Source organism: Numida meleagris, chromosome 2 (assembly GCF_002078875.1).
Source record: "Numida meleagris isolate 19003 breed g44 Domestic line chromosome 2, NumMel1.0, whole genome shotgun sequence".
NCBI classification, from domain to species: domain Eukaryota; kingdom Metazoa; phylum Chordata; class Aves; order Galliformes; family Numididae; genus Numida; species Numida meleagris.
This window is the reverse complement of record NC_034410.1, coordinates 136,714,263-136,785,949: the sequence shown is the minus strand read 5'-3', so window position 1 is coordinate 136,785,949 and position 71,687 is coordinate 136,714,263. Positions and strand designations below refer to the sequence as shown.

The 71,687-nt window shown below is 42.5% G+C and overlaps 1 protein-coding gene and 4 long non-coding RNA genes across 5 annotated transcripts in view; 4 read left to right on the top strand and 1 right to left on the bottom strand.

Annotated features, from left to right (window-relative positions):
• The window catches only part of TMEM65 (transmembrane protein 65), a 32,124-nt gene extending 13,569 nt beyond the window's left edge, over positions 1-18,555 (top strand). The window contains exons 2-7 of the mRNA XM_021386113.1: positions 7,424-7,468; positions 9,126-9,193; positions 11,483-11,537; positions 12,696-12,738; positions 13,667-13,772; positions 15,320-18,555. Coding sequence (XP_021241788.1) covers positions 7,424-7,468; positions 9,126-9,193; positions 11,483-11,537; positions 12,696-12,738; positions 13,667-13,772; positions 15,320-15,415 — 413 coding nt within the window. The 3' untranslated portion in view covers positions 15,416-18,555. The remainder of the gene's footprint in view (positions 1-7,423; positions 7,469-9,125; positions 9,194-11,482; positions 11,538-12,695; positions 12,739-13,666; positions 13,773-15,319) is intronic.
• On the bottom strand, positions 33,280-45,860 carry LOC110393349. The gene is made up of 3 exons (XR_002434968.1): positions 45,609-45,860; positions 44,738-44,891; positions 33,280-34,497 (listed from the first exon to the last, which is right to left on the bottom strand). It is a non-coding gene; the product is annotated as an uncharacterized LOC110393349 (long non-coding RNA).
• Positions 34,491-37,593, top strand: LOC110393350. The gene is made up of 2 exons (XR_002434969.1): positions 34,491-34,819; positions 37,239-37,593. It is a non-coding gene; the product is annotated as an uncharacterized LOC110393350 (long non-coding RNA).
• Positions 39,168-43,177, top strand: LOC110393347. The gene is made up of 2 exons (XR_002434967.1): positions 39,168-40,507; positions 41,497-43,177. It is a non-coding gene; the product is annotated as an uncharacterized LOC110393347 (long non-coding RNA).
• Positions 46,049-68,922, top strand: LOC110394862. Its single transcript, XR_002435980.1, has 4 exons — positions 46,049-46,195; positions 65,678-65,792; positions 65,884-65,985; positions 66,615-68,922. It is a non-coding gene; the product is annotated as an uncharacterized LOC110394862 (long non-coding RNA).

Below are 71,687 nucleotides of genomic sequence, written 5' to 3'. Positions count from 1 at the left end.
CTTGTTTCTTGGCAGCATTCTAGTACCTTCTTATGTTTTTACTACTCTTTGTTAAATAATATATAACATAATTATGTCATGCACAGATCAGTATATCGTGTTATTGTTCACATTTACTCTCCAGCAGTGATACTTCCCACATTTCTGGCATTTCTGCATAAATGCTTGAGCTGTTTTTATTTTCCATTTCTCTCTGAAATGTTTATCCTTATCCCCTATCTCTATTACAAACTGCAAGCCCTTTCTACCTCATCATTTTAGCTGGTTAACCCCCTTGAATCTTGAGGCAAACATCTTATTTCACGTATTTTGCATCTGCAGTTTGAGACATTATGAAGCAAAGTGTATTTTGGTGTGAATCTTCTTGAGTGGAAATGAAAGACTGAAGTTTGGATTGATAAGATGCTGATAGAGAATTGGATAGGGTCAGGAATAAACGTCTCAGTCATGGAGGTGGTGATTTGGGTTTCTGGGTAGCTGTTGCCATTTTATGCTTTCTCTCAGACTTAGCGACAGGATTTCCACCTTAGATCTGTGTTTTGTTAAACATCTTTACAACGGTACGGTGCATTACCTGTTTGGGAAGGCGAATAGGATGAATGCATTGTGTTCTCCCACCGTTCGGTGGTGAACATCCAGTAAGCGCTGCAGTGAAAGTTGTGGTGAAGCTCTGTGGTATTTAGATCTGTACTGTCCTCCATCTGATGAGAAGCAATGTACGTTTCTGCTGCTAAATGTGTCTGCTCTACTGATTGCAGCACTTCTGCAAGATTGCTTCAGCATGCGCTCCGCTGGATAGAGCAGTGGTTTCAAATAAATGTGGTAATCTCTTCTCCTTCCAAGTTTTCAGGGAGGGAGATAAAGATGATTCCTGTGTAATTTTCTGCAGTGTTAGGGGGAGTGTAAATTAGTCTTTAATGCCCATGGTGCCATGTGTATGTGTTTGTTGGGACATAGTTATCTTTTGGCAAGTAGTAGAGAAAAATAGTTTATGTCATCTGTTTATTCATCTCTTATTAGTGCTTTGCTAAACTTTCTGTGGTGTGCATGTGACTGAGCTGGCTAACAGCTGAGTGTATATTTAGCACTGCACGAGTCAGCATCCTTTCACGCCTTAATTGCTGTAGTAACAGGAAACCATTTGTGAGTGACAACAAATGATGGAGATATTTCTCCTTTGCTGCCAACTTTTGGATTGTTGTTTCCCTTTGGAATATTATGGGCATCCAATTGAAAACCAATGGAAATATTCTTTCAGCTTTGTTCTGCTCTGTGTACTGAGGTGGGTTTTTTTTTCCAGTTTTATTAAAATTCTTGGGGAAGAAAAACTGAGAAGGAATGGAGGGGAAGGGACGTGTTACTTCAGAGTTGATTCGCGGGGCTCTCTTTTACATCTGCAAAGGTGATCCTTGAAAGTAAATTCTGACCGATTCTGAACAACGCAGTGTCACACATCTCATTTCCATGCTCTTGTCCAGAATTGTCTGGATTCTCTGATGAATGCCACCTGTAAAGGAGTACCTCTTTTTAACAGGAGCAAAAATGGCTTCAGTTTCTGGTTCTGTGTAAGCGAACCCCTGCTGTCCTCGGGATGTATATCGGCATGATTTCTGAGGTGGCCCAGGCAGACAGTTCGGAGGAAACCGCTGCCTCAGTTCTATCCATCTGCAGTAAAACCCTCCCTAACTTTCAGATGAGAAATACCTTATGGTGAGATTGTTATGGACCTAAATGATTAATATGTTTCATATTCTTCCCTCATACCACCTTCATTCATCTTAAAAATCAGGCTGCTATTCGAACTCTGAAGCGCGTCTTATACTTGTCTTAGATTTAACGATGCTCAGCTGTAGCACACTCCTTCATAGAGCAGCCCAAGCCGCGGTGCCTGTTACACTGCTGCTTGCTTCCTGCCTTTGGGTAGCTAACAGATTTAGCTGTAAAACTTAATAGCTGTGCTAGCTGCAGTTTGAATGGAACGTAATAATGCACGCCGTTAGGCTGGTGGGTTTCCTTGTATTCCAGATCTTAAAAAAAAAAAAAAAAATCAAAAAAAAACCAACAAAAAACAAACTGCTAACGTTTTTAGCAGACTGAAAAAAATATTCCCCCCTGTGATGGGACTGAGGTTTTTGTCAGTGAAGAATAATAATCTTACAACAAAATTGCAAGTACTGTCTTGGTTTAAATTGGCTACAATTGGCAGAGCTGATTTAACCCATTGGATTTGGGCCGTATTGTGGATAATGATATTTATGTTGTCAGATTTATATACCCCTCCCCCCCCCTGGTTCTGTGTATTAAAAGTATTTATGTAGCAAAAAAGTGATGCTGTAAAATCAAAAAGGATTAAGAACACATTTAAGAGAGTTTAAATTGCTTTTCTTGCTCAACAGACTTGCTAATTCAGGACTTGTGACCTGAATTGCACTTGAAACTTGGTTTATAACTTAATTTAGGGTCATGAATGTCAATTTGAAAAAGCAGTATTACTTATTCAGCCATTTCGTTTTATTCCTTCTGTGTTGACATGAATTCTGACGTCTGTTTTACCAAGTGATACAGAATGAGTTGGTGGATGGCTGTCCTGAAATTCACTGCTGGATGCTTCCGTGCTTTTGTTTTTGGCTTTTTCCCTCTCCCCAGACACATACATTCTGAACTGTTGAATTCTGCTTAAATTCAGTTTTTGACAACGGGCTTTGCACTCGTGATGTTTTTTCCCTCATGTGAAACAACTGAAGGGCATATTTCCTCAGCTGTGCTCTCTGAAGACTTCTTCCCTCTTTTTGCTGAGCCTTGAAAGCAACTTGTGATAAATACATTGTGAAATGCTTTCCAGAATAGGGTAGCTAGAATTGTTTTTTCTTTTTTCATTTTTTGCTTTAAAGCATTTTATTAGTTCTTCATGAGACATATTCATCTGGTGTAGAGTTTGAAAGTAGGTTATGCTTTAAAGAGGCGGTATTGGAAGCGATATTGGCTTTCTTGCCAAAAAACATTTGTTTTTATGTGCTTTTTTTCTTAGCAAAAGTAAGTTCTTAAGGTCATGGCAGGAAGACATCTATGTAAGAGCTCCCTAGGTGCCTCTCGCCCTAAAATGGGTATTTAGCAGGAATCCTAAAGAAACACCTTATGTTGATGAAGTGATTTTTCTCCTGTATTGAATCTCTCCTTGTTTCCCTCCAGTCTGCGCTGGTCAGCTCTGCTCCTTTCCCAAAGTACTGTCACCCAGCTTCCCTCCTACTAAAAGCATCCTAAGGCAGTCCCTGGTTTATGTTCTGAAGGAGGAGACTTAAGTCATTTGTAGTTAATGTAAGTGTTGAAATTTCCATTATTCATGGATTTACAGATTTTTTTTTCTCCTGACGAACAATTGTCCTCAGTTCCTCCTTCTGGTAGTAAGTTTCTGAAATAAATTATGCATTGTGTTCTGGCTTTTTAATAGCTTTCTGACTATGCAGAAGAGCATGTAATTATGTGGACTGCCATGTGCTATCAAGCTCAGACAAGATCGGTGGTAGTTAATCCCACAAGTCTAATGTTCAAGAACTCTGTACTTCTTGGTAAACCAAATAATTTTTCATCTTCTGTAGTGATGCCCCAGATCGATAGGGTAATTTGTGACAACAGAGATGGTGAAGGATGTAGAGGGGTGGGGTGGTGGGACATATGAAGAGCGGCTGAGGTCCCTGGGTTTGCTCGGCCCAGAGCAGAGGAGCTGAGGGGAGGCCTCATGGCGGCTGCAGCTCCTCACAGGGAGCGGAGGGGCAGCGCTGAGCTCTGCTCTCTGTGACAGCGACTGGGCCCGAGGGAACGGCATGGAGCTGGATATTAGGGGAAGGTTCTGCACCAGAGCGTGGTGGGCATGGAATGGTCTCCCCAGGGCAGTGGGCTCGAGCTGCCAGAGCTCAAGGAGCACCTGGCCAATTCTCTGAGACATACCATGTGAGTTTTAGGTATCCTTTGTGGAGCCACGAGTTGGACGTGATGATTGTTGTGGGCTCCTTTGAACTCAGGATATTCTATAAAATATTTCACTTGGGGTTTATCTTCACTAATTGGCCATCATAACCACATTTTAAAATCAGGCAAGCTACAAAAAGATGTCATGTCTTGAGACCAAAAGGAGCATTTCCTAGGTGTCTGTGTGCTGTTACAGATTTTTATCACAAGATCCCTATGTCTGGAGTGTAGCCTCAGGACAAGCAGTACTTCATGAGATGTTTTCAGGGCCAGGAACCACTCTGGTTGTTGTGATGGCTTCCCATGGGAGCAGAAAGGGCAGCAGCCTGTGACCTCCTGTGCTTGAATTCAGCGCTTTGGGATTTTGTCCTCACCCGGCATCCAGAAGGATGAAAAGAGAGGATGTTAGGGAAGCTTTGACAGAAATGTGAGGACCATAGCTTTCCTTTCCTGGCCACCCTGAGAGGTCAGGAGCTCTGCAGAGCAGTGACCTTCAGTAAATCTCTTGTGTTCACCGTGGCTATAACTTTCCCAAAAGCTGTAAGAATTGCTTTTTTTTCTGGTGTCTGAGGAAAGCTTCTGAAATGACAGCAGGATGTATATGCAACCTGCTCATTCCACACTCCTGTAAATGCCTGTCTGCCCTGCAAGAATGCCAGGTCCAGCCACGTGCAGAAGTTTGTGTTGGACAAACAGGTTCTATCCCTGGTCCCATCCTTCCTAACAAGAGCTGAAATTTGTAGCGTGATTTTTTTTCTGACTGTGGGGCACCAGTGCTGCGTGCAGCGTGAACGTGTTCTTTGCAGGGCTCCCTGCTGGTACCATAGGCTGCTCCCTGGGCCTATCTCCACCCTGAGCTTCAGGGATGTGATTCCTGTGGTGTTTTCTGGGGGGGGAAAAAACTTGTGTGAATTTCCCTAGTATACAGGCTGTGCTTCTCTCACTTATCAGCTAAGTGCAGGTGGCTGTGTCTGTGGGGCTTGGATAGTTTGAATCTTAGATGGACGGAAGCAGCTCTTCTGCAGCTTTTTTGGGGTTCATGAAAGGCAGGTCCTGCTGGACCAGTCTAACTTCCTTCTATGACCAGGTGACTTGCTTGGTGGATGAGGGAAAGGCTACTGATGTAGTCTGCCTAGACTTCAGCAAAGCCTTTGACACTGTCTCCCACAGTATCCTCCTGGAGAAGCTGGCAGCTCATGTGTTGGACTGGTACACTCCTTGATGGGTAAAGAACTGGCTGGAGGGCCAGGCCCAGAGTGTGGTGGTGATTGGAGTTAAATCCTGCTGGCAACCAGTCACAAATGGCGTTCCCCAGGGGTTGGTAGTGGAGCCTCTCTTGTTTGAATAATCTCTATTAATGTGATTTGAATGAGGGAATTGAGTGCACCTTCAGGAAGTTTGCAGATGACACCAAGTTGGGAGGAAGTGTTGATCTGCCTGGGGGTAGGGAAGGCCCTACAGAGGGATCTGGACAGACTGAATTGCTGGGCTGAGGCCAGTGGGATGAAGTTGACCAAGACCAAGTGCCGGGTCCTGCACTTCGGTAACAGCAACCCCAGGCAACACTACAGGCTTGTGGCAGAGGGGCTGGGAGACTGTGCGGAGGAAAAGGATCTGGGGATGTTAGCTGACAGCTGGCTGAACATGAGCCAGTGGTGTGCTCAGGTAGCCAAGAAGGCAGATGGCACCCTGGCTAGTATCAGCAATAGTGTGTCTGGCAGGAGCAGGGAGGTGGTCATCCTCCTCTATTCAGCTATGGTGAGGCTGCACCTCAAGTGCTGTGTTCAGTTTTGAGACCCTCACTGCAAGAAAGACATTGAGGCTCTGGAGTGTGTCCACAGAAGGGCAGCAAAGCTGTGAAGGTTCTGGAGCACAAGTCTTATGGGAAGCGGCTGAGGGAACTGAGGTTGTTCAGTCATAGAAGAGGAGGCTCAGGGGAGACCTTGTCGCTGTCTACAACTCCCTGAAAGGAGGCTGTGGTGAGGTGGGGGTCGACCTCTTCTCCCATGTAATAGCATGAGAGGTAACAGCCTCAAGCTGTGCCAGGGAAGATTCAGGTTGGATATTAAGAGACATTTCTTCTCAGAAAGAGCGGTCAGGTACTGGAACAGTCTGCCCAGGGAAGTGATGGGGTCACCGTCCCTGCAGGTGTTTAAGGAAAGGGTAGATGTTATACTAAAGCATGTGGTTTAGTGTGCAGTACTGGTGGTAGGTGGATGGTTGGACCAGTTGATCTTAGAGGTCTTTTCCAACATTTATGGTTCTGTGATTTTTTTTTTAACCTTGAAAATTTTTGTAGCTTTAGGACCTAAAAGGAATTGAATTCTTTTGGAAGTAAGTCTGCTGGTTGGCTGAATACTGCTGCTATTGTCTAAGCAATTTATTTTTACCTGAGATTAATTTAAGTGTGTATTGTTTTCTCCTTCACAATAGCTTTGAGTGCAGCAACTCATGTGGATGTAGGGACACTCGCTGTGATCTGTGCAGCTCTGGCTCGATGGTGATCCGCAAATGCTGTACAGCCTGTTTGCAGCATTGTGTTTTCATGCCAGCTACCACTGCTGCTGCATGTACAATTTAAATGTTTGGGATAGTGATGTCAGCTCCTCTTGCGTTTTGCCATTTTTTTTAACTTTCCCTGAAGAGGATGCTAATCAAAGGCAACTTGTCAAAAGCTCAGGGTCTGTTGTGCTGGAAGTCATTGAGGCATTTCTTTTCCTCCTTTAGAAGAGGAGTCTTATACTTAAGATCAGTACTTGGGGCAGGGGAAGCTGGCAGGTTGCTCGTTTTCTCTCCCTTGTCCCCAGATGTATGCTGTGAAGCAGGCAGCTGTGGGTGCAGCGTTCTGTGCACCACTTTAGCTGCACTGCCTTAGCTTCAGGCAGCTTCAGGAATGATGTTCTTCTAAGCTCTTTGTGTTTTAAGGCCACGATACCTCAAACATTCATAGAGGGGGTGACCAAAGTGGATTTGTTCTTACCGAAATTGGTGTTGTAGTATTTTATTTTCTCATACTGTTAGAAGATGCCTGCTCTCAGAACAGAAACGGTAACATTTTCTTTTTGCAGACTGGAGGAAAGAAGCTTTTCTGCTGCATGCTTGGAGTACCCCTGAAAACAAATACTAAAAGACAGTTCTTTTTAGATGTTTTTTTTATACTAATTCTAGTGTTGTTTTCTAATTTTCTTGTTTAATCCTGTAATAAAGATGGCTCTTGGTAATGGGCTGTTCTGATGTGTGCTGTTACTTTGCATAATCAGTTACAACTGCTAGTTTAATCTTGTAATATGTCAATTGAGATTTTTGGCTTTTAATATCATAGTACCTATTATACAAATAATAGAAACGTAACAAAGCTGCTTTTTGTCTGCTACTAAATTGGTAAATGCTTTATAATATATGAAACTGAGTATATGTTGTACTAACTAACTTTCTCATTTCATTTTGACTTCTCTAGAGAAGTTGGAGGTTGCACCACCATCTCCAGGACAACTGAGACATGGTAAAATAAGAGCATTTGCCGAATGTGGTTCGGTACTGTGCAGTCTTTGTGTTTGGGTTGCTTCGTCTTTCTCCTGCGAGCCATTGGTCTGTCCGCATCCTTGTACTACGACAGAGTAGAAGAAAACCAAAGCAAGCCCCTACAGTGCTTTATTTCATAACACCTCATCTGGTGAGAGAAATGTGTGCCATTTAACGAAAGTAGGACAGAAAGCCCAAACAAAAGAACACTGTTCAAAGTCAGCAGCAAATGTTGTTCGTCTAAGCCAAGCTGCACTGACGCTGTAATACCTTGTGGATTTTTTTCTTTTTAAGCTTAAAAATACCAACTTGCTTTGAGTTGCATATATGTTAAATAAATTGAGATGTTGGGGTAAAATTACAGAGAAATTGGAAGTAGATTTGGTCTTCTTTATAAAATCACGTTCTTTCAAATTCTGATTTCTCTTCCAAGTTGTTTCATTTTTATGACTTTAAACTCTGTCAGAGAGCAAATGAATTTAGTCAAATATTTTCCACTTTTAGGTATTTATACTTACATATATATTTTTTTTTCCCTTGATCATTGGGGAAATATATTCCATGGATAAGAAAATTCTGTCAACTTCAATGAGAATGTAATCCATATTACAGCTAGATACACACATTTTGAAAGCCTTTGGCATCTATTCGTGTGCTTTTTTTTGCCGTCAGCTTTTTGGGGATTTTTGTCCTGCTATTTAACAAAAGGAAAAATGCATACGTTCCATGCTTTAGCCTTTTATGTGTACATTTGAGAAGGTATGTATGTTGTTAAAAGGTTGTTAGAGAAGACCATATGTGTTCACATACCTGAGCATGAAACATCTTGTGTGACATCAGTTTTTGTTATAATGGATTCATGGTGTTTTTGAGAAGTAAACCTAAAAGAGAGTCCTGCTGGTTTCTTTTCACCTGCCTGTGAAGTTCATACAGTCCTCTTTCTTCCCTCATATGTTTTCATCTCTAAAAGTTTATAATAAGTGATTATTAGTCCTATCTGAAATGGGGGAAAAACTAAATAGCTGCATTTTGAATGTTTTTAAAAAAGTGAAAAGAACTAATTATCTAAGCTGAGTTTCTAGTCAAGTAGTCTGTCCTCAGTGCTGTGTTTAGTATGCTAGCACCTGGAGGCAGTGCTGGGCAAATTCATACACATCTTCATAGAGAGCTTATAAGTTAAAAGTTGAGAGAAAAAAATGGAGTGGGACAAAAAGGAGCAATACAGTAGTATTTTGCTTGTTAGAAATTACTCAGACCATGCAAGGAGTCTGGTGAGACAGCTTGGCAATCTTCATTGATACTACAGAATCAATTGGAAGGATTGTAAGTCATATCAAAATTTGTTCAGTGTTAAATATTTTTTTATCCACTAACAGGCATACATGGCTTTCATCCAGAACTGTACAGGAATTTAGAAAGAATAGGTTAGTTCACATGCTCCTTCACAAGCCATTAATATGACTTGTGTAGCCAAGCTTGCCAGAAATAAAAACCAGACACCAGCAAAAGTAGTAGGAAAGGGATTTTCTGTGTGTTGTCTTTGTTTCTCTTAAAGGTGGTATTAAACTCACATTTCAGTTGTTTGTGTGAACTAGTGAACCCCTATCAATATTATCTCTTTGTTACTTATTTTTTAGTGTTCTTCCACAATGCATTACCTTTTGTAGGGTTTGGATTTTTGGATAACGCAATTATGATTGCTGCGGTAAGTTCTTTATTTAATTCTCTGATCAAGCCAATACTATTTATATTGTACTAAATGAGTAATTGAGAGCTTCAGGAAGACTCCTTTCCCTCTGTATCAACTCAACTAGTTTCTTCTCTTAATTTTCCATTAAAGTTTCTGTTTCTATTTTGACTTCGCAGAATGCAAAGGAGTGTTGTATCTTCTGAAGGCCAGCACTGAAACAAGTTTTACTGAATTAGGAAGAAACTTGTTTTTCTTCATATCCATGCTTTAAGATACGTTTATGTTTTGCATCAACTAATCATAATGTCTTCATGTCTAAGGCTTCAGTGTTCTTTCATTCCCAGTGATGGAAGCATTGTTAGCATTGATGCTCGTTTGTACTGATGTAGCTGGTGTTGCTGAGTAGTGCTCTTTAAATATTTTCAGTTTATTTGGAAAACGAATTGGGCTGGTGAAACAGGAAAATGAATCAAGACCAAAGATGCTGTTCCTTGGGTGGAATTATAATTGGCAGTGTAATGTTAATCATGGGATAATTCTGGTGGAAAGGGACCTCAGAAGCCACTAGGTCTTTAGTCTTGCTCTTGCTTTGGACCTTCTTGGGGTCTCTAGTCTAATGTCTTGCTCAAAGCAGGATCAGCTGAAAGGTCAGACCAAGTTGTTCATGGTTTTATTAGGTGGAGTCTTGAAAAGCTCCAAGGGCAGAGACTGTGCAACCTGTCTGGGCAGCCTCTTCCAATGCCTGACTGTCCTCACTGTGAAAAACACTTTCCTGTCCTGCACTGCATCCTTGACTTTAAATTGGAGAGACATAAATGTGACAGATAGACCACTTGGTGGGTAAGGAATTGATTGGGTAATTGCACTCAGAGTTGCGGTCAATGACTTGATGTGCAGGTGGAAGCCAGTGACGAGTGGCATTCTTCAGGGGTTGGTATTGGGATTGGTGCTATTTAACATCTTTGCCAGTGACGTGGATAGTGGGATTGAGTGCACCTTCAGCAAGTTTGCTGGCAACGTCAAGCTGTGTGGTGCAGCTGACATGCTGGAGCAGAGAGGTGCCATCCAAAGGGGACTTTGACTGGTTAGAGAGGTGGGCCTGTGTGAACTTCATGAACTTCAGCAAGGTCAAGTGCAAGGTCCTGCATCTGAATTAGGGCCGTCCCAAGCACAAATACAGTCTGGGCTAGAGAGCAGACCTGAGGAGAAGGATTCAGGGGGTGTCGGTGGATGAAAAACTGAATGTGAGCAGGCAGACCAAAAAGCCAGACATCCCCTAGGCTGCATCAGAAGAAGTGTGGCAAGCAGGATGAAGGTGATCATTCTCTCCTACTGTGTGCTCGTGAGACCCTGAAGTATTGCATCCATGTTGGGGGGCCCCCACTGTAAGAAAGACATGGACCTGTTGGAGTGGCTCCAGAGGAGGAGCATGAAGGTGCTTAGAGGGCTGGAGTGCCCCTCCTGTGAAAACAGGCTGAGGGAGCTGAGCTTGTTGAGTTTGGAGAACGGAAGGCTCTGGGTAGACCTTATAGTGGGCTTCCATGACTTACAGGAAGGATGGGGGGAGACTTATCAGAAAGTGTAGTGATAGAACAAGAGCTTTGAACAAAAAGAAGGTAGTTTTAGATTATATGTAAGGAAGACATTCTTTACTCAGAAATGGTGAGGCACCGGAACAGATTGCCCAAGAGAAGCTGTGGATGCCCTATCCCTGGATGTTGGTGTTCAGGGCCAGGTTGGATGGGACTGGGAGCAACCTGCCCTAGTGGAAGGAGACCCTACTTGTGGCAAGGGGATTGGAACTAGATGGTGTTTAAGGCCCGTTACAACCTAAACAATTCTGTGGTTCTATTTCCAACTGGAACGTCTCTTGTTCTGAAGTGTGCCCCTTGTCTCTTATCCTCCTGCCACACACTGTTATTTCATCCTGCAGTTCAGTGTGATTTTGTGTTTCTTCATCTGAAAATGTAAGGAGATATGACACTACGTTTTTTCTGTTTGCTCGATATTTCTGGAAGCTAAGAATTAGAGTGGAGAAAATGGTATGCAGAAAAGGGGATTTCTGCTTTAGCCATTAGGTTGCCATTATGAGATTTATATAAAATATTAAAAGAGGAACTGAAGTAGCTTCTTGTTGTAGGGGATAATGCATATGCTGGGAGTATAAGAGCTATACAAATCTAATAGAAGTAATGTCCATTTGTTCTTTCAGTTTTAACATAAGCAGTAAGTGATACCAGTTGAATTAGTATCATCTTATTTTAAATCTGTATCCATCAAATAATGGGAACTCTCATTTTTCAGGGAACCCAAATAGAATTGTCAATTGGAATTGTCCTAGGAATCTCAACCATGGCAGGCAAGTAATAAAAATGGAGTATGCGTAGACTAATGTGACACACTCTTGTATTTTAGGCTGAAAGTAGGCCACAGGGTTTGAAATGGCTCTTCTTTCGTCTTGCTGCAGCAGTCTTTCATAATAAACAAGGATGCGTTCTATTTGCAGAAACAGAATTTTAGTTCAAATGCATTGTGCAATTCTTGGGTTTATTGTTTGTTTTTAATCTAAAAGTTCAAATCCTGGGTCACTTAAAAAAAACGTGTTTGCATTTCTGTAATGGAACTGCTTTTAAATTCCCGGAGATCTAATATTTATGCACCTATTTGCAAGCGGCTGTTTGCCTGCAGTGCTCAGTGAAGATCAATGTTTGATGTCACTCTGCTGTGTTGTCCAGTGTTCTTGTTGGTTTCCCTGCCTCTGCACAACACTGCAAAGGTGCAGAAGCAGCTCTGCTCTCCAGCACTTTGCCAAAACTAATGAGCTCTGCTTTACTGCTTCTGTGCCTCAGCAACGTGAGAAAAAACTGCTTGTGAGCGCACCAACTGCAGGTGTAGCATTGCTTGAAAGCACGCGGATAGCTTGGATGGAAGTTTGTACAGCAGAACAAGTTAATCTTCTGGAAATCTGCAGCCCTCCACTGCAGTGCAAGACAGTCACAAGCAAGACTATATCAATAAGATCTGCTGTGAAATCATATATTTTAAGTGTGTAACTTTGAAGTATGACATATTCAATCACATACAGAATTTATTCTGAAGCTGTTGCAGTGTATGGAAATGAGACCTGCTTTTGAATTGCGGAGCAAAGCTATATCTGCTCTATTTCCAGTGCTCTGTGCCTCTTCAGGCACCGCAGGGCCTTTCTTGTGTCCGGTGTTAGCTGTGTGAAACTGTCAACTGTGTGTGGCCATGATTATTAACTCTGATCTGAAAAGCTGTTACACCAATTTCCAGGTCATCTTTTTGCATTTGTGAAGTCTTCGTATAAGTTTAGGAAAAATGTTGTTATTCTGCTGTTGTAATGAAGTCAAAAGATAAGCTCAAAAGTAAAATTACTTCTAGTTTTCTATGCAGTATGTGCTGATAAGAGCGAGGGCCACAGCAGTGGGTGTGGGAGGGTGTTGGTTGTTTTTATTCGCTATTAATGTTTTGGCTTCTTCCCTCTCATCATCACCAGCTGCTGCTTTGGGAAACCTTGTTTCAGATTTAGCTGGACTGGGGTATGTCTGAATTTAAGAATATTTCTTACTCCTTTGCAACCAGTGTTGGTGAACTCAAACATATAAACTATTGAAATTGTGTTTTTTTCTTTAATTGGTGTGTGGGTGTTTGTTTTGTTTTGTTTTGCTTTCCTAGCTTTAGAGTTGTCCTTCAGTAAACCACTTGACATTTGATTATATTGTTGAGATCAAAACTGCAGTGCTGTAGTTTTGAAACAGAGAATAACTCTTCCTATTACATATTATATATTTAAGTGATAAAAATTGGGGTTTGGAATTGGTGTTTAGCATGATTCAGTGCTGCTATGACAGAATATTACCTCATCACGTCTTCAGATCTAAGCATATAACAATAGATGTCCTTCTCCTTAGATACGGCAATAATTGTGAATATAATTGTTAAATCTGAGAAGAAGGAGATGTCTTCAGATCTAGGTGTATCTATTTGTTGCCTGTAACTCAGTATTTTATTCAGTTGGATATAAACAGATGCATCTCCCTTTTAAAAGGAAATTTCTGAGTAGATCCTAAAAGCAAAGCTGTTTTTTTTCCTTCCATTTTCCCTCTGATTTTTTTCTTCTGCACATAAAAAAAAAACTTGTTGCAGAAGAGGGTGAACAGTGTGCAACATTTTTCTTGTAAATGTTACTTGCAGGCTGTTGTAATGTACAGTAATGTTAAAGCCGGTCTTGTCTTACTGCTTAAAGAACTCCTGGAAATATTGCATATTAAATCAGTAAGAAAATTAATAGATTTACGTTGATTGCAAAAGTGTTAAAATTTGAGTACTTTCCTGTATTTACCTCTGAATGGCTTTATCGATGTGCTGAAAGAAAAGCGATTTTCAGTGCTTCAAATAGTTCAAAATCCTCTCCTGAAGACACTTTCATATCCCAAATAATTTGTTCTCGTTTTCTAATTCTTCCAGTCTTGCAGGTTATGTAGAAGCTTTAGCTTCACGGCTGGGTCTCTCTATCCCTGATCTAACACCCAAACAAGCTGACATGTGGCAAACACGTCTTAGTGCACACTTGGTAAGTAACCTGCAGGCACTCCTTGTGGGGAGCCTTTTTGTTTAAACAAACACGCGACAGATCCTTTTTGTCACTGGCAGCCATTAAGTATTTAATGGCTGCCAACACTCTGAATGTTTCCTGGAAGGTTTGGTTGTGAGCCTGTAGCAGCACCGGGAGACTGGGTTGTTTTGGGCTTGGGCATTTTGTTTGTACACAACAAGCCTCAGGTGGCTGGTAGTATGGATGATCTCCTCAGTGACTACATGTATGCTATGCACTTACCTCAGTTGAGCTCTGACTGCTGTCTGGTAAATGCCCTCAGCATTACCTTCAGTAGTTTAACTCCTATGCATTCTTTGTCAAGCGCTTGTTAGTTGTGCATCTGTTCTCTTATATATTGGTTTCTATTAGTCTGTGATCAGTTTGTATACAGAATTAACTTTTATCTTATTAAACCTTAGCATTTGATCAGTATTCAGTGCCTGTGTTTGCCATAACTTCTACAGCTATGGGGCACTTCCTTTTTCATATGCTTTTTCAGGATGATTACTTCATGAACCTTGAACCATTTGAAGTAGTCTCACTTCACCAGTGATAATGTTGTTTATTTTGATTAAAGAAATGGATTATTAGAAACTGATTAAGAAAGCATGTCGTTCTTTCTCTTTGCCGGAGCAAAATTTCATGGGGAAAATTCTCTTAGCAGATTTAAGGGAAAAGAAATAACACTTCTATTGAGAAAGTTAGGAAAAAGTCTACTTTTAGCAGCAATATATTAAGGCGTTGAGCAGGGAAGAAGTGGCATATTGTCAGTGGGCTGCCCTCTGTCTGTCCAACATACAAGGTTTCTTATTGGAAGCTGAGTCTGTGGCATAAGTCTGTAATTCCATGAGAGTTTGTTCACAGCACTTTTCTGCGTAAAGAGTTCTGAGTGTCTTGCTCTGTATGCTAGCACTTTTTTCCTGTCTTTTTATTATTTACTGCTGCATGAAGTTTCTCAACACTGTTCATTTGCTGCTGGTGACATGCCTTCAGATGTTGCCTTTTTAATTTCTTTCCTCCCTGTTGACTTTTATATCTAGGTAAATTGTGAAATATTTTCCAATCTATTTATTTTTGTCTTCACCTTGTGCCTTTACAAACTATTACATTGCTCACTTCTGACCTTGATGATAATTTGCATTACCAGATTTAAGCGGATGCTTCTTACAGTTGAGCCTTAATATTGTTTTTCCTTCCCCATCTTCCTGGCCATCATCCTAATCCTTTGAATCTCGAGCTCCTCCCTTATTTATCACATGTGCATCTGTTCATGGGTCATTCCTCTCCTCTTTATTTAGAATTGTCTTTTATCACACAGCATTATTTTTTAGCACAGGATTTCTTAATTTGCTAGTTATACATGTCTCTCTCTCATAGACCATTCCTAGTCTGCATGCTAGGGAAAATGTGGCTCCCAACCAAAAGCTAGAACAAAGTGTCCATTTTCCTGATTTTGTTAGTACTGCACACAAGTAAGTAATAACTGATCAGTGAGAAACTTAATTTTTTCCCTCTTTCTCTAGGGTAAAGCTATTGGAGTGACCATTGGCTGCATTTTAGGAATGTTTCCTTTGTTGTTCTTTGGCGATGAGGAAGAAAAACTGGAAGAAAAAAAATAACCTTTTTACAAGACGTATACAAATGTAAACTAATGTACCTCAATTACTCAATTATGCTGTCAATATTTAGGAATTAACAGACAGTAAAAATGTATAGACTTGGGAACAAAACCTTCAGCATGTCGTTTTATGGAAACACTAATTTATTGTGGCTTTGTTGTGTTGAGTACTTCTTTTTATAAGATACCATTTAGCTTTCTATTTAATGTACATTTTTGAAGTGTTTTCACTTATGGCAAATGATGTTTACCACTTCCCCTTTTGACCTTATTCTTTAACAGATCATTACTTTAATAATCCACCGTGGATGACAGTAACACTCTTGAGTTGCATCTTGGTTGTTTAACAGATGTAATTGCATGACAAAAAACTTGCGGCTGTTCATCAGGTCCTTCAATGCAGATTATTGAGGAGGTCAGTTACGAGTGATTTGAAGTCCCTCACTTCACAGGAAGGCTGGTTGCCCCCTCACCAGCTGTCATTTTGCACTGCCTTTACATCAGATCTTTCAGTGATCAGCAACAGTCTAATTTGCATTCTTTATAATTCTGAATCTCTGAATTGTCGCCTGAGGTGATCATTTTAATGCCCTGACAAGGTAAGTGTTTGCAGTATAATATCCTTTCCAAGTTCATCTTTAGTGGTGTCTTAACACTGCCTTCTGTACTTCCATATTAATGACTTTTTTCCTTTTTTTTCTTCCTTGTAAGCAATAATTTGAGAATTCAGTTGCTATCTCCTTAAGCTTGTCTTCCTGAGCTTTTAATGTATTATCAAAGAATTAAGACTTCCTAATTCAAAACCCTTTAAAAAAAAAAAAAAGTTCTGTTTAAAATGAAGCATGAATGGCTAATGGGGGCTGACAAGGCTGGGGAGCCTTTCAAGATATGAATGAGCACTGGCACTGCAAGTTTGTGATGGGCGGCTTAACTTAAACAATAAAATATGAATTTTCCATTCAGTCTGGATTAGAGGACCTGGTTTGCAGATTATAACTTTGTATTTATGTTTTAACTTTTTTTTTTTGCTGTGAGACTTCTGAAAAAAGAAAAAAAAAGACTTGAGGCCTTCTTCCTGTTCCTGCCTTTTATTTTTGAAGTCTTATTCGATGTATTATAGATCTGACAGTGCAGTCACATGTAACTGCACTTTTTTGTATGGTCATAAATTATAATTACAATTATGAAGTGAATTTCAGGATCCAACTTGCCAAATAACAATATTAAACTGATAACTATTGGTTAGACAGGGGTTTTCTTACCTCTTTCAATACCCTTTTGGAAAGACATTAAAAAGAGGTACAGCCTAGGCACTTGAAAGTTCTGTCACTGGACTTGTTAGCACTTCTGAAACCAAGAAATAAATGGTGTAAAAGAAAATTCAATCCCATGATTTTTATTTGCTATAGAAAGTCTTATTGTAACATGCATATGTTTACAGAGCTCATTGCTTATCTCTTGGCCATAAATCTGTCTTCTCTGTTCTAATTTCTGGAAGCCCCTTAAACAGCAGTACTGAAACTTTGACACCAACCTTTCATGAAAGTCACAATGATAGATCTCTTTGTGAAAAGCAGACTCTGAAAACTTGGAGTGAGCAGACCTAGTAGCATTTGCTGCCTTTTGTGTGTTAAACTAATCCCGACCAAGCTGTAAAACTGAAAGAAATCTCAGCTAGGCAAGAATAACACATGAACGCAGAGGTGTTCTGGCTTGCATTTCAAAAAAAAACGGTCCTGTTAGAAAATAAAGCACATCCCAATAGTGGGTTTACAATGGGTTTATGGTATGTCAGTAATACCTTTTTTTGCTTGTGTTTTTTTTAACTTAATTTTTTTTTTAGATGTTCCCACATTTCCCTTGCCTTAAACTCTGACTTTTCACCCTCTGTACTTCTGTTTCTGGTGTGTTTCTAGAAAAAACTGTATGTATTTCCTACGTTCTTTTAACTGAAATACACATTAAGGCAACTTTGCATAACCTTTCTGTATTTTTTTTAAATGAGAATTCCAATGATGTTTCCCATTGCAATACTGGTATCTTCATTGGAATCTTTCAAGAGTGGCCAAACCTCTTTTTTTGCTGTCATTCTAACTGGAACACTACTTTCATCACTCCTTTTTAGAGGTCTTAAGAATAATCAGAAGACTGTGTCAGCTCTTGAGGTAGCATTCTTTTTATAATGGCAATAGGAAAGATCATGTACTATTTTTAATAGTTTGTGCATGTAAATTGATGGCATTCTCTTGTTGTATGTCAAACTACTGTATTTCAACCAATGCCTTTAAGGAGAATTAATGAATTAAGATACCATCAAAGGAATCAGTTATGTGTCGTCTTGATATCTATTTAGCTGACAACACAAAAGTAGAGGGTGACATGTGATAAGAAACCTTGAGTGTTTTGGGTGGTTGTATGATGTTATAATCAAGGTGACTTTTGGAGTTTCAGTATTTGGCATACATGAATAAATAACTCAAGATTTGAGAAAAATAATGGCTCAGAAGGTTGAGAGAAAGTGCTTGTTGGGGCCAAGGTGCAACCCTGAATACAGTAGGGGTGGTTTGCTTTGCCTACGGGATCCGCTTTTGTGTGGATCTGCAGTTGTTTCATGTGAAGTGGAAGATTTGTGCCTGATCCGAAGATGTCTCCGGATAATGAAAGAATTTTTTTTTGCGTTCACAGTTGAAAGTAATCCCCAGTGCTCTGATCACTGTCTTAAAAATAGGTAACTCAAAAGACAGAGCAATAACAAAAGTCTCCTCTTTGTTTTCTGTTGTTTTCTCCTTCCTTAATAAAAGGAAATCAGACACTCTCAGAGTTACTGAGCAGCTTTAGTATTACTCTGTTTTTACTCTGTCAAGCTTGTCCTGAGTTAACAGGAGTTTTTCTTGTTAAAGGGCTGGTAGACGTGAAATTGTGTTTATTTTAAAATACTGTATTTTATTGTAACTTAAGATGTAAGTGTATTTTTATTTTTACTGTATGTTATCCCTAGGGAGAAAGAACATGCATCTGGTAATGTGGTTACCCAGTTCTACTTGCTGATATTTTCTCATTCATGTACTTTTACATAAATTATTTGAATTCAGAAAACGTGTTTTGTATTGTCTTTAATTAAATTGCCAAACTTTCTGTAAACTTTGTACTGCAGCAGATCTGTTTTGTTTCTTTATTAGACCACCTGCTGGAGGGACAATGTTAATGTCTTGTGGACATTTGGTCTCAGTTAACAAAACAGGAGTTCATTATGTAAATTTTAAATGAGTCCCATTGTCACTTACAGAGGATATTATCACAGTGGAGTAGATTACTTTTGTCTCTTCCTGTTTGGAGGAGAACAACTTCAGCAATTAAAATGTTTGCATGGTATATGAGCAGCATTTCTGATTAATATTAGAAGTTCTGTAATAACTGGGGTTTGTATGCAAACTAAGGTTCTTTTGAACTGTCCCGAACTTCAGAACTCTACAGTGTTTACAGTGCTTGGTTCCTTTTCAGCCATGTCTGCTCATAAACAAGAAGTGCTGTGAGTAAAATCGGAATGATGCTCATCTCATTTGGACAACTAGTGTGGATTGGCTGTTATTTTTATACCCTGTTTTGATTGCACTGTACAGTAGGTCTGCTCTGAAGTGTTGTTTGGAAGCTATCGCTAATGTAGCCAATGTACTCGGGCATTTTACATGGTCTAGTGATAAGCTGATGGAGTGGAGTGGCCGTTCTTAAACTACAGGCCTTAATCAAGTTCTGAGGAGTAGTTATCCTGTGCTGAGACTCTCATAGTTCTGGAACATTTTGACCTAAAATATTAAGAGAATAGCCAGAGATAATCTAGGTTGTAGTTGATGATCACGTAATACAAATTCAGGCTCCTATTTGAGAGTCTTTAATGTTTGTTGAGGCTTTTAACTCTTATCTCAGTGTTCAGGAAGAACCCTTGGCATCTGGAGTGTTTTTCAAAATAGTATTGAGGGGAATGGGAAGGGTTTGGAGTAAACTTGACTGCAAAAGCCCAGTTAAATGCAGAAAGCTTTTTGTTTTACTTTGAAAGACAACTTCCTCTCTTCAAAACAAAACCCACCTTCTTGACAAATCTGTTCGCTTCCTTCTCCAAGCCCCCTGAGTGGGCATGGTCATGAGCGCAGTACATGCATGAGCAAGGCAGTCTGTGCCTTGGATGTGTAATTGAGAACACCTAACTTGGGGTAGCAGCTGGAAGTGCAGAGTGCTGTTGTAGAATGTCTCCTGTAAGTAGGTGACGCCAAGATAGGCTGCTTGCTGCAGCACAAAGAGAACTGGCTGGGAATGTTTATGGTTTAGCAGTCTTCGCCTTAGTAGTGCCTGGGCACCTAAGCAACTGGCTTAAATATAGATGCAATTATGAATACTACTCTGGACTCAAGAGTTGCTCCTTCTGTCTTTAGGATGCAGCTGTCATTAGAACAATTGTAAAATCATTAAGCTTGGAAAAGGCCACTGAGATCGTCTAGCTGAACCGCTGACCCATCACCACCATGCCTGCTAAATCATGTCCATAATCTATTGCAGTGCTGTGATATTCCTATGTATATGAGTTGTACCAAATACTGTGTGCATAGGTAATGCCTACGGCACTGACAAGTGCAGCAATGCTAGCTGCTTCCCTGTCTGTGGGATCTTTAAAGCAGTAAATTGCATTACAGTACAGTAAAAGGAAATAGGTGCAGTGAACTGAAGCTTTGAACCAGCAGTATGACCCAGTGCAGTTTGTACACCTTTGTTCATGAGCTGTATAGGCAGCTGCGAAGATTAATCACAACGGCCTTCATGATAACGTTGCTGTCTATAGCATACTGATTTCTGTGTCACTGAGCATGGTCCTTGGTAACGCTGTTTAATGATTACCAATGTGGAGGTTCTAGTTGTTCGGTAACAACTTTGTCATAGGTAGACAGCCAGAACAGAGGCTCTTGAGCACATTTTCTTGGTTTCCTAGAACCTACCAATAGCAGATCTGGAGGTGGGATGAGTAACAAACGCCACTGTATTTCTGTATCATTGCAAGAGTCAAAAATCTGTACAGATAAAGAAGAGGCTGTTGTCTACCCAAACTTTTCCCTGCATTAATAATAAAGAATTTGGAAGAGGAGTGCTTCAATGTGATGAATGTGTTTGTATTTTCATGTTGAAAGTGTTGACCTATACTGTTGCAGAATAGATTATAGTCTATCCCTTGTCTTCATAAGTTTTAAACATAAAAGTATTTGCAATGAGTTTGACTGTTCTGGGCAAGTCCTCCTGAAATACTACTTGCATCTAGGGGAAATGCAGTGTCCCCCTTTGCTACCCTCACCCTGATTATTTTTCCTAAATCCTGCGTGGAAGTTGTGCAGTGTCCAGAAGATAACTTGCCCAGTGAATGTAGAGCCAACTCTTACTCATGTTGAACTCAGTCTCAACAGATAACTCCTGTTCGCTGGTTTGTCTCAGTGATCCTCTGTGGATGAGTCTGGCTGAAGTAATAGATGTTTGTGGATGGAATCTGTTACTGCTCACTGACTCCAGTTCCATCAAGATTAAAAGTCAAGCAAATTGTCTTGTTTTGCCTTGGTCCAAATTGAGTTGTCAGTACTTGTGTTTGAGCTACATTTGTGAATGGCACTGCTTATTGAATGCTCTCAAGATCTCCTTGTGTTCCAAGCTTGAGATGGCTCCACTTGCAGGTGCTCAACATTTAAATTTAAAGGTAGTTTGTATTAGGTGAACGTCTGTCCTTGAAAAGTTAAAACACTGTTCAAAGTGAGGTTTCAAAAGGTTTAGTATTCATTTCTCAGAAGATGCTTACGCTATCTGTCTTCCACTCTTACACTGGAAGTGCAGAACAACACTTCGCATGGTTTCATGTTCAAGAAGAAAGGCAGTAGACACTGACCATTTCCTGTAACTGTCAGTTAGGTCCAAAGTATTTCATAGCTCCCCATTGCAGGCTCCTTTACCTGGGATTTTGTGACTGTTAATAACAGTTACTATTGTAAGAGGGTTTGGGAGCACTTTACTGTATGTGTGTGTGCGCAAAGACTTCAGTTGCTGTGAAATACCATACCTCCTCGAAATTATTTGCAGTTTTAAACCTGATGTACTTTCTTTCTGTTTTGTTTTCTTGATATTGTTTATCAGTATCATTGATTTTTATTTTCCCTTGTGAAGAGGGCCCTATGTTTTTGCCCGTAGGCTGTAAGCCATTCCAAACCTAATTATTATTGATGGATAATAATAGATTCTTTTCGAGTGGATTATGAAGTATGCTAAATGGGAGCATTAACTTGTTAGAAAACATGTATCCTAAGAGTAAGACTTTCCACATTAGACCTACTGTTGCTGCACCTGTTGGGAAGAGAGTGTCATTGCACAGAACGGCAGTGCGGTAACGAGCATATTCTTGTCTCAGTGCAGCACTGCAGCTTGGATTTGGCAGGGTGATCCCTTTGCACAGTGGTGATACTTGTCTTTTTGCTGAAGATGGCTCATCTGTTAGTTCCACATAGGAATGAGGAGGAAATGGAGAATAGGATTCTGTTGGGTCATTTTCCCTGCATAGAGCATCTATTAGAAGGTGAAAATATGATTTGAATTCATGTTACTTCCCTGCTTTTCTCTGCCTCAGAGTGCTTTCAGCCTGCTGGGAAACTGGAAAAAAGAGCTCATGAGGCTTCTCTCCCCGTGTGGCTATTTTGTGTGTCTCAGCTGTTTAGCTGCCAATAGTCTATGCCTAGAGGTAACAGTGAAAGGAAGAACGTTAGTAACATGCCCCTTTTGAACACAGGACGTCTTGCATGAGGAAAGTCTTTGCATAAGGAAAGTGCTTACAGGTGGTTTATCTTTTCAATACACCTGTTCAGTCACATCAAAAACTAGTTAAATATTAAGGGAAAAGAGCCCCTTTTTGTGAAGTTTCAGGATGGACTTTGATGCAGCTCTGCGGGTGACTTGTTCTCTCTCCACTGCCTGGTTTTCCCCCCAAGCTGTTGTTCCTCTTCTTGCAGGAGCACTGCAGGATGCTGATTTCCTTCCACCTGTTTTTACCTTTGAAAGCACCAAAACCTGTAAGGGACCACAGGACTGGAAGAAGCTGCTTCCAGAGCCGTTGCTTGTCAGTTAATGTAGTAAGTGGTAGTGCTGTTGATGAAACACAATTAAATCTTGATTGTCTTTCATAGTCTTCTCCAGTTGATTTGTAAATGCAGTCAGACAGTGGGACTTTTTTTTCTGGGAAAATAGTTTGGTGGGTTCACATTAGTTTATGCCAAGATGTGTGAAGGTGGAAACCTGAACATCATCTAGAATAACCATCTCTTTATCTCTGCCATAGATTAATGGATGGGCTGTGTTTTAGCAAGTTGAAATATCCTGGGAAACTAAAAATACGGCTGCAAGCCATGTTTCTACAGGTCAGTCAGATGGTATGTCATTGTCTTGAGTGCTTACATGCTCAGGCACAAATATTCTGCAAGCTCCGAGGATCATGCATGTTTTGAGCATTCCTGAAATGAATTCCTTTTCTTTCCGTGTTGCTGCTGTACTTCATCTGGTTTATGTATCCCACTGTTCCTTGAATAAAGGATATTTGCAGGATGTCACCAGCACACAATGCCTTGACCAAAAATATAATGTTTATATTAATCCTTACTGTATTCTGATACTCTGTAAGCCACAGTGGCTCTTCGGAGTGTGTTGTAGTTTCAGGCCTGCCTTTTGTTCAGAGTTCGCAAAAGTTCAGATTTACCTTGCCTGTGCCCATTGCTTTTGATCAGTTAAATTATGAGTTGTGCTATTCAGATAATATGTGAAATTGACTCTACTTCAAAGTGAAATAATCAACTCCCTGCCTGAAAACTAGTTTTTGTTGTAAAGAAGCCTGGAACTTCAATTGCAGTTGGAGTGGCTTGGTGGCAAGGGCAATGACAGGGAAACAAATTACTTGAAATTTTACAGCAGGGAAGAACTCTTCTGTCTGGTTGTTCTCTGTGACATTGTGTGGGTAGCAAGTGACAACTTTTGGTTTTCATTTCAGCTGCCATGACAGACGATGCAAATGGCATGTGTTGCACAACAGCGGGGCTCTCTGCTGTAAATGACTGTGCCTGAAAAATGCAGTCTATTAAAATAATGTATTTTATTGATGTCTGTGGGTTGTGGACAATAAACAGTGATCTTAGGAGCATATTTGTAACTTGAATGTTGCTAAATGCTGTTAGTTGCTGAGAAAAACTTAGGGATCGTGGTAGATTAAAAACATAAAATGAGCCAGCAGTGTGCGCTTACAGCCTGTATGGCCAGTGGTATCCTGGGCTGTATGAGAAGAGGGGCAGGCAGCGGGGAGAGAGGAGGTTGTCCCCTCTCTACTCTATCCTTGTGAGATCCCATCTGGAGTAGTACATCAAGACCTGGGGCCCTCAGCACAAGAAAGATGTGGAGCTGTTGGAGTGGGTCCAGAGGAGGGCCGCGAAGATGATCTGAGGGCTGGAGCACCTCTCCTGTCAAGACATGCTGAGGGAGCTGGGCTTGTTCAGTCTGGAGAAGAGAAGCCTGCAGGGAAACTTCATTATGACCTTCCAGTATTTAAAGGGAGTTTATTAACAGGAGGGAAATCAACTTTTTACAAGGGTAGATGGTGTTAGAACAAGAATAAATAGTTTTAAACTAAGGGAAGGAATATTTAGATTAGATGTCAAGGGAAAGTTTTTCACTGAGAGGGTGATGAGATACTGGAACAGGTTGAAGTTGTGGATGCCCCATTCCCTGGAGGTGTTCAGGGCCAGGCTGGATGGGGCCCTGGGCAGCCTGATCTAGTACTTGCTCTAGCTGTTGGCAAACCTGTCTGTAAATGGGGGATTGGAAGCTGATGATCCCTTCAAACCCAAGGCATTCTGTGATTCAGCTGAGGGTTGGCACCGTGTAAGGCAGACCAACTAAAAGCCAGCAGCATGAGCTTGGAAGTAACAGGCTATGTTAGTGGTGAGATGAAAAACTGTGGCCTTTGTTAAAATGTCAATTTGTGGGAATATTCTGCAGCTGCCCCTTCAGTGCTGAGTTCAGTGTGAGGCACCACACTTAATGAAATACTGAAAAATGAAATTAGGAAAAAGATTCGGAAAGGAAGTGAACTCTTCCTTCAAGAGCTCAGAGAAATTCAAACAAGTTATTAAAATAACTGAAAAAGTGACAGCAGCAATATTTGATTCTGTCAATCCCACTGATGGTTACAAAGCTGAAAGGTTTCGGAGTTGCATCTGATGTAAACCACTTCAGCATGGGTCATGTATTGACTTGAGTCTAATTTAAACTGAGTCATAGTAAGGAGAAATCATTAATTTTGCATGGTTTTTTTCTTAATCCTTTTATTTCCTAGTGCAGTAGAACAGGATACTTCCTGTACATGAAGGCTGAACAAAAGTTGCTGTTCTGTTTGTTATTGAAAGTTGTTACTGAAAACAACAGAGTGTATTTTTTTGTTCCTAGGTGATAATGAATCTAACATGCAGTATATTTTGAAACAATCATAATGGTTTTAGCTGGATAAATGCTATTAAGATACTGTCATGTGTAAACAAATAGCTTTTTCTCACTCTGAATTTAAAATGGCAATTGTTGTTAAAAAGCACTTTGCTTTCCTCCTTAATGGCAGTCTCTGTTTCACTTGGGCTAGGTGACAAGTACTCTTCTCTTTACAATGCAACTCTCTTCATAAAAGAACTTTCCAGACACAGTGGAAGGTGCTATGGTAACTACTTGTCCACTCTGCAGGTACCATGCTGGCTTGGTTTTGTTTCGTTCATTGCTTCCTCTCTGGAATCAGCATGCAGCTTCCTTGTAGCTGTCTGTTATGGCTCTGATTTTATATGCGTCTTGGTGATTTGCCCCCAAATGTTGTGGAAGAAACTTTGAAAACTAATCCACACAGTCGCCAATTCTTGCATATCAGATTAAAAATGCTCTGATGAGAGCCCTTGAAATACAAGCCTCCAATGTGCGCTGTGACTCATACATGCTTGTGATGTGGTCTGGCTGAGTAATGAATCTTTGTTTCAGTTCCTGCAATGTTGTTTTTTCTCTAAGAAGGATTTAGGAAGTCCTCTGATGCAGGTCTGCTAGGTTGTTGGATCCTGTTGCCCACGTGCAGTCCATGACCAAAGTGTGTCTGCAGAGGGGATGCCTTCTCCACATTGCACCAGTGCCATCACCTGCCCCAAGCTGCTGCCCTGACAGCTCTAATGTGCCCGGGTGAAATCAGCAGCAAAGTCCTGAGCTAGCATAGTCCTTGTTGGGGCAGCTCCTGTGCTTTGTGCCTATGAAAGTGTAGGCCAGAGAGGAAAGGCTGGAAGCATAAAAGTTACTCGTTGCATCCTCCTGAGGTCAAACGGATGTTGCTGGAGAGCGCAGTATTTCTAGACCGCTTTTCATCTGTTGGTGAAGTCTCTCCATATTTTCTTCTGTGTCAATATGTCTAAACGTAAGTGCTGCTGAAAATGCCTTAGATTGAAGTGTTTGATTTTACCTTGAAATCGGGTAGTGGCGCTCTGGGTGAAAGCTCTTTTTGCAGGCGCAGGGCTGCTCTTCCTTGCAGAACAGGTAAACCAACTTTCAGCTGTGACTCAGGAACCAGTTAGCTAAGTGTGGCGCCTGCCAGAAAATGTGTATGACTTTTAAGAAAGCAGACAGCGCTGCAGGACAAGCCACAGCCCCTTGTGTCACAATTTGTACCTTCTGATTAAGCCTACATCTGGAACCATCTCTGATTCAATACATATTGTGGTTGTGTTAGAGTTAGGGTAGTGTGGTTAGGCTGTGATTGGACTTGATGATCTTGAAGGACTTTTCCAACCTGAGCAATTCTGTGATTCTATGATTCTGTGTATTTTATTTTGCATCCTCATCTAATCTTATTCTGGGTATGCTTTGCTGGTATATTCCATTTGGTAATGTTGCTAACGACATGATTGTTTCTGTTTCTCCAGAGTGAACAGTGGTGGCACAGAGGACAGCATCTGCACTTTCTCAATGTCTTTTATGTTTTTACGGAGGCTGTAGGGATGCATAAGTGTTAGAAAAAAGGAGGGAAAAAAAAAAAAACAACCACCAAACCCTACCAACCCACAGCTGTTGATGCTGCTGCCTGTGCCTGTTCTGCTCTGGCTACATCTGGCAGTTGTGTGTCCAGGATGTTGTAGGTTCTTTTGCAAACTTTAATCTACATTAAATTCTTGTGATATATTTTGCTTTCAGTACTTTTCTTTCCCCCCCCAACCTCCATTTTTAACTGTTCTTCAGTTCACTGCTATTAATTAGTGCTCCACAGTGCCATGTGAAGTAACTCTTCCCTATATTTGGTGTATACACACTGGAAAATATATAAATATTGCAAAGAAATCCCTTCTTTTAACCACTCTTAGTCACTGCTGAAACACACTGCTCTCTTCTTTCTGTCAGTTCTACCAGTGCCTTCATCCCATATAGTGCTGTCCTCTCTGCAAGTAAATAAGCTCAATTTACCTGTGCTTATAGTCACAGAATGGAGTATTTCAAGGAATGCCACAGGGTAGCTGTAAAGAGTAGGAAAACTTTACTGCCTTTACCTTTCCTTCCTCCTGATATTTCTGTCCAGTCAACTAGATCTTGACCTTCCTTACTGCACAAAGCAAATATCCTTCATTTTCCCTCACCTCTGAGCTTCCAGCCCTACAGGCTTCCAGCACTAAACAGTTGTTTCCAATTTTGGCTGCATTGCAATTAGATTTTTACTTGTATTAGAAACGTGTGCATTTCCTCCCAACCTCTTTGAATTCTTACAGCACTCTGTTACTAGCAGAGCATTAGCAGTAGTTGAGGGTGAAAGTGCATTTATTTCTTAATATTTATATTTTACTTTGTCTTCTAAATGCCAGCTATGACAAAATAATAATTCTTGGCACAGAAGGGATTACTGACCACCCATGTAAAGAACACCAGTATTGCTGTTTCTTCCACAATCTTTGTATGACTCCTTCAGCATTATTTTAATCATTTTCAAAAACTTGAATATTCAAACCATGAGGAAACACTGGTTTTGCTGATACTAGAAACAGTGAATCAATTCATAGAAGCTGGCAGTTTTGCTGGAGGAATGTACGGCACATCCGTTTGTCATCCTGTTTGGAGGGTAGGATCTGTCTCACTGAGCTGTGGCTATCAAGAAGTTGTATCTGAGCCACGTGGAGAGAGACAGAGTCATAGAATCATAGAATGGCCTGGGTTGAAAAGGACCTCAAAGATCATCTCGGTTTCGACCCCCTGCTGTGTGCAGGGTCGCCAACCACTAGACCAGGCTGCCCAGAGCCACATCCAGCCTGGCCTTGAATGCCTCCAGGGATGGGGCATCCACAGTCTCTCTGGACATCTCCAGATGTTGCTTGTGTCCATGCTTCCAAAGAGGAAGGTTAGCTGGCTAAGAACTGTAAAGCACACACCAACCTATAGGCTTCTAATTAAAGGTGAGGTAAATGGAAAGTTGCTGGCTTATGGCTTTTGAGCTGAAAGCAGCTTTCTGTCCCCTTCATTCAGGGAATACATCGCATCATGGGCTGTAGTACTGTGTTTGAAGGATTGCTGCCCGGTAACCTGAATCATGAGAGGACAAGAGCTAGCAAAGACCATCACACATGTAAGACAGCTGTGACCCAGTCCAGTGAAATGAGCACTTGCAGATCTGTTAAGTAACTGCTAGGGCTGTCCTGCTTTCGTTCCCCTGACTCCTGTGATTTGGCTGCGAGGTGATTTTGATGCATGGCTTCCAGCTTCTGGAAGATTACTGTCTCTGCAATCAGTGTAGTTGAAGAGAAGAATGATAGTGGTGGATGGGACAATTTGTTTTAACTGACTGTGCTTCAAACTTGGAGCAAGCACAAAGCTATAATAAAGTCTTTCACCTTCAGCACTAGACACTACTAAATTGAAAATAAAGGCATTATTTCTGGTTGTGCGGGATTGGCAGGCTCACATTTCTGTTGGCAGGTAGTAAAAAAAAGCTGCTGTCCTTTCCTGGAAAAAGAGGGAGGCTGCTGCGTTCTCTGCCTGAAAGAAATGCAGTGTGTCGTCTGTACTGGAGGTTTGCCTTGATGTCTTAAATCAAGTGACTTCTGGAAAATCAGCTCAGATTCTTTGCAAAGCTGCTTTTATAGTCTCTGGTTCTTTGTAGGGCTTGGGAATCTGGGCCAGACTGGTAATGGTGTATCAGGTTGTCTAGGTGGTTGAGGCAGATTTGGCAGGACTGCATCTAGACCACATTAGTAAATGGAAAGTGTGCTAGGACTTCTGTAGAATAAATTGAACAGATTATATGGCCTCAGTCCAGTATCTCTTGGCCTGGTGCTCCACAATATAAAATGTGTAGTTTTCATTAGTATGTGGCTGTCTTGAGTAAGGATGCATGGTGGGTGTCTGGGAAAGTAGGGAGACTATATTTCCTTGAGCATAAGCCCCTGCTACCTTTCAGACTAAGGCCCTGCTGCCATGGAGGCCTGCTGAGGGCAGAATAACTGAGGTATGTGAAGATGCTGTTTAGTGTCTCCTTGTGTTCTGGATGGAGGGCTCACATTATGTGAGAGGCAGCACCAACACGGAGTCAGGTACAAGGTTCCCTTAACCTAAAAGACAAGGACTTCTTGTGGGCATGCCATCATTTTTGGTAAATGATAATAAAAGCCGATGTCTCTGCCAGAACTAGGACAGATTATGGCATGATATTGAAACTGGGGAAGTTTCCATCTCCGCTGTCTTGGTGTGTCCTCTGCCCACCTGATAACACTTGCTCATCCTCTTGTGGTTACAGACCCTCTTACTGACCTAGTGGTTCACCTGGTGTGGGTGAAGAAGCTTTTTGGATGACATAGTTTGTTCTGAGAGCTGATGGCAGGCAGGCAGTAGTACTGATGGCAAAGGGTTGGCAGCAGCTGTGTGGCAAGTGACTGGAGTTCATATCATCAACATAGAGCTGTGGTGCTTTTAAAAATCCATTTGGCACTGGAAACAATTACAGTCACAGCAGTGTGCTAAATCCAACTGCTCATACTCAGCACTCAGTGCTATAAAAGGGAGGATTAAATATTTTCAGCGTCTTGCATCTGGTGATAATGAGAAGGGTAACAGAGCCGATGGGGAAGGGAAGAGGGATAAGAAGAAGGCACTGAAAGGTGTGGTGGTTGAAATGGGATGTTTCTGTGAGCAGAAGGATATCGTGTATGAGGGATGCCTGTTGTGGAGCTTTACTTGCAATGCAAAGGGTGGATGTGTCAAACAGAGGCGTGGAGAAAACAGTTTTAGGGAGTCAAACACTAGGCGGATGCGGGGGAAAAGTAATAGCAGGACAGAAGACAGGGGAATGAAGAAGGACTAAGAACTAATTTCAAGAAATGGGGAGAAAGAAAGAATAAAGTATTCTCAAAAAATCTCATCAAGTGAACCAGATATATTAAAACATTTGGGGATGTGTGGTCACTTATGGATGCTAAGGTAAGCAGCAGGAGTGGTGGGCGTACCTTGCTAGTGCTCTGAGTTCTCAGGGTGGGTGGGTGTTGCTGTGAAAATCAGAGATACTTTGGTTGAGGAGTTTGAGGGAGTTTATTTTGTTGCTTTGACTAACTTGCTTAAGAAATTGGGATCTACATGGTTTTCCTTATGATCCACTGAGTTTGGGTTGTTGTTTTTTTTTTTTTTTGCAAATATTGTGTAACTTAATCTGGCAGACCAGCACACTTGTCTGCATTTCAAAATGGAAATTGAATAAAACTGTAAAAAAAATCTTTTTATGGCTTAGTAGCGGAGAGAAGTCAACAAGTTTCCCTTTCAACTGGCTTCAAACAGAGCTGTTTTCATTAAGATGCATATTTCAGAGCACATTTAATCTTCATTATTACTCTTTATATAGATTATGAATTCAAGTCAAGAGACAACAAGGTTAAGTCAGCGTATGCATATCTGTGGTATGTTCCTTTCACAGAAGAGCACATTTATCTTCATAACATCCATGCTGAAACTCCAGCTAATGTATTTTTCCAGAGGAGGTATGGGGAAGAATAGTTAACTCTTCATAATAAAAACCTCATGCTTATGTTATGAGGGCTACCCTGGCAGTAATGCCCCCTATTTTATAATGCTGGCCAACAATGTCAGAGGAAGATGGTGCTGGTACGGCAGTAGAGGTTGATCCTTCCCACCCGTATCCCATTACATGTGGTTGCTGTGTGACGGGTGGCAGCAGAAGGGCAGTCTGACAGAGTGATGTTTGACGTGGAAGCGTGTATGGAGTGATGGTGTGGAACTGAATTCCTCCGTGTGGGAAAAATGGCACCCACTGACGTTCATCAGTGCTTGCTGAACGCTTATGGAGACCAAACAGTGGATGTGGGTACTGTGAAGCGGTGGGTGGTGCATTTCAGCACCAGTGAAAGCCATGTGAAATACAAGTCACGTTCTGGATGTCCACGCACAGCTCTCATACCATGAAAGAAAGTGTCTTGATCAGCACATCCACACAAATTGGCTAATGGTGGTGACTACGTTGAAAAATAGTGTTTTGTAGCTGAGAATTTGCTCTATCACATAGTGTTTTTGTGCTCTTTGTAGCTGTTGCAGTTTCCATGGAAATAAATAGGAAGCATTACTTTCAGAGTGACCTGCATGATTCTTATCAAGCAAAACTTGAATAAATATTGCTTTAGATGAGCACATGAACTTAGTCACAATTCAAGTATCATTTTTCCTCGCATGGGAGATGCTCCAGGCCCTTAATGATCTTTGTGGCCCTCTGCTGGACTCTGTCCATTGCCAGTGCTTCATCACCGTGAAAATAATAGTGTTTTTCTACTGTTCATGACATTTTTGTGGAAAAATAAGAGAAAATGAGCCTTACATAGCTAAAAGTTCATTGGCAGAAAGATTGGAAGTAGTATCTGCTGTCGAGTCCGTGTTTTGCCTCATAGAATTTGCAGTTTTTCCTGCCTGAGAAAGGAAGATACATTTTTTGTGAACTCTCTGTAAAAATTACACTAGGAGGGTTTTAGTGGTTTTCCTAGGGTTTAGTGGTTTGGAAAAAGGGCCTTTGAGTTTTCTCCTGGGAATGAGCTCCTGAAATAGCATACCACGTGCACTGTAATTATCAGTATGACATACTACAACTGGGGGTGTTTCCTAGAAGAGCTTCTGTGCCTCAGCAGTAAACAGGACCAAGATCTTTGTTACTTTTAAATGACACTCTGATTCTCTGCTTATTTCTATTTCTCTAACCTTCTCGTGTGTGTCACCAAAGGTGCTGACTTCCCAGGTCAGCAGCCCAGGGGTACAACAGCTGCAGGGTCCACCTGCCAGAGGGCTGATCCCTGAGGAATGGGGCAGCGCACGTGAGAAATGTGGTCCGGTCCTTCTGCAGCTTGCAAGGCTTGGCATGAAATAGCTTTTCTCCTCCTGGTCAAGTCTGTCTCGTTGAAGCCAGAATTTGAGTGTTCTGTCTGATCCAGAGGTAACAGCAGCGGGAATGGACATTTCTTGTTGTTGGGGTGGAGATAAGAAAAAGGAGGAATTTCATTCTAAACTGTCTTCAGTATTAACTTAGATATGTAAGATTGGCTGGGAAGGGGATCTAACCTGCAGCTGCCTAGTAGTGGGTATATGGAAAAGACTGGCTGTGATGTAGGTCAGAAAGACGTTAGCAGCAGGAGCTTATGAAATACCATCTGATTATGAAATACCATACAGCAATATTGAGTTCCAGGCGTTCCACCAATGCAATTAATGTACGAGTGGGCTGTGGGATTCCAGTGGGAGAATTTTCTTCTAAATGTATTTTTTGCTGTAAATAATAAAAAAAAAAACAACAGGAAATTTTAAAAACTTCTGCTCATCTTCAACATTATGCAAGTGGTAGATAAGAAGCATGGCTTGTGCACAATGAGGTTTTAAAGCTGCTGGAGCAAAATGCTGGAAAGCATAAGAGCTGTTATTTAATTGCAAATCGAGCCTGATTTTCCTGAGTATTTCTGCTTTTCATTCCTTTGCTGCTTTACAATGTCTGTGTAGCATTGGGGAGGCAGTCAGACAAACTGAGGTACCTGAAGTTGCAGTGACCTTGTGTGATGCGTGAGTATGACATGATGCCAACGCTTTATTTTGCAGAATCGCAGAACAGTTAACAAAGGAAAATAGCCACTAGATAGTTACTGACAAGTGTTAGTGATAATTTGTAAACAAGTAAGTGATATTATAGAGTAAGGGTCATGTTTGAATTCTTAAATATAAAGGGCTTAAAGAGAATCAAAATGGTATTGCACTCTGTGCTTCAGACGGCAGTTAATGAAGGATTTTCCGTCTGGGGTAACTATCTGCTGTGCCTTTGTATAGAAGTGTTTCAGATTGTCATTGAACTTGTCTCCAGCTCTGAGTGGAGTGATAAAGCAGAGAGACCAGAGATAAGCAGAAGTCAGTGTGTGATGGAGAAGGAGCAGCCCGATGGAGCATCATGGAGGTGCTTAAACCCACCACTAGAGATTAGAGATGATGAGAGCAGCAGCATTCAGCACAGCAGAAGTAGGAGTCATCCGTTCAGACCCTCCATCTCTGATAAGGATGCTGATAGAAAGAAAATGGATTTAGATGCCTGAGAAAATTGAGAATGGTTGCACTCAGTCCTGTTTGAGAGTGACAGCAGGTATCCAGTGACCTGCAGCCATGGCAGATATGTCTGCTGTCACCTGCCTTTTGGTAGCTTGGTTACAGCCTGGCCTTGAAAGCTGGGAGGAGAAAGCCAGGTGAAGAGAGGCTTTGGAGATTGTTTTAAAGGTATTTGGCAGAGATAATGTCTTTAGTGCGATGTAAGAGCAAACACAGATGTGCTGCTCAGTTTAACCTGACGGAGATGCCCTTGCTGTTTGTTGCCTTTTAGACAAAGTGGGTTTGATAACAAATTTGATTTGGAGCTGAGTGAGGAATTTGAGGTTTGGCGAGCAGTTCAGTTTTCGTCATTGTTTTTATAACATCTGGAACAGCTGATATAAAATCCTGGATATCGCTTCTGCATTTTTGGTATAAATCTGAATAAATGAATGGCAAACAGTAACACAAAACAAAAATACACAAACTGTTAGTTCTGTCTTTGTATGCAAAGACAGTGGAGCTGTTTCCTGGGTCCTGCAGGCTCTGGGATACATCACTGTCTGCAGCAGGGCTGCTTTGCATCCAGGTCCTGGGGACAGATCCAACAGCCACACTGTGCTCCTGGAAAATGCACTGCGAGTCTCTTCCACAGCTTTGAGAATGATGGGCTGGTTTCTTTGGAGTGATCCAGGTGTTCTCTACTTCTGTGCTGCAAGCCAGCAGTCCCATGCAGATGAACAACTGGAGCAAAATGGTAGTCATCACTTACATGTGGGCATTTTTAATGGCTCTGTGTTCTGCAGCAATTCAGAATTACCTAGAATTAATCCAATCTGCAGGTATAAGAGTTTCACGGTGAGGAGTGTAGCTTCATCAAAATGGAGATGCTTACCTGTATCCTGCTGATTTTTATGGTTGTCTAACTGCAAGGCTTCTTTTCTTCCATACAAGTGCAAAGTGTTTCATTTAGACTCACCTCTACAAAGAGATCATTGTAATCCCTTCAGGGTAATACAGAATTCTAACCTGAGTGAGTGGAAAAGATGCAAATGAAAAGTGCCAGTGCGAGCAGAGGGAAAGTGGTAGGAGTGTTTGTTCTGTACGAGATGCATGTTTAGAAGAAAAGTTAAAATGCAGAAGTTTCTTATCAGATACACTACTGGCAATGCTTGTGCTGTTTAATAATACATTTTTAGGATAATTTGTTGTAAATACAATGCACCCTGGTTGTGATGATGTTTGATCTTAAGATATGTCATATTTAGGAACCTTATTCAGGATATAGAGGAGCTGTGAGATTATAGTCTGATCCTACGAACTCCTGGAATTTCATTTTATTCTTCTCCAAGTCTGGCACTTCAGCTGACGTTTGAGGCATTGGAGCTTGAACAGGTTGAGGTGGGCGGTGAAGGCAGGCGGGCCCTGGGTGCAAAGCAGGAGATGTTTCAGTGACTGCGCGATGAGGCCCAGGCTGTTTGACAGTGACACATTCAAAGGCTGTTGCATTTTCAAGGCACCCAGGAGGAATCTGGCACTCACCAGGGAACTTCACCTCCTTCTACCTCCGTTTTTGTAGTACAGAGGTGATGACTGAGGGGTTGGACTTGATGATCCCTGGAGGTCCCTTCCAACCCCTACAATTCTGTGATTCTGTGACTGGAGTGCCCCAGGCCTCCTGCCAGGGAAACATGGTGCTGGTGAAAATCATTGCTGCTGGTTGCCGTCTGAACACAGCATTTCTCTGGTAAGGCTGACGTGCCAAAGGAACAATACGCAGTGACCAGCCTCCAAGAGGTAGCTTTGAAGACATTCTCCTGTTCTATAAAGATTCCAGGCTCAGGATGTGGATCTACTTTTTATAAATAATTAACTTGCTGATAGGCAGGACAGTGCCCCATCTGGGCCCTGCCTGGGCCTGGGCCCTGGTGTTGCTGCTTGACACGGAGCACCAGGCCCCATCAGCACATGAGGCACTGAGTGCTGCTAGCCCCATCAATGTGTCAGGTCAAAGAAAAGAATACAAAGTGGGATGTCCAGGAATTACTAGGAAGGGGATGGAGCAGCAGATTTTGTCATTTTTCAGCCATAGGGATGGCAGTTTCCTGATGGCGTGATGCCTGATGCCTCTAAGCGTGCTGCTTAGCCACTAGACTGGTTGCAGGTAACCTCATTTAATGAAAGATGTCCCTCCCATGGCAGGAGTTGGACTAAGTGATCTAGAAGGTCCCTTCCAACCCAAACCGTTCTGTGATTTGATGATTCTATGAAAACAGTAACTGGCTGAAGAGAGCAGGGACCTGCAGAGCTCCTGCCACTGGGCCAACTAATTCAGGTGTCTGTGCTCTACTCCATTTCTAAAAAGCTTGCAGGCACTCAGATCATATACTCTTACCACTATCCCCATTTCAAGTGTGCTTAAAAGGAGCTGATAAGATTCAGAAGTCACTAGGGAGGTTGATGGGGAAAAAAAAAAAGTGATAATTGTGAGAATCGCGTTTTTCTTGTCTCAGGTAATCATAGAATGGCCTGGATTGAAAAGGACCTCAAAGATCATCGAGTTTCTACCCCCCTGCTGAATGCAGGGTTGCCAACCACTATGCCAGGCTGCCCAGAGCCACGTCCAGCCTTGCCTTGAATGCCTTGGATGCCTTGGGATGGGGCATCCACAGTCTCCTTGGGCAACCTGTTCCAGTGCGTCACCACCCTCTGCATGAAAAACTTCCTCGTAATATCTAACCTAAATCTCCCCTGTCTCAGTTTAAAACCATTCCCATTGTCCTATCACTATCCACCCTCATAAACAATCGTTCCCCCTCCTGTCTATATGCTCCTTTCAAGTATTGGAAGGCCACAATGAGGTCTCCCCGGAGCCTTCTCTTCTCCAAGCTAAACAAGCCCAGTTCAAGCTGACAACCTGCTTTGTGTATGGAAAACTGCAGTCCAGTGGGTCACATGTGGGAGCCTTTAAACAAGAATAGCAGGGTACATCAGAGCACACAGACGCCAGTTTCATACCCAAAAAACTTTAGATGTTTTTCTGTGAAAATTCACAATGGCACGATGTAAGTTTTTGCTGGCACGAGTTCACAACTGAGTACGTTATTCACAGGAAGTGAAACTACCCCTGAATTATTCAGGGCTTGCTGAATGAGTGTTGAAAACTCAATTCTACCAAGTCACTGCAGTAACTATTTTTTTTTTTCATATACCGCAGCCTGCAAAGCCAGGGCATTGTAGCTGTTGCAACTTTGTCTCCAGGCTTGGTAGGGGAAAAAATGATTTGACTCGTAAATATATGTGTGTGAAGAAGCATCAGTGGCCTCTGTTGATAAATGACGGCATGATTCTGTATTGCAGCTTGTTTCCCAGCAGCTCAGGGGAGAGTATCTGGATATCATGGGGCAGGATTGGATAGCAGAGCCGTGCTGAGAGTTTTATTTATCCAGCAGTAAGGAGCTCTTGTTTCTGGAGATTGGACTATAAATTGGGTGTTTATTAAAGTCTGAAAAGACTTGTCCTGCTACTGAGATTTATGGAATATCAAAGAGAAACTTTGATATGAACTTGATGCCTTGGGGGAAAAGAGAGATTTTGTGTGTTGTTTTTGGGGTTAATGAATTTTTGAAGCTGGCTTGAAGGAGTGATCTTCGTTTTGCGTAAATATTGAGTAGTTAACACAAAACACACCATGGCTTTTGCCAGGTGCACATCCAACCTCGTGTAATTTCCTAAAGTGCATTGCAAAAGGTTTTCTTTCTCTCTATGTAGTTGTAAGGATTGTCTTGTTGAGGAAGAAGATAACTGGCTGATTATGCACACAGCATTGACTTAAAAGACAAATCATGAAAGTAAGTTAAAGTGTCTGTCTGCTCTCTCAGAAGCTTTGGCATGTTTTCCAACTGAGTAACTGCACAACTTTGGACCAGGCTTAAGGCTGTTTGAAATGGTAGATGATGTAAAAAAACGCCCCAATCTTAATGGTGTTAGTGCATGAGTTGTTGGACTTAGAGGTGGAAGGGTGCAGAGATAAATGGTATCTTCAGGCACCACTGGGTGAGAAAATAGAATGTGCAGAACTAGATAAAACATTGCAGGTTAATAATTCATCTAAATGGGAAGAAATGTTCTATTTTTTCCTAATTCTTTTTCCCCTTTCCTTACAGTACAGTGGTATCCACTACAGCCCATGAGATGTACAAGTTGTCTTCCCCGGGGAGACACCCTGCAGTTAATGAGTGACATCCAGGGCTCACGACAGCAAAGCACTGTTTAACTTGAGGTGATTTGGGACGTCATTCAAGACATCTCTGGACCTGCACTGTCAGGCATCAGGTTCTTGGTGGCTAATGGGATTTGCAAAAGAAAATTGCTGTGCTTGCAGAAGCCTGAGTTTTCTGTAGCATGTACAGTGCAGCTGAGGCCAGCACTGGTAATTGGCCTTTCTCACAATGACAAGGTGCTGTAGTTATCTCTGCACGGTCTAAATAAACAATATTAAATGTTGACTTCTTAAATGAATTTCAAATGGCTCTGCCAACGTGCATCATTCCAGATCTCTCAGCATGTTGCTCTAGTCTGCCTGACAGCTTTTAGACATTCTCTTAAAGTGGAAATCTCATTGCTCAGCTTTTCAGTAGCCTCTTGCCCCACAGGACCTCAGGCATTTTGGGAAGGTCTTTTTTGTTTTTAAGAAAATATATATATATTTTCTCACTAATGAAAGTAAGCCTTTAATGCACCTTAGTGCATCGATTCAAAACCTCTGTTGTACCCTAAACCCATTCCAAATAGCCTAAAACCATTCTAAACAACCAGAATCCATTTCTGTATTTCGAGTTTGACAGGTTAGCTTAGTCATGTGGGCCTAAATTGGCTAGTAAATAGCGAAGCACCAAAATGGCTTTATGCCTCTAGGTTAAACTCAGGAACACTCAGAAATGACATGTTCAAGTTAAGCGTGCACATAGCTAATACATTCTGATCTAGCTTTCTTACGCTTACCCGTACTGATAACAATTATTATCAAATACTATGATGTATCTATCTTTCCAACTCCTTTCAGATTACATATTCATTATTGTTGTCCATTACAGCTTAATATGCCATTAAAAGTAATGCTCAAACATTAGGTTTAATTGTTTCAGTGCTGCAAAGGCAAAGTTTGACCCCAGGAACTACAGGGTCTCAGCTCTGTGCTGGGAAAGATCATGGAGCAGTTCCTCCTTCAAGCTATGCTAAAGCACATGGAAGACAGGGAGGTGATATGGGAGAACCAGCATGGCTTCATCAAGGGTAAATCCTGCTTGACCAGCCTAGTGGCCTTTTATGATGGTGTCACTTCATCAGTGGATGAGGGAAGAGCTGCTGTGGTCATTTATCTGGACTTCAGTAAGGCCTTTGACACAGTACCTTCTCTCCAAATTGGTAATATATGGATTTGATGGGTGGACTGTTCAATGGAGGAAGAACTGGCTGCAGGATCGAATCCAGAGTGATGGTCAATGGCTCAGTGTCTGGATGGAGATCAGTGATGAGTGGTGTCCAGTCAGTGCTGGGTCCAGTGTTCTTTAATATCTTCATCAGTGACATTGACACTGGGAGTGCACCCTCAGCAAGTTTCCTGATGACACCAAGCTATGGGGTGCGGTTGACACACCAGAGGGATGGGATGCCCTCCAGAGGAGCCTAGACAGGCTTGAGCAGTGGGCCCAGGTGAACCTTGTGAGGTTCAACAAATCCAAGTGCAAGGTCTTGCACGTGGGTCGAGGCAACATCCACTACCAATACAATCTGGGGGATGAAAGGATTGAGTGCAGACCTGCTGAAAGAGATGTGGGGCTACTGGTGGATGGGAAGCTGGACAAGAGCCAGCAATGTGCCCTCGCAGCCCGAAAGGCCAACCACATCCTGGACTACATCAAAAGAAGTGTGGCCAGTAGGGTGAGGGAGGTGATCCTGCCCCTCTGCTCTGTGCTGGTGAGGCCTCACCTGGAGTACTGTATCCAGATGTGGAGTCCTCAGTACAGGAGAGATATAAACCTGTTGGAGTGTGTCCAGAGGAGGGCCACAAAAATGATCCAAGGGATGGAACACCTCTCTTATGAGGACAGGCTGGGAGAGCTGGGGCTGTTCAGCCTGGAGAAGAGAAGGCTGCGATGTAACCCAATAGGGGCATTTCAGTATCTAAAGGGGAGCTACAGGAAAGAAGGGGTCAGACTCTTTAGGAGGCTCTGTTGTGACAGAACAGGGGGAAGTGGTTTTAAGCTCAAAGAAGGTAGATTTAGGTTAGATATAGGGAAAAAGTCTTCTGCAGTGAGGGTGGTGAGGCACTGGAGCAGGTTGCCCTGAGATGTGGTTGATGCCCTATCCCTGAAGATTTTCAAGGCGAGGCTGGATCAGGCCTTGGGAAACTTGATTTAGCTGTGGTGTCCCTGTTCATTGCAGGGGAGTTGGAGTAGGTGGCCCTCAGCGGTCCCTTCCAACTCTAAGCATTCTATGATTCTGTTTCACAAATTCCCCGGACAGCTTCTCAAAATACTAAGTTCTTAACACAACACATCATCATGACATGTTTCTATTAAGCAGGAAGCACTGATTTGGGAAAAACAAACTGAAAAACTCCTGCAGTTCTTCATTTCAGCTTGAATGTGCATGTTGGAGGCTGGATCTCCATCATTTCAGAGTTAAGTTTATATTTTTTGTCCGAACAGTTTAAACGTGTTCTTCCTTTCGTGGAACAATGCACAAGGACTAATCCTAGCCCATCTCCCAGCCCTGCTGCACTCCTGTCCACAAACCCTACAAGGTGTCTCCAAGTCCCTCTTGGTGCTCTCATCGATGGCAGAGGGCTGAGGGAAGAGCCAGTAGGAAATAAAGTGTTGGTGAGAGAGGTCTTTGTCACGTAGAGGCAGTTAAGGGGCTAGCATCCTTTGAGCAGTTGGTTATTTTTCACTGCTGTCTTGGCCTTTTGCTCCTGGGTTTTCAAGGAGATTTTGGTGTCATTTTATGGGAATGAAGCTATTGATACAATGGGCATGAAGAACTGCTACATTGACTTACTGTCTGAAGTAGGTTTTTTTTTTTTTTTTTTGTTTTTTTTTCCCAACAGCTTCTCAGGAGTCTGCTTTGCCATTACCTCCTTGAGAGTGGACGTTTTTACATGAATGGTCATCCTGGAAGGCCAAATTTGGTTTGGTTTAGCCTTGTGCTTTTGATAGTTCAGTCTGTGTAACTTCTATACTTAGAAGTCATCCTTTTTGGGGATTATCTGATCAACTAATCAACTTTTGTGTGCTCGTTTTATCTCTGTTGTAAGCTTCCTTAAAAATTCTTTTTTTGTTATTTTTTGTTTGTTTGTTTTCTTGTAGATTGTTGAGTAAGTCTGCAGTTGGACCAGATGACCTTTAAGGGTCCCTTCCAACTATTTTTGATTGTAAGTAAAGTCATCTGCTTGGCTGAGGCTCACCATAGAGAGTCAGAATCTTGTCGGGGTATGAATAATCATTAAATCAGTAATAATGACAGCAAAATAAGACTCCCTGTAACTTAAAAATGGTTCTAATGAGATATGGACACCTTTCAATTACAGCTTCCATTATTTTACCCTGGAAACCACACTGACTTCTTACAGGACAGACAGAGGCAAACAAAGCAATAAATGCCTGAGCCAATACACGTTTTATCAGTGCTTTGTGCTTTTTCAGGGAAGACGCTCTGTTAAGCTTTACCAGGCTCATTCTTATGCTGGTAAAAAATAGTTGATTTTTTTCTCATAGCTTTCTGATATTACTCCTTTTTTTTCTTAATTCAGAGTGGAATTAGACTCGTGATATCTAGCCACATTAGTCCCCATCAGTCCATATTTAGTGACAGCAGCAGCTGTCATTCTCCAGATGTGAGCTAGGGCAGCATCTGCTTTTGGAGGAGCCTGTTTTCCTCTTCTGACAGTGGAGCCCAGACAACACTGGGCTTTTGCTTGCCTTATGGAGCAGCCTGAGTTCAATCCACAGACAAATCTGTACATTTAGAATCACTATATAAAAGGATTTTACTGATACCCACTTCAACCAAATCCAGTTATTATCCAAATTCCATTAAATTTGCAGTAGTTTGTATTCTCTTTCAGATACATAACTGGTATTACTATTTTATTGACTTGAATTACATAGGTAACGCTAAGGGAACATCTCCATTTTATCTATGTTCAGCTTTCACAGGAAAATTGATTTAATTTAAAACCCTTTATCGCTACTTGCTCTTGTATCTTTTTGCTCTAAACTTAGTTTGCTTAGTAACATGAGTCCAACTGCTGAGACTGGAAAATACATAGAATTGAACTTTCTAGAACTTCTAAAAATATTAGAATGAATACTTGACTTCTTAATGATCTGCTTTAGAATCTGGTATTTTGTGACTTAATAGGTTTGGATGTAAAAGCTCTGTCCCTCTGCATTAATTGGAAATTTCGCCCTGGATGGAGGATGCATCCTTGCCATGCAGTGATGATGGGCTGCCAGAGCTTGGGGAGCTACGTGTCATTTCAGCCTCAGTAATCAACCTTGAGCACAGCTGGGATGGGTGGAGGAGGCTTATTAATGTAATCTTTATGGCGCACCTGATTGCTCACTTGATGGAAGATTATCATTAAGCCGTATTAGCTACATTGCTACCTCTCAAACCTGTAACCTGAATCTTGTCTCTGATGTTTGTCGGCTTCTGGTCAGTCCTGGGGCAGTGCAGGGATGTCTGAAGAGCTACAGTTGCCCTCTGTGAAGTGGGAGCTATAGAAGGCAAGAGTCGTAGAGAAGAGGATAACCCATTGCAGGAATATGCCCAACTCAGCTTCCCCATCCTAATTTGCACAGCATGTCCTGCAGGAAGCAGCAGTAGGAGAGGGAAAACAGTTGTTTACTGCAACAGTAACTGATTATCAGCCTCTTTGAACAACCCAAATGCCCGCAGCATATGCTGACGTGTTGGGGTGGAAGTCAGTAAAGAAGGAACATCGCCCTGGAAAAACAAATGCAGCGATCGCTTTCTGATGTGGTGAAGAACCATGGGGCATTGCATGGCCTTAGTTGATGTGGGCCTGTGTGTGTGTGGGGGGGAGCTCTGAATTTTTTCTTGGCTCTGTCTGGATATTATGCTGAAAACGCTTCTCTGCAGAGTTGGCACTGGACTTTCTTAGGGCACAGTTGCTCCTGAAAGTCCCCAGCAAGGAGTTCAACCACCTTCGACAGGATGTGCCAGAGCAACTCCTCAGAGCAAGATGGGTGAACTGTGCAGACGCAATTCCAGTGTTATTTAATAGAAGGCCAAGCAGGACAAATCTTGTCTGCTTTCCTTCATGTTGCATAGTAGGGGCCACACAATTCAATTTTCCTTCAGTTGCTTTACAACATCAGGTTAACCCATATCTAATGAAACAGAAACTGTTTTTTCTCTCTAAAGCCTCATACATTGGTTAGTTGGGAGGTGGGAGAACAAAGTGTAAGGCCTTTGTGGGTGTATAAACTACTAAAAGTCTGTGTGGGTTGCTGATTCTCAATCCAAACATGTCCTAGTGAGGCATCGCACAGGGGGAACAGCACAGCGTGAAGGAGAGGTGTGCAGGACAACGATCATCTCGGTGCTATTCATCAGTCTTGTGTTTGTGAGCCAGTGAGATTACAGTCAACGCTACACAACTCCAAGCCTACTTAGTGCACCAGCACCCTCAAACACATCACTTCCAGACAGGAAACTTGAAGATAACAGGAAGGACTTTACTCTGTCCTGTGATAAGTCCTGGAGCGCTCTGGTAACATGGAGAATAGAGGGGCTTACTGAGACCATCCAGAACAAAGGATGTTTTTGAGCAAATCCAGCCTCAGGATTATTCTCCTTCCAATAAACCCTAATACAGGATTTAACCAAAACATCACCTGATGTGAAATAGCACCCTACAAGTGCCTCATGTTTTCCCATCATTATGGTTTTCTTATACCCTTACTCTCTATATTTCATTCCTTGTAATGCATTCAGCTCTTCTTGGTAGCTTAGTATCTGTCTTGTATGTTGTTAATATTCCCAATAAAGCATATCATATAGACCTGGAACACAACCTCGGATGTGGGTATTTTTCCTGTTAGTAATAGGGATCCAGACAATTGCAGACTGCTTTGGAGCTGACCCATGCGTTACCCTTACAGTTTTTGGTGGACCACCAGGTGTCCATAGCATCAAACTTCTAGTGGATGAGTTTCTATGTGTGGGTGTTTAACATGGACAGCCTGCCATCTCTGAGCTGCTAATCAGACCTCAAGGGTATGTGGGCCATAGTTCAAAATCCTTTGCAACTCAAACATTTCTTGATCTGCTCCAGGATTCTTGTGTGACCTGGTTATTTCAGCTCTGTGCCTTGGGTGCCCATGCATAAAATGATAGAAGGACACCAGCTCAGTTGTGTGAGGTGCCCAGATTGACTCAGTAAGTACCAAAAATACCCGTGGATGAGACGGTTGCCAGTCACTGGTTTCTGATGGCCTCCTCCCCAACTTCAGGAGCCAAGGCACACGTGCCTTAATACTTAACATTACTTGCGTAGTGGAGAATAACCATCAGTTTAACAGCTGGCTTCTTCAAAGTCATGCAGAGAGCAAACAGCACGTTATCTGCCTTATGGCTAATTTTTGCTGCCTGGTGAAGAGGAGAGCTAGGGCTTCCTCTCCTCCTGTGCAGAGAGGTGGCAAAGCTCTGAACCGTGATGAGAAATTTCCATTCAGACTGGAAGCAATGAGCTGCGTCAGTGGGGTGCAGTGGACACTGGGAAGGTTGGGGACTGAGAAAACTCTGCAAGGTGAGCAGGTGATCAGCAGTTGTCTGCAAATAGATGCTGCTATTTTCCTCACAAAATGCTTAAGTTGCTTGAAAGGTTAATCAGAGATTTATGAAGCTAAGAGGGAAAGGTAAAGGGATGCATGGCAGCTGGCCAATGTTTTATGAATGACAGCAGCATCCTTAAAATAAATGAGGCTGTTAACAAATCATTGGGTTCTTGGCATATTGTTATCAACATGCATAGGCAAATGAATAAGTGAATCATTTCATTAGCTTATTCAGTGTTTTGTGCCCAATGAATACTAATGTAAGCAGTGTCAGGAAAACGGTGAGGTTATTTCTGGTACATCTAATTATAACATAAGTGGTTTTTTTCCTTCTCACTAGTATTTTGAGATGCTTAGTTAAAATCTGCAGTGAACTAAATGCCTGGGAAAACTTCCCGTTTCAATAGAGACTTTGCAGGAATTCAGTGGAGATTCAGACAAGGAGCCTTATGTAGAACCACAGAATTGTTTGAGTTGGAAGGGACCCTTAGAGGCCACCTAGTCTAAGTCCCCTGCAGTGAACAGGGACAGCTACAGCTAGAGCAGGTTGCACAGAGGACCGTCCAGCCTGACCTTGAATGTCTCTAGGGATGGGGCATCCGCCACATCTGTGGGCAACCTTTCCAGTGCTTCACTACTCGTATAAAAAACTTTTTTCTTATATCCAGTCTAAATCTCCTGTTTTGGTTTGAAACCATTTCCTCTTGCCCTACCACAACAGACCCTGCTATAGAGTCTACCCCCTTCTTTCTTGCAGTCCCCATTCAAATACTTTACTCTCACCAAGGGATGCTTACCTGAGACTGAGAGCATTTTATCCTGCACTGCCTGCACTGCTCAGGCAGGGAGATGCAGTGATGGGACGGAAAGGTGAGTTGGCGGTTTTGAAGGATGACATTTCTTCCTGCGTTGTCACTGGGGATTTTGTCCTAATGCAGCTGTGTGCATGCGCTGCTGGGAATACAACACGGTGAGCTGTAAGTGATCCAGGAGACTCCTGGTGTCTATTAGTGATAACTTTGTGGTTCAGGTATTGGACAGACTGACAAGAGGTGAAACATTGCTGGACATGGTGCTCACAAGTGCAGAGGAAATGGTTAATGACAAGATCAGAGGCAGCCTGGGCTGCAGTGACCATGCCCTGGCTGAGTTTGTGATCTTGAGGAACATGGGCCTGGCGAAAAGTGGAGTCAGGACCCTGAACTTTAGAAGAACAAACTTGGAGTTGTTCAAGGAATTGCTGGGTACAACCTTCCCAGGGTTCTCCTGGGAAGCTGTCCTTTGAGACAAAGGAGTGGAGCAAAGCTGGCTACTCCTTAAGGACGCCTTTCTGAGAGTGCAAGAGCTCTCCAACCCTCAGAATAAGAAAGTGGGCAGGGGAGGCAGGAAACCAGCATGGGTTGGCAAGGATCTGCTGGGCAAACTGAGGGAAAAGAAGGGCAAGTACCACCTCATGAGACTGAATGTGTACAAGTCTATGGGGATGGATGACGTGTATCTCAGGGTCCCATGGGAGCTGGCTGATGTTATTGCCAAGCCACAGTCCATCATATTTGAAAAGTGTCTGTCAGACAAAGTCTCTGGTGACTGGAAAAAGGGAAACGTAATTCCCATTTATAAGAAGGGGAGGAAGGAGGACCCAGGGAGCTACAGACCAGTGAGCCTCACCTCTGTGCCTGGGAAGATCATGGAACAGGTCCTCCTGGAAGACATATTAAGGCATATGAGGGACGAGTGGGTGATCTGAGATAGCCAGCATGACTTTACCAAGGGAAGGTCATGCCTGACCAATCTGGTGGCCTTCTATGATGGAGTGATGACATCACTGGACAAAGGTTGGAATTGGTTGGAAGATTATCAGGGCTGGAACACCTCTCCTATGAAGACGGGTTGAAGGAGCTGGGCTTGTTCAGTCTGGAGAAGAGAAGACTGCAGGGAGACCTCATTACAGGCTTCCAGTATTTAAAGGAAGCAACTGTGGGTGCCCCGTCCCTGGAGGCGTTCAAGGCCAGGTTGGATGGGGCCCTGCACAGCCTGAGCTGGTGGGAGCAACCAGCCCATGGCAGAGGATGGGGCTGGGTGGGGCTTTGAGTTCCATTCTGACCCAAGCCATTCTGTGATTCTATGACATTGTTTGGCAGTGTCACACAAGGTGTCCCTGCCACTGAAGCTCTCTGCTCCTGACCTCTGCACCCAGGCCAGCCTCTCACTGGAGTCCTGCCTTGGCCTGCTCCCCACCTTGCTCCAATGGCAGGGTAATTCCTTCTTTATTCCCTTTTAAAGTATGCATTCCCCTGTATCCATGTACGTACATATTATCAAAACCAAAAGTGGTTTTGATTTTTTTTTTCTTGTGGTTATGCATGACAGAAGAGCAGAAAACTAATTAACGTTTACAAATCTCAGTTACTGTAGCAGGCTGAAGCAGTGAATGATGAATGTAACAGCTGACACTCATGATTCAGCTCCTTTAAACAAATCAATGTGTTTTTGTGGTATGAGTTTGTTACTGAAGAAGTTGCTCCCTAGCTTGCATTACATTGCTGGGGTCAGAACACCACGGTCCCTGTGCCTGCATGGTGTATGGTGGTGCCTAGAGGTGCTGCCTCAGCCCTGGGAGGGGCTGGAGGGCTCGGTACAACATGCAGGCAGTGCTGGGAAACCTAAAACCATCATCAGGAGTAAAACTTGCCATTTCAGAGCATTTTGACAATGTGCAGCCTCTCAGTAGGTTCATGTGAGATAATATAAGCCCAGGCATACAGGTGTGGCTATCAAGGAGCAGGCTGCCCAAAAGCTGTGTGTGCTCTCACTGAAGCCCCCTCTGCCTTCCCACAGAAGTCAGGATTTTAGCCTTCCTATGAGAGCACCGTGAGGAACATGGACTTGAACAGCAAATTCCAGTAATTAAAAGCTCAGTTCTTTACAAAAATCCCCACTTCGATCGGCCTTGCGGTGTTCCAAGATCAACTGGAAACACAAATAACACTGAAGGCTTTGATGCAGACAGTGGGACAGGAAAGTTCTCTCATCAGCCTGCTGACATGTAAAAGCAATTCTCGTTTGTGCAGCAGCCAAGCTATTGCTGAACAAAAAGGAATAGAAAACTATATCATTGCACTGGGTCCTCTTTTGCTGGCACATTTGAGGAAAGGGTTAAAAAAGAGAGGAACTGCTCTTTATAAAAACACTATGTCCAGCGTCAAGTCAACCAACACACTTTTAAGAGAACAAATGGACGTAATGTTTGAAAAGCAGCAAATGTCTGAGTGTGACAAAAGCAGAGATTCTGTTCTGAAGGGACTCCTGTTTGTCACAGTCTCTGAGGCAATGGTGATTTTATGATTGGGGGTTTCTATGGATCTGCACTGGTAATGTCTCTAGTCCTCTAGCGGTTACCCATCCTCTTTGCTGTATTTTCTGGTGGTGGTATGTGCCCTGACTCTGGGGCTCTGATTTACGGAATGCTGCACAAATATCAGTCCTTAAATCTGAAAGAAAAAAAAAAAAAAAAGGATGAACAAAATTTGGTAGAGATTAGAAAAGTAATTGAATTTTACCGAGTTGAAATGAACCTCTCTGAAGCAGCACTTCAGGCTGTATTTGGGATTGAAGTAGCTCTGATTGTGTGAGCTCAGCAGGAAAACTCCTGGGCAGGGTTACACAAACCAGTGCTGGGCACGTTTCAAAGTCTCTCCAGCTTGACTTTCTTAAATATCTGAAAAACAAGGCTGTAGTCAGGCACTTCTACCCTTTCTACCCTGAATTCATGTTTCTTAGTGCACTTTCGCAGACCAGGGCAGAGTGTCTCTCGTTGTCTTTGGAGATAGGAGTGAGTTCCTGATGCTGGGCTGGGGGATGGCTGGCCCCAAACTGGAGTGGTGAGGGAAGAGCTGCCCTCAGCAGAAGGCACTCAGCAAACAAAAGGATCCGAGATTTCTTGGAGCTCCTCTGAGCATTCATCCAACCATTAAATAACACTGCAGAAAGGCACACGCTTGCTTACGTTCCTGCTGGCAGAGCCGATTTGTCTTAATAAGGCTCAGTCACTCTGTATGGCATAAAAGAGTGAGTTGACAGAGTGAGTTAAATGAAAAGATCTTGTTTGCACCATGGTCCTATAAATAACATGCTCATAAAAAAGATTTCTCCAAATTTTGCTGCCTACATTTCACTCACATGTATACCTCCACCCTCTTTTTTTCCTGCCTGAAAACAGCTCTGTAAGATTCCCAAAGGTGCATTTTTTATTGTGTATTTGCTTCAAAGATCAACATATCATGGGAAGCACTCTCATTGACTGCAGTGCGTTTCTGTTTGGGTTTTAAATGAGCATTAGAGATGATGTGTGATCGGTGTTATTTAACGTCTTTGTAGATGACATGGACAGTGGGATCGAGTGCACCCTGTCATGGTTTTATGACTTTCGGTTATTGGTATTCCACATCATAACATCATGTAGTGAATGTACCTGGTTCTCAGAAGAAAAGGACTACTACATTCCCCACGGTACTTTGCTCCTCTGTTACCATTTCTGACCAGAGGGAAAAGATAAAAACTTGCAGATCACAAGACCTTGTTCTCTTTTCTGCCCGTCTCTCGTCCTGGCAGCATCTCGCTCCCCAGCTGTCTTTTTGTCGGTATTAGAGTAAGGCCTACCTTGATTTTGGACATTCTCTCTCACTGTATTGGATTTATCAGCTTAAATTGTAATTATATTGTGTTATAGTGTGGTGTTTTGCATTCCGATACCTTATTTAGTAAATTAGTTTTGTTTCTCCTCAGATTGTTTCCACTGTTTCTTTACTCTCAGGCCCATCTCCTTACCCTTTTTTCCCTTTTCCCTTTTCCCGGGGCATGGGTCCGTGGGTGCCCCGTCCCATTTGTCACGGAACCGGGCCCAACGCCCGTAAACCGTTGACACACCCTCAGCAAGTTTGCAGATGATACCAAGCTGAGTGGTGCAGTTGGTACAACAGGAGGAAGGGACGCCATCCAGTGCGACCTGGACAGGCTTGAGAGGTGGGCCCATGCCAATCTCATGAAGTTCAGCAAGGCCAAGTGCAAGGTCCTGCACCTGGGTCAGGCCAATCCCAAGCACAGATACAGGCTGGGCAGAGAATGGCTTGAGAGCAGCTCTGAGGAGAAGGATTTGGGGGTGTCAATTGATGAAAGATTCAACATGAGCTGGCAATGTGCGCTTGCAGCCCAGAAGGCCAACTATATCCTGGGCTGCATCAAGAGAATTGTGACCAGCAGGGCAAGGGAGGTGATTCTACCCCTCTGCTCTGCTCTCGTGAGACCCCACCTGGAGTACTGTGTTCAGTTCTGGTTTTGGTGAGGTACTGGAACAGGTTGCCCAGTGAGGTTGCAGATGCCCTCTCCCTGGAAGCATTCAGGGCCAGGCTGGATGGGGCTCTGAACAACCTGGTCTAGAGGGAGGTGTTCCTGCCTATAGCAGGGGAGTTGGAACTAGATGATCTTAAAGGTCCCTTCCAACCTAAATCATTCCATGATTCTATGATATGAAGTCAGGTTCTTAAAAAAAAAAAAAAAAAACAGGGTTTCTGGGTTTTGCTACTATGCACTTGTATGTAACTCGCTTCCAGTTGGCAATGAGTATCACCTGTTTTCAAGACAGCTTTGGGAAAAAGTAATCTTTCATATCTGGCATATTACTTCTTGTGTCTAAACAAGGAGATATCAAATTCCTTAAAGCACAGTGACAGCCACTCACTTGCATAGAAATACTAATTTGGAACAAGTCTGCAAGGATCTCTTAAATATGAAATATATACATCATCTGCTTCTCATGAGGGGGGAAAATATACCCAGTATTTACAGCAAACCAGCAATCTTCTTTCTGTGTTTATACTTCTGTTTATTCAGCTGTAAAACCAAATTGAAAAATCCTTTACTCGTGGGACTGTGTTAAGCTTTAATATCTGTAGAAAAGTATTCTAAACTCTGAGCAGAAAGTATTTCTTGAGTTAAATGAAGACAAACGCTAAATTTCAACTTCAAATTTCAGTTTTTTATCGGTTTGTCACAGTCGCCAAATTTGTGTTCATTTCCACTTGATTCGTTTTCTTGAGCTGAGACATTAAGTTGAGCTATCCTGTTTTTATTCCTCCAGGGCAGTGCAGAGCCTGGAAGCGCAAGGTTTCAGTGGGTTTGTAACCAAGATGGGGTGACATGCAGGCTAAAGGGTTCCACTTGAAAAATACAGATAAAGAAGGTGTTTTTAGAAAAGGCGAGACTTCAGCAAACCGATGGAGGAAACAGAATGACAGAATTTTCTTCTTGAATATAGATAATTCTAATTACTTCATGAAATGCAATGCTAACAGAAGCAATAAGCAATTACAACACCATTTCTTTGCTGTATAGAAAATTTTGAGTACAACCAATTATTTTGGCATAATTTATTTTGCTACTGGCAAAGATATTAACAAAGAACAGGCATTCTTAAGGGGGAGGAGGACTTAATTATGTGCTTCAGGAAAGTCTCTGGTGAGCAGCAGTGAAGAATTCCTTCTTCAAATTGTGCTTGGTTCAAGTTCTGAGTAGTAAACGTCAAAAGGTTGTGTTCTTTTTAAAAAATAATAGGTCTGGTGAATTGTGGATTTTATTTTAGGAAGGTGATCCCTATGAATAGGCCAAATGTTGCTTCCGTCCTAAGCTTGTACAGCCCCCTGAACAAAGTTATTTTGTGTTTCTGAGTGCTAACAATACATCAGTATTTGTAGTTAATAGTGACACCAGAGTGCAACTATTTGTGGTCTCTGTGATCAGTCAGATTAGTGATAGCAGGATTTGGGTGGCAGGGCTTAGAGATGCTGTTCAGTCATGGAGTGGAGCCAGGCTAAAACCGAAGTCCATGAGCTATCCACAGGTTTTCCTGCGAGGGAAGGCTGGCAGGGCCACTGTCAGATCCAAGGGAAAATGATGTCAGAGTGGAAAGATGAGAATCGTAGGATCGCATAGAATCATAGAATCATTAAGGTTGGAAAAGACCTCTAAGTTCATCTAGTTCAGCCATCCACCTACCACAAATATTGCCCAGTAATCCATGTCCCTAAGTACCACATCTCCATGGTTCTTGAGCACCTCCAGGGATGATGACTCCACCACCTCCCTGGGCAGCCTGTGCCAACACCTCACCACTCTTTCTGAGAAGAATTTTTTCATAATATGCAACCTGAACCTTCCCTGGCACAGCTAGAGAGCATTACTTCTCATCCTATTGCTGTAACCTGTTCAACTAGAAGAACACAAGGAAGAGCACCAAAGCTTGCAAGTTGCTCTTAGCCCTTTTGTTATGGGGTAGTTTTCCTGAGTCATGAAGAACTGGTGGAGCTGCTGTATGTCTATGAATGCCTTGGGAACATGTTTAAAAAAAGAGATAGCTTAAAAATCACCTTGGATAAATATTGGATAAACTGAGATGAAAGAAAGTCGTAGATTAAAGACTTGCCCTCCAGTCTCTCCCTGGATTCCTGGATGGGGTTTACAATAGTTAGCAAAGACAGAAAGCTGTGAAGTCTTCTGCCAATAATTTATTCTGAAAAGGCATTAGTTTGCTTGAAACATATATTTTAACATACTGCCTGCAATGGTTTGTTTTCTTCCCCATATTTAGCTACAAGATAAATATGCATAATGATTTCATCTGCTAATGTGGACTGTAAATGTGTCTCTTATAATTCCTGGGAAACTTCTCATTTACCTTCACGATAAAACAGAATAGATAGATCTCTGTTAAGTTAAAAATATTGCTGTATTGCTGTCTTAAGACCTTTCACATCAGTTTAATAACGTTCCTTTGGGACTCATGCAAATTGAAATGTTGATGTAATGCTCAGAAATGCTTTTTCTTATTAATCACAATATATTTTCTGACTGGCAGATATAATTATCCTCTTCTGCCAGCTCTCATTCTCTTAATTCTCTACATTAATAACTGTGTCAGTCAAAATCTCATCCCAAATCTTTTGGTGTGGCATATATTCAAAGCCATGGATTTCTTGGCAGTGTTGAGGCAATTACAATAATGAGCATTAGGACAGGCTGCCATGGTCTGCTCCTTCATGCTGACCCTGAAATATCAAGAAGCACTCTCTGGCAGATCCTGTCACCTCTGCACATCTCACTCTACACACTGCAGTTTACAACATGCTGAGGAATATTTCTGAAAGGCATAACTTTTGTTCTCTGGCATCCAACAGATGTCAGCCCATTTTAATGCTTTACCATCAAAGAACCACAGTTCTCACTGAGCTTGGAAATGTGATTTCTTTATCTAGTAAAAAGAAAATATTCCTTTATTACAATTTACTGTATTCATTCATGTTGTTTTGGATTGTGACCATTTTAGCAAGCAACCATAAGACTTGGCAAAGGTAACCCATTTTCTTGCTTGTTTTCTTATTTACTGACCTTGTTATCTTCTGCCTTCCAGCAGTGCCCAGGGTCACCACTTTCTTCTTGTGGGAAACTCAGCCATCTTTCAGCCTGTGGTGACTTCCCTAGCTTCCCCAGAGCTGTTTAAACATCTTTGCTTACTCCCTTTACAACTCTTTGCTGCAAATTTCAGCAGATGGTACTCACCTCCTCTATTCCTCCTGTGGGTTGAACATTGTGTTCTCCAACATCTCATGGGTTAAATATATCCCCTTGCTCCTGTCCCCATTCAGCAAAGGCCGTCCAAAGCCCAGTTGGCCTAAGTGCACCCCTGGGCACACAAAGACTTTCTCAGCTCTCTCTGTTGCCCATAGTAGAGCCCCAACCTATGGGACTGATACCTGCAGTCCATACCTACACGCTGTACCGTAGGACTATGGGCTGTACCTTTTGTAGTAACTGTGGAACTGAAAAACCAAACAGTTATACAACAACCCTGGCAACTGTCTGCCCAAAACTCCACATCTAAACCTGGTGGGAGCTGATCTGAAGATTTTCATGTCAGAATGTCATCAGAACTAACATATTACAGTGTGAAGCATTTTCATTTTCTGTCTGTCTGGTGGGCTCTGCCAGTCAGCACTGTCCAAAGCAGTTTGTGGGGAGATGAAGATACCATAAAATGATTTTTACTTTCCAGTCAGTCACCATGCTGCCCGCGTGTGTGCTCCATAAAGGACTGTAACTGAAATAACACAACATTTCTCCAATAAAAGCAGTGACCTATGCATGGCACAGACGAGCCACGTTAACATACCATTGGACTAATGCTCCAGGCAGGCAACAGTGCTTGTAGGCAGCCCCCAGTGCTTTGTTCAGGGCTCCTAAGCTGCTCTTGAGGGAAGAGTTTCAATAAGCAGGAAGCATTAAACAAATAAAGGCATTAAACACTCCTTGTGTCTTATTACCATTGAGTAGCCCACCAAAAGTAAATGCGCTTATTAACAGATTTGTTTACAAAACTGATTTTGCTAAATGTCACTGAGTTCTCAGCTTATGGCACCTCTGAAATCATTTTCAAATTAGAGGAAAGATTGTTTTATCTTGGCTTAATGAGCAACCTCTTTGCCTCTAAGTTCCTATGCCTTTCTTACTGCAATCCTCCTGCAGTTCTCTTCTCTGTAGTTATATCATCTCTCCCTCCCTGGGCAACCTGATCTAGTGCTTAATCTAGCAGTCAGCAATACTGCCCACAGCAGGGGGGTTGGAACAAGATGATCTTTGAGGTCCCTTCCAACCCAAGCCATTCTGTGACTCTTTCCATGGAGAGGAATGTATCACCATCTTCTAGGTCAAACTGGTGAAAGATGATGGTTTCCTGTGACCCAGCACTGCAGCAGTACAACGTCACACTATTGGTGTAAGTCAGTCTCATATTACATTTAATGGGCACTCACTACCTGCTGGGTGCTGATGGGCAAATGAAGTCACCCCAGCTAGCAGAACGTGATGCCAAAGAGGGGTTCTGTGTTGGGGGAAGCTGGTGAACGGCAGGAGCTGGTGGTGTGCATGAAGCTGGGCATGGGGCAGACCATGGGTGTGCCTGCTTGAGCAGGGGTTGGAGCAGATGGCCTCCAGAGGTCCCTTCCTACTTCTGCCATTCTGGGATTCTGGGGGGAGTGGCCGTAGATGGAAGATTTGGGGTCACTCGGTCATAGAAGTGTTCAGTCAGCTGGACTGCTATGGACTTCTTTTAGGCTCAGAAATCACAGGCAACAAGATGACAAAGGATGGTATTTGAGATTTTCCTTTAGTGCCACTTTACTGGAAAAGTTCCCATTTTTACTACTTGCAAAGTGCAGCTGATGTGTGTCCTGTGCTGCCATAATGTTCCTGTATTGAGCGAGTTTTCTTTAATGAGCTGATATATTTCAGCTGTGAAGGGCACTGATAACTCTCACTAATTCAATGGGAGCTGCAAGTGCTCAGGCCATAAAATATGGAAGATGATGCGTAAGGGCAGGTATGCATCGATCATAACAGACAAATGATAGGAAGCTGCAGTACACTTTTTTCCTAATCTGACACATATGTCAGATGGTATGCACATATTTCTCAACACCATTTCACTTTTCATAAGGCAATCACATTATCGGAAAGTTAAAATTAGCCATAGAAAGACAGATCCTGCAAGGTATTTGCAATGTAGGGAGAGAAAACGGGCAGAGCTTTATCAGGAAATGAAAATCAAGCCAGCTATATTGCCTCACCAAGGGTTGTTTATTGCAAGGCAGTGGTTTTTATTCCAGTGCTCAGTTGAAGAAAAGTCCCAAACCATACATCTGGCTCCCCTGAATAAATTTTCTTTCCAATTTAAAGCCATACATTGAGAGAGCTTGAAAAAAACTTGCTCTGCAGCCTTTTGTTGAGTTGTGCTATGGAATGAATGGGAAGATTTTTCAAGGCACCTTGCAAGTCTTCTACCGTTATTACAAGGAGAGGTATTGGTGTGAATTTAGTGGCATCCATGAATTTTGATCATTTCTTCTTTCCTGATGTGCCTGTGAAGATTGTGGCCCAGGATCTTGCTCTGCGTGTATACCTGCAACACGATGAAGACTGCAGCAGCTTGTGTCTCTCTATTAGCTCTTATCATCCTTGTTTCTTCACTTCTCAGCTGAACACTGAGCCTTGTTGATTTTCCTCACTTTCCCTCTCGTAAAATATTTGGATTCCCTTGAAGGAAAATACAGAACGTTTTTTTTCTAGTCAATCTTAATAGTCTGTCCATCTTGAAAATGATTTCTTCTGCAGTCAGCTTTGATTATTATTAATCGCCCTCAAATCTGAAAATGCCATGTTATGTAAACAACACACTCTCCTCCCTGGCCTCTAAAAATATTTTTGAAGTATATTTTTGCATTCAGTGAAAGTGTTCTTGCTGATTAATCTTCACTCTGCCTCCTGTAGACTTCACAGGTGGTGGTGGAGTTATATATAGTGACTGAGTCTGTCGGCCGGAAGATGTCTTTCCTGAGGAAGCTCTTGCTGGTGTTTGTAGGCAGCAGCTGCAGACGCAGTCTTATCCCACCTGTGTAAATGGTGCATTGGTGTGACAAGGAGGGGATGCCATCCAAAGAGACCAAACAAGCTCGAAAAGTGGGCCAGTGCCCCATCCCTGGAGGTGTTCAAGGCCAGATTGGATGGCGTCCTGGGCAGCCTGATCTGGTGGGTGGCAGCCCTGCCCATGGCAAGGGATTGGAACTGGGTGGGCTTTGAGGTCCCCTCCAACTGAAGTCATTCTATGATTCTGCAATTCTATGAATGTAGGTACGTCAAGAGACCCAAATTGTTAACTCTGCCATTTTCTGTATGAAGATGGGTATATAATTTCTGAGCATCCAGTTAATTTCTGTGAGCTTTTGGGTGTGGAGAAACTCTTCACTGGGTTTACACAGTATATAATGTATTGGGAATGTCAGCTTGGCAGGGTGTTAAATGAGGTCCTTATTTTCTATCGCTTCTACAGTAGGTCAGGGGGAAAAGATGGGCAGGAGGAGGGCACAGAGGGATGTGTCCTGGCTTCAGCATTGCTAGGCTGATCACATTTTACTTTTGCATTTTGAGTGACACAAGGCGTAAAAGAAAGCCGTGAAGATCAGAAAATCATTTACTCACTTATTTGAGCTCTGGTTCAGAGCAGTTCTTGCAACTGTATCTCTGACTTGCTCTTACTTCACATCCTCTGTGTTAATTCAAGGCTTTTTATTCCCTGGCCAGCACATGGTGACAGGAGAATGGGGCAATGAGACCTCACTAAGGTCAAATAGGAAAACAGAGGATGTAAGTTTGAGAGAAACAGTGATTAAAAGGACAGGAAGGTCACTTATGTGGGGCTGCACATGGCTGTGAATAGACAGCTAATCTCACCAAGCTAGCACAGCAGATTGAAGCAGTGCATTTTCCTTCAGCTGCCCAAAAACATCCACAATCCAGTGTGCATAAAAAGAGCAAATCAGCCTGTTTTCTCAAAGTAAGCCACGAGGAATAATACTTTTTAGCGGTTCAACCATCAGATCTACTGTCAGGATCTGGATGCTTCACTTCTGTTTGCAAAACTCTATCCTGCCTCTGTCCCTGCCCAAGGCAGCAGCCCCAACAGTAACATGGCTCATGTGGTGTCAAACACAAGCTGACAAACCCTGCTTATCCGGGGCACCTCTGCAAGGCAACATGTGGTCCACAGCCTCTGCAGCCTTCAGAAATGTCCCCACACATTGCTGTGCCGCGCTCAGTGCTCAGAGGTTGCCAGGACTATATTAACAATTTAATGGTATGGAAAACAGAGTTCCTGAACCAGGGAACATCTCCTTAGGGATCTCCTGACAGAGGTGCAGCTTTGTGTCACCAGAGGTAAAACTGCAAACGTGCACACACGTATGTATGCATAAGTTATATACAAAGGCATACTTAAGAGATTAAATATAAGAAATTTTTTAGATGCTTGGGTTTCTAGCAAAGGTATTTAAGCTCCTAATTCTCAAAGAAATACCAATGGAAATTATGCATCTATGCATATTTGCAGGTCTAAGTTTCTGTCTGACAGTGCTGGTCTGTGGTCCCAGTAGATACCTCTCTGCTGGCAGGAATGAAGGACGAGCAAAAGATATTACACATTTTTTTCTGATCCTTCTCCTGCTTGGCATCATATTCACTTTATAAATTAGTTCCCTTTTGCTGGTTATTCCCCACTCTTGCTACTTTTTTAATGCCAGACCATGCAGAGGAAGCTCAGAGGTACTTACAGTCATTTTGAGCATGCTAACTAACCTTCATAGCCTTTAGTGCCCCAGGGGCAAAGCCGGAGGCCATAAATCTTATTTAAATTGCCAGCTGAATGTGATCTCTTGAGGCCCTTTAGTCTGGCATTTGTATAGATCTGCAGGTAAAATTCATTCATTTTCTTTATCCTGTTGCAGGTTTCACCAGCTGGCTGATCTGTAACTAGGTCAGCTTCATAAAGTATCATTTCCATTCCAGAGCTTTGTCTTCATTTCAGAAGACATAACTGGAGAGGCTGGATAACAAATGGGTGAGACTGCACTGTTCTGGGAATGTTAGTTCATTGCTCTTACAAGCCTTGATACTATTTCCAGACTTGTGAATTGACGTAAGCCATGTGAGACCAATCCACTGGCACTTGTTATTCCACATGGTTAATTACTGGGACATTGCCCATCAACTTATGAGTCCCTACTGTAGCTGGAAGATACCCAAAGAAACCATTACACTGGAGCTCTTGTGATGTGCACGGTGGCTGAAGGCAGGGCAGAGCATATTGGCAAACACACTGTGAGCAAATCTTCATTCCTTCTGAAATACGGAGTTGAAATTGAAGTCTTGGCAGCTGAGGGGCTAGACAAGGCCACAATGCAGGCAGCCTCCCCCAGAAAGGAGGCAGGGAGGGAGGTGGAGCTGAGTGGAGAAGGAGAGGGAGGGGAGGAAGGCAGAGTGGGCAAAGGAAGAAGGGAGGTGTAAAGGCTGAGCAGGAGTGGGAGAGAGGGAGGACAATGAAATGATCATCAGTCTTGACTCACACTCCTACCAGCTGTATATTTCTTCACAAACTCTCAGGGGGGAGGAAGGGCTGCTCAGAAGCAGCTTCCTCTGTCACTCTGAAAAGCAAACCAAAGTTGTTTCTAAACATAGAGGGAAAAAGCCATAAAACAATGCTTTTCCATAGTGAACTGAGTTCACATGTGCAGCTATACTCTTAACCTTATCCTTATCTTGTTCTGCACCAGAGACCCCGTTCATATCAATTTTTCAATAAAGCAGTCAAAATATAGTCCTTCAGTGGACTGGAAGGAATGAATAATTAGAGTTCAGAGCAATCTGACACATAAAAATTGGTGAATTACCTTTTCTCTGGAGCTGTAACTTGATTTTTCCATTGCAGCTTTTCTCCTTACATAAAATCTACTTGTGCAAAAATTTAATGACCAAGTAATCTTCTTCCTGACATCTGTTAAATTTGAAAGTGATGAACTGGCTTATTACCTCAGTTAAATTTTTTAAAAATGCTGTTCCTAATCAAATCCAGCAGACATCTACAAATGAGGCAAGAGTTACATAAGGCAAGCGTTTGTGTAGCAGTAGTATTGGAAAGTAAAGGAAAAGTCTGTGTATGTGCCCTTGTGAATAGAAACAGATGTGAACATGCAAAAAGACATCTATTTGGAGAATCTACTGATTAAATTGTCTCCTTTTTAAATAAGGCTTAGGACAGGATAAACAACTGTCAGCTTGCTGGGCGGTTCTCAGGTCAGATGGAGACAGTTCTCTGCTGACAACAGTCACCTGGAGAGGCTGGCCTCGTGGCTTGGCCATTGGCTGTGTTGCAACTGAGCCTGCTGGGATCATTTCTCTGATCACAGAATCATTAGGGTTGGAAAAGACCACTAAGATCATCTAGTCCAACCATCAACCCATCACCACCATAACCACTAAACCATGTCCCTCAGTGTCACATCTCTATGTTTCTTGAACACCTCCAAGGACCATGACTCCAGCACCTCCCTGGGCAGCCTGTTCCAGTGCCTCACTGCTCTTTCTGAGAAGAAATTTTTTGTAATATTCAACCTGAATCACCCCTGGTGCAACTTGAGGCCATTACCTGTCATCCTACATTTTGTGAAGATGTATTATATGAGGACAATGTGCTGTTATTGCAAAGTAAATTGAGCAAGAGCAATATGTTCTAAGAAGACCTGGAGTACTGCCCCTGCTTATGACCTCCACATAATTATCAGGCTGAGGAGAGTCGCGACTTGTTCTTTTTGCCAGGCAAGTGTCTGCATTATTTCTTATGCTGCTGCTCTTCTTGGTGCTCATGTATCCTGGGTCTGTAGTGTGAGGGCTGGTTCCTTTTTGCCAGCACAGCTGTGTGATGGAGAATCACTTCACATGCCTGCATGTCATGCCCTTGTTTTCATGCTCCAGTGGGAAGTTTGCCATTTCCCCAGCTCAGTGCATTCCTAAATCATCTTCTCCAGTTTCCCATTGCATTCCCATTGCATTCCCTGCCTGAGCATAGAATCAAGAACCTCCTGGCCTACCTGAGGTTGTTACCTCCAATAAGACAAGTATCGCACCCCAGCACTGCACCAGTGGTAACCTTAAGTGAGGTCTCTCAGTTTAAGAGCAGAAAAGCAGTTACAAGGTGTCTTCTGCCACACTTAGATGTCATGGGGCATTGGTGAACGTTGTAGAAGAGGTCATTCTTCTTATCTCTCTTTTGGCTTTAGTATGTCAGATGTCTCCAAAGCGAACTCCCCTGGGAGAGGTAAGATGTTTAGTTCCCATCCGATATACTGTGTTCAGTTTTAGGACCCCCAGTATAAGAAAGATATTGAGAAAGTTTAGCAGAGGTCACGAGGATGGTTAGGGCTGGAGTCCATGATATGAGGAGAGGCTAAGGGATTTGTTCTTGTTCAGCCTGGACAAAGGATAGCTCAGGGGCGCCCTAAAAGCCCCTTCCAATACCCATAGTGCGTTATCAAGAAGATGCATCCAAGCTGTTATTCCCAGTTTGATAACAAGGGATTCGGTTTGCAGCAAATATTTTAGAAGGACACTTACCCAGTTCTCCTGTCCTGCAGTCCGGTCCAGTCAGTTTTAACAAAATGCCATTATACGGGGAAGGTAACTCATGAACAAGAATGAATGAGGAGGAGACACGGACTTTTTCCTGCTTATAATAAATAGCAGTGGGTCTGCTGCTTCTGGAATGAAGCCTCATTTTTATTATCACCCATAAATCCTAGTACAAACCTCAAGCAAGTATTACATTTCTTTTCAACTGCACTGCATTGCCATCCAACAAGTCCCAGAAACCATTTTGTCATTGCATTTTTTTGGTATGCTCTGGGGGATAGATTTTTTTTGTAAGCCCATTTTTGCTATTTTTAGAGCCCCAGTGCAAGGCCATTTTTTTTGCCCAAGGCTGTGCTGCAGTGAGAGAGCAGCTGGTGAGAACAGGGCCAGGAGCATCCATGTGCTGGGTAGGTTTCTTCAGCCACCCCCACAGCAGCAGGAATAGTCCCCACAGCACCACAAGGTTTGTGGAGCCCCCAGGGAGAGCCACTGCACCCAGCATGTGGCACTGGAAGTCTTTCGTTCTCCACATTGCTTCCCAATTGTTTAATTCCCTGAGCTGTAATGGAGTCAGGAAAACATGCACTGCGTTCGGAGCTACAGCCCCGCTTTGTCTTTAGAAACTGCTGAAATATTTTAGGAATTCACATTGTCTGAGATTTTACTGAGTTTACTGCCCTGACATGTGAGTCTGCGATGTTGCCTCACTAAAAGTAAAGTTACAGTTTGATGACCTGGGATGAAAACTGTTTCCTCTTCAGCATCCTCTGATATCTGATATATCATGTCTCTGACATGGTGAGGCACTGGAACAGGTGCCCAGAGATGTGGTGGATGCCCCATCCCTGGAGACTTTCAAGGTGAGGCTGGATAAGGCCCTGGGCAACCTGATCTATCTGTGATCTAACTTGTTTTCTGCACAGGATAGTGCCCGGCTCTAAATGTTCTGCTTACTCTGCAGGGACATAGCAGTGTAGAGTTTGGATTTACATCTGGAGAAGAGCTGAATTCTAACGAGGTCAGTGCACAGGGCACAGAACACTCTGTGCCAGGGGAAGGCTACATAAAGGCTTTTGGTTGAAAGACAGAGTCTTTTGGCACTTGGTGGAACCTGACTTCTTGTCAGGGACTGCCTGGTTTCTCTGAGCTCACGCAGCTGATACATATCCTGACGTGGGTCCATGCCTGTCACCAGCTTCCCCCTTCTCAGGTGTCGGTGTGCTCATCCTTCATCTCTCACACTAGGCAAATGAAAGAAAAATGCTGCCAGTAACTTTGTCATAGAATCATAGAATCACAGAATAATATCATCATTAAGGTTGGAAAAGACCTCTAAGATCATCTAGTCTAACTGTCAACCCATCCCCACCATGCCCACTAAACCACATCCCTCAGTGCCAAGTTTCTTGAACACCTTCGGGGACAGTGACTCCACCACCTCTGTGGGCAGGGAGGTGCTGCTGACAAGAAGTCTGTCACTTATCTTCAAAACACACTGCACTGAAGAGAGCCTCTCTACTGTGTGTGTGTATTTCTAAAGGTCTTGCAGCTGGTATGGAAATATCTGACTTGTTTGCATTTGCTGGACCTAGCATTATAGTGAATTGTTTGTGTGGATTGACGTCTCTAGATTTCAAGGTCAAAAGCCATATAAAAATAAAAATCCTCTATAAGATGGCTTTTAAATGAGCTTACTCTGTAGCTGGTCTGACCTCCTTAGTAGTATTTTCTGAGATAACTGTGTTCCAAAAGCTCAGAAAGGCACCTCTGTTCCCAGAGCTCTACTGGAAAATGAGCATTCTCTTGTTCCATTGCATTGCTCTTGCCCTGTGAGCAGTGCTACTGTCTTCCCCACAGGCCACTGTAGTGTTTAGGTCCTGATGACTTTTACACGACACTGAACATCATTGAAGTTCCAGGCTCATGTGCCATGTTTAGGCAGCAAAATCTGAAATCTGGATTTTGAGAATATGTGCAGAAGCTCAGAATAAAGGCTACATGGAGACAGCCGTGTCCTGGTAGTTGCCCACCTTCCAAGGACTCCTCTCTCAAATGTTTCTCAGTACACTATTACCTGTAATTATCTATTAATATCTGTTAATATCTATTGCTATCTATTACCTATTATTATTAATAATTATTATTAATAATCATTGGAACCACCATACTGCTTTGAGATCTCTGCTAGGAAGAGTTTATTCCTGCAGTAAACAAAATGAACTCATGTGGAGCAAGAGAGAGCCCATGGGACAGAGAGTTCACAGCACAGATAGTTGAGTGGGAGGGGAGGCGGGGAGCATGTGGCACTGGCTCTGGGTGTGAGCTCAGCACTTTGCAAAACACTTTAGGTAGGACCCTGAATGGTCAAGAAGGGCCTTGTTCCTTCCATAGGTATTGGAGACTGATTATTCTGGGATGCCAAACTGTGTGTGTGTCGCCATGAGAAACTCATGCCCAGTTCTACAACTCAAGACAACGCTGAGCAATTTGGAGATGCCAGGTCCTTTTTTTTCATGCTGTCAGTGGGGAGAAGTTCATGCCTAAGTCAAGTAGTTTGCAGTCTGCATGGCTTCCTCCACTTGAGGCTCTCCTGCCTTGTCACCTCTCCTGATGGCAGGGGACAGACTTCCTTTCTCATTCTGACTGAGTGATGGAGCATCTCTCCCTAGATTAAGCTCTCACCTATTCAGGAAGCCTGGAAGGTTTCTTGACAACCATATGCTTGTTACTAGGAAAACACAGTTATTCTTTAATACCTACAAGGTGCTGTTTGCCCGTGTTGTTCAGCTGGTGGGAGTGCATCCATCTCCAGCTATCTAAGAGCTGATCATCTCCTCTAGAATAATTTTCCATAGCTCCAGTATAGCCTCAAGAGACAGGACACAAACACTTCACTTGTCATGGTTCCTCTTGTTTGGATGTAATGAGCCTATCTTTGGAAGTGCTCACTAGCTAGCGGAAGGTGCTTAGGTAGGTCTCTTAGTCTAGAGTTTTATTTTCATGTGATCAAATTAATTGAGGTTAAAACCACTGGCAACAAGGAAACCATTTAAAGCTTCAAAAGCTTTTTAAGAAAAACTGTGGAAAAATCTGGAGCAAGGGGCAGGAGCATATAAGAATATAGAACACAAACATTGAAAGAGTCTCAGCATTTTAATCAGCATCCTATTATAGTCTAGTACTTCACCCCATCGGCATAAAAATAGCAGTTGTGTTTTGTTAAGGCTTTGCTGAATAGATGCATAATCCAATGCAGTTTGTCAAGTAGTTTTCAGTTTCTACACAGAGGTGAGCAGATTGCTTTTCTGTGTGTCTGCATAAGAAAACCCCTTTCTGCAAACAAGAAATGTCAGGTGAGTTATTCAGTACACTAGTTAACGGAACAATTTCACACATCAAGTTAAAGCTGGGTTGTATATGCAGATTTTCTGGATAGGTAAGACACTATAGCATACATTGCTAGTGGCAACGGGAATCTTTTCCTCCTGATATCAACAGAAGTTGATTTGATGCAGCCCAGGGTAATAGCTCAGAGTCTTTATTGGATGGCGAAATGAATCAGCAATGGATACATCAAAGGGATAGTTACAAAATCACGTTGAGATGTCAGAGGTTTTCAGGTTAGAAAGAATTATGGATAACTACTCCAACATCCTGCAGGACAGAGGGAAATGTTCTCAAGCAGTTAGGTCCAGATATATTGCACTGGAACTGATTGTTCTAGTAATACAATCCAATAGTGTTGTATTACTGATTGCTAATAAAATCAAATATGAATACAGGTATTAAATGTCATGAACTGTATGAGAAATATAGAATCATTAAATTGTGAAGGTTGGAAAAGACCTTTGAGAGTACCTAGTCCAACCAACAACCCATCCCCCCCACACCCACTAACCCGTGTCCCTCAGTGCCACATCACCACGTTTCTTGAACACCTCCAGGGACAGTGACTCCACCACTTCCCTGGGCAGCCTGTGCCAATGCCTCACCACTCTTCTGGAGAGGAAATTTTTCCTAATATCCAACCTGATACATATATCTATATGTTTATAAAGTTGATCAGTGCTGCTGAATATGAGCAAAGATGTTGGGATAAACTCCCATTTGTGTCTAAACATCTTTGATAAAGGCTTTCTTTAAGCTATAGAAGAGGAAATAGGAAGAAATAGGAACTTGAAGTGCTCATCTGACTCATTTTAACCATTTGCATTTTAATGAGCTGACCAGAACCCTGAAAGACTCCATTGAACTGCATTGACTGAAAATAGGAGGTAAGGGTTAGCACAGAGGGAAGTGACTGCATTGCAGGCATCCATAGTTTCTAGGTAAATCTCACTTATTTTCACTGGAAAGCTTTAAGATTAAAACAAAAGAAAAGTGGTTTTTTTTTTGGATGAACCAACTGAATGCAAAATGGACGAACAAAACCAAGTTGATAGAACCTGTCCTGGAAATGTTTATGAATTGGTCCTGGCTCACCTGTCATATGCTGGAAATAAGAATGGAGAAAAAACAGCCTTGAATCCAATGTGTCCTGGGATTTTACTAAGCAAGCACACGTGACTGCTCAGTGAAGGCTGACAGCTTTCACTTAAAACACACTTCCTAGGTATTAACTTTTTATTAGAGTTAATCTGAGTCAATAGCAATTTAAATCACTTTCAGATGTGGGAGGAATGCAGTGAAGGCAGTAGAGGCTGTGAATGATAATAAATACCCATGTCTTGTTTTTGTTGTTGTAAATAGGAATAATACTGCCAAAGCCCAATTTAACTTGAATGTTCATTCTAGCCTGTTATTATATGCACAAATTACATGATTTGAAACTTCTCATGTGTTTGATGCCTCTCTTAATAGACAGGAAGTTTTGGTGAGAGGCATAAACCACAAGAACAACTGTTTTCCACGTGACTCAAGATAGCCATGTAACATCAGTGTTCCCCAAACAGTTTATTTATCTTCAGTGTTCAAAGATTTTTAAAACAGAGGATAAAGAAATTATTATTAATAATAATAATAATAAAAACAGAAAATTGAATTGTTGGTGCTGAAATGCAACATCTGCAAGATGCTGCCCAGACCATCTCCCAGTATGCAAGAGATGCAAGAGAGGATTTTCCAGTCCTACAAACTCAGACAAAGCAGAATTACCCCTTCACTTAGCAGAAGTTTCAGTCTCATCTGCAGTGCTGAGATTTTTCTCTCCCCTGCACTCCTGCAGGAGATATTACTCATTATGTGGTAGAAACTCATGGAGTAGCTTTTATTCAGCTGAGCTGCATGGGCAGGCTGCAGGGGAGTTAATGTGATGACATGAGGAAAGTACTACTCAAGGAGGACATTAGTACCTACCACCTGCAGAGCTTCAACAAACACAAGTCCTCCTATTCCTGAGAGCCTCGGGAGATGTCCCTTGGACCTCAGAGCTGGGAATCATAGAATCATTAAGGTTGGAAAAGATCTCCAAAATCATCCAGTTCAACAGCTCACCTACCACCAATACTGCCCACTAAACCACGTCCCTAAGTATCACATCTCTTTGCTTCCTTGGCATGGTTTGTCCTGGAGAAATTTAAGAGGTACCACTGCTCAGTGTGGAATGGGATCTCAAGGTTAAGGGTCACCTTAGCCCGTCGTCCTGTGTCCTTCTCTCACGGGCAGCTTATGCCTTGCAGCCTCTTGCAGGGACATCTGGCAGATACCCTGCAGCTGGGGTCAGGTTCCTGCTCTGCAGATCAAGGACACCTTTCCTCATCTACCCCTGCTGCACAGAAGGAGTAATGATGCCAGGTAACTAACACAATTTCACATCCAGTGTGTGTTAGATTCTTTCTGTTTTCCTAAAAAGCCAAGTGCATCTCACCATTTTCTCTGTTTATAGAGCAGGGCACAGAAACAAAATCAGGGCCATATGTTGTATTTGTTCCAGCGACTGTGTGGCTCACATTGCAGAACAAGGCACACAGAGCTACATATGGCAAAGGTAGGCAGCCCCACACAGTGTGGTGACAACACAAGCCCTGTGGTCCTGCTGGAAGATTTGGGTTCACTTCTCTGGGCATTCACGGCCAGCTAACCTTGCGCACTTCCCCTCTGTGCCACCTGACATAATGCCAGATGTACAGTGGGCCAAAGCACACTCAGTCAGGAAAGAGCAAAGGAAAATGTGTGTTATATTCATGTACATTTTGCAGCTGCTGTAAAAGCACAGGCCTTGCTGTGCAGTGTTTACAAGAGCTGAAGCCCTGCTAATAATAGAGGCTGGACTGGTATTTCCCATGTGTATGGCTTCTTTAAGGGGGGTGGTGTGAGGTCACCACTGCCATCCAGATTGGCAGTTTTGGAAAAGGACACCCCCTGTCATGCTAAGTCTCTTGAGCCTTATGTGCCCTCCCTTGTGCTGATGGCAGCAGCTCAGCTATGTACAAAGGTTGGCTACTGAGTCACTGGAACCACAGCATCCAAACAGTGAGTTAGTGGAAAGCTTTTTGCCAGGAGTGGTGATTCAGTGACCCAAACCTGATCTTTTTTTCACGTGAATTTGAGAATAATTTGGTTATATTTCTGTTTTCCCAGAAAGATTTTCTCATTTCTTTCTCTCCGGTTTTCCAGGAACAGGAGGCAGCAGAGCAACCACAGAGTGCAGGATGCTCCTGGCAATTTGCAAAGTGCTGTGAGCAGGATATGCCAAGAATTCTATATCTAAACATCCACCAAATGTCCTCTGTCTCTGTAAAAGTCTCCAGGCCCCTTACCCTGAAAGCTAGGAAACTTTTTTTATGCATAACTACATCAGAATTGTCCTTGTGCAAACCTGGGCCTTTTGACTGATAGGAGGAAACTGCCCAGACAGTTCCTTGGAGTGAATCTCCTTTTCTCTGCCTTTGCCCTAGACCTGTAGTCACCAAGACAGACATCCTATCTGCTATCGAAGGCTGAAACTGCATCCTCTACTTGTCTTTTTGGCAGTCTCATTACACCAAGCCCTCCCTGACATGGCTTTCAGCCAGGGGGGATTCACTCTTATCTGAGTGAGTGTTGTCTGGAGGAATGCAAGATAGAAAGCACTGAGCAGAACCATATTCACCCTGCTGCTCTGCATTGCACTTAGAAAGCTGTCTTCAGCATTGCTATTAGTCATGCTCACATGCAGTGCTCTTTTCAGATTTTTTGAAGAATTGCACTGAATTAATAATACCTACTTTCATAATGGCTTTCAGGCTGAGCTTTCAAAATGTTTACACATGGAAGATGAGCACTGATGGGTAACTTGCAGATGACTCAGTCATTTAGTGGCAAAGCAGAAACAGAACTGGAGTTTCCTATTTAGCACACCCTGATACAGGGGGCAAAATGCTGCCCTGGGGTTTGGCTTGCCCGTATGCACGATGTAAGAAAAGTGATTCGTGGAAGGTGATAGTTTACATGGTGTGACAACTGTTGGGGTAGATTTTGGGGATCAGACCTATTTTTTCATTTCATATCCGTCTAGAACCCAACACACTGTGTCTTTCTGTTTCCAATGAGCTGTTAGTGATAACAGTATCAGAATTCAGAGCAGCCTCTGCATTTTCTGACCAAATATTTCTTCTGTAGATTAAATATCTAATCATAATAAAAGTGAATAAAGATGCATTCTGCATGGAGCAAAGGTAAGATCTGCACTATCAGCCTTGGATGAAAGACAAAAATTATTACCTACTCTTTTGGTAGGCTGAACTGTAATACCACCAAGCACAGCCAGGAACTGCAGTATATTCAAATATCCAGAGGATAGCTGTAGGGTTGTGTGTGTGCATCTTGTTAAATGCTGCCTGACAGGAGAGAATGTTTTCTTTACTCGACTGGGAGAAATAGTATCTCGAGTGCCGCTTACATTTATTTAACTAGGACAGGGAAATGTAAGCAGTGCAGGCCATGAATCCATGTGTCTGGGAACTATAGAGCAAATGAATGAGCTGTAACAAGAGTGGGAGGAAGAGTTGTTTTCTTACAGCAGCAGACTGCAAGATGCAGGCTATAGATGTTTTGTCCGACAGAGTTGGGGAGTGCTTGCCGACATCTTGAGTGGGATTCATGTACGGCACAGACACAAGGAGCTAGCTACCTTCTGTTGTAGTCAACTGAGAAAAACAGTGATTCCTACGCAGCACCCTTAAAATAGACATCCACGTTGACTTGGGAGAGGCTGGTTTGCGTGGCAGCCTGCTGCATTGTCCCTGTGGGATTTTTCATTTGTACTGAAAGACTGCCAGTTTTCCCTGAGGAAGGAGCGGGCTGTTTCTCACCAGAAGTCCTTCTAAACTGTGTGAGACAGAAGCAGGCATGTGGGGGAAGGCATCAGACTAAAGGAAGTCCTTGAGATATTTCTGACTTGGGAAGGTCTTGGACCTTATGACCATCCAAGCTGATGAAATGTTAGTTCACTCTTGAGCCTGAATTTGGAGTGAGATGGCCAGTTGACATCTAGTGGTTGGGAGGGACCCCCAGAAGTCACCATGCCCCTCACATTACTGTTGACACACTGAACTGATATGTTGTACAGCAGTACCTGCAGTTGGAACTGAAGCCCAATAATGCCCCTAAATCATTTTGATATTTCCCTGTTATTTATATACATGACATTTTGGTGTGTAGATATCTTTCAGAAGGATTTGTCAAGGAACAGGTGTGAATCCTGTGGAAGAGCAGAGATTTGAACAAAGTATCTGAAGCTTCAGCCTGTGCCGACCAAAGAGCCCTGCAAGGTGGGAACATTAATAGTACCAAAACATGAAGGATCACGGAACAAGGTTTTTCTTTGTCTCCAGCAAGCTGCAGGCTTATCTTCCCTCCCCTCCTGGTTTGCCTAGAGATAAGTGAGATCACCACACAGGGAAGGCAGTGGGATCTACTACAGTTAGGCATTATATTAAGTTGGCTTCAAGACACAAGGCACACAGCCCAGCTGCAAAGGAAATAAGCTCATGCAGTGAAGGCAGGGTGGCTTTCCAAGGACAGTGCTGGCCAGCTGGTTTGTGGGTCCCTTCCAATTTGGGCTATTTATGATTAGAGAAAAAATGAAGAACGGGTGAAGGGCAGTTTTGCTTCTGCCTTTCCCCATCTTTATCAAAGTAGCTGAGAACACTTAATACCACTCTTTTTACAAATTACACTTGCAAAGAGTGATTTGGCAACCCATTAGCTAGAATGAATGCAGTTAAAAAATAGTCCAGGTTTACACTTACAAAACTGGCAATTCAACTCAAACAAGCTTTAAAACAGTGGCATCCTCTGATGTTATTGGTCACTCAGAAACTGCAGAATTATTCTGGAAATGATCACTTAAAACAGAATTGCTTGTTCTCTATGAACATTTGCTAAACTGTTGAAGTCCTTATCGTTCTGTGGCAGCTTGAGTCAAATATAATCCACAGCAGACTGAAACTTCAGAGCATCCTACACTTATGTGCCTTTTGGAGCTGTGAGGCAATGTGAATTTGAACACCCTGAGCTCACTGAACTTTGTAAAACAGAGCATGATGGTAACAATTGCCAACATCATTGCTTCTCAGAGGCTTGAGCACCAGTTGAGCACTACAAGAAAGGGCTTTCTGATGCATTTAGGGGGAGTTTTCTGAATAAGAAATGTATATCTGTGCAGTGATCAGCCAGACATCACTTTCTTTGTCTGCAGCTGCTGCCAGGATGGCACAACTCCACTGCAGCACTGGACTGCTTTCTGTTTCAGTCTTGTAAGAAATTACTATGAAGTTTTATAACAACTGCAATTGAGTTTCATACTGTTATGAGATCAGTTCAAACAGTGGGCTGGCTGGTGATCATGTGCTGCCATAGCCCAAATCTAACGCTATTACAGATACTGTGATGGTGCAGAGATCAGTGCAGGAGCAGTGGTGCCTCGGGTAAGAATTGAACTAGAATTTAGCCCATGCACATTCCATGTGTGTAAACAAGCCCCAGACTACATAAAAAACAAAGTTCCCAGTTTTGTTTTGGCTCCTTCCATCCTGAGTACTCAACAACTTTCTCCAGCTGGATGTAGAACTAATGCAAAATGGCATTATGTTTTTAAAGCAAGGAAATGGAGCATTTCATTTGAAACAATCAGCTAAAGTTAAAAAAAAATCATAATAATTGCCTGTTTAGCAGGCAATTAAAGAATAACATTGTTCATTAGATAATCTCATTAAAACATTGCTAAGGAGATCAAGCAATTTACTGTCAGGAATATAGGCTATTGGTTTCCTCATTTCCACTGATTTGCCTCATGTTAAATATCTGGAATGTGCCTTACCATCCCTTTGCATGAAGTCTATAAATTACCTTATGCACACTGCAAGCTCTAGCATGGAGGATCTAGTACAAAAATAGTCTCTTACTTCATTAAACCATCCAACCTTGCCCCAGGCGGACAGACTGACTAATGATCTTCTCCTTAATCAAGTCAGGATTTGTTTTGTAATACATATGGCACTTCCATGGGCCAAAGAACATGCAAAGCCGTCTCTAATTCTTGTCAATGTTGGAATAAATAAAGTTTTTGGTTTTTTTTTAAATTAAACAGTATAACTTGAATATTTAGTCACCAATCGCTATGAAGTTTTGCAATTTTGAATTCAAAAAAGTAAAATCAGTTTCGTGTAGGTTGGCTGGGGAATGCTGTTCCAGTTTGCCCTAGTCTATACAGTGATGTCTTTGCATTTAGGGTTGGGGTTCCTCAAGCTGTTAAAGACAGGATTCACCTCCATTGTCCAGATTCAACATCTGAAAATATCAAAATCCACAAGGCGTGGACCTATGGTCACTGTGGAAGCTGCTAGATGCTATAATGATCTCATAGATTACCTTTCATAAGGCTACCTATGGAAAAGACTCATGCATAACCCTTGTGTTTCTTGAGTGTCTGCCTATGGCCTGAATTCTCTCAGACATTGCCTCAAGTAGCCCAGGGAAGTGTCTGCAACTGAGAAAGTACCCACTCCCACCCTCTGAGGGTGGTCCCAAATGCAGCCTGTCAAAAGGCAGCTGTGAAGATGTTGCTCTTTCAATATACAACAGGAAGAGGGATAGTTTGCAGTTTCTGCATACAAAACAAACAGTTGGATGACCTAAATTACAAAATGTAAATCTGAATATAAAGGACCTAAAAAGTGCTGAGTAAGTGATTCATGGCATTTCTGTAGCTTTGCATTAATCAAAAGATTGTATTTTTATATCTGCTTTAAACTCTCAGACAAATTTGCATGAAGTGTTACTCATTTTTTCACAGTAGATAGATCGCATTTGTCTCATTTGACTAAGTGGAAAATTGACGTGCCTCAATGTCTCTACATTGAAGCTTGCAATGAGCAGAGTGACCTCATGGTCCTATCTTCAATATTGGCTTCAGCAAAGTCTAAATACCACTTACAGTCTGGATATAAATGATTTGGCGAAGGATGTTTGATGTCTTACTCTGATTACTACCTGAATTAAAAAATACCCAGAACCCAGACTTGGGCTGCCTTTCGTACAATCATAGAATTATAGAATGGCTTGAGTTGGAAGGGACCTCGAGGATCATCAAGTTTCAACCCCCCTGCCACAGTCAGGGTTGCCAACCACTAGATCAAGTACTAGATCATATTGCCCAGGGCTCCATCCAAGCTGGCCTTAAGCACCTCCAGGGACAGCATCCATAAC